At 46.6% G+C, this 69,724-nt stretch overlaps 6 protein-coding genes and 2 non-coding genes across 10 annotated transcripts in view; 1 reads left to right on the top strand and 7 right to left on the bottom strand.

Moving 5' to 3' along the window:
* Positions 1-8,766, bottom strand: part of ncf1 (neutrophil cytosolic factor 1) — a 20,293-nt gene extending 11,527 nt beyond the window's left edge. The window contains exons 1-6 of the mRNA XM_072462115.1: positions 8,669-8,766; positions 6,591-6,671; positions 5,346-5,421; positions 801-966; positions 671-729; positions 466-588 (exon numbers count right to left, since the gene is read on the bottom strand). Of these exons, the coding sequence (XP_072318216.1) occupies positions 466-588; positions 671-729; positions 801-966; positions 5,346-5,421; positions 6,591-6,671; positions 8,669-8,740 (577 nt within the window). The 5' untranslated portion in view covers positions 8,741-8,766. The remainder of the gene's footprint in view (positions 1-465; positions 589-670; positions 730-800; positions 967-5,345; positions 5,422-6,590; positions 6,672-8,668) is intronic.
* Positions 8,767-10,118: 1,352 nt separating this feature from the next.
* On the bottom strand, positions 10,119-10,191 carry trnav-aac (transfer RNA valine (anticodon AAC)). Its single transcript has one exon. It is a non-coding gene; the product is annotated as a tRNA-Val (tRNA).
* Positions 10,192-10,985: 794 nt separating this feature from the next.
* trnav-cac (transfer RNA valine (anticodon CAC)) lies at positions 10,986-11,058 on the bottom strand. The gene has a single exon. It is a non-coding gene; the product is annotated as a tRNA-Val (tRNA).
* Positions 11,059-12,867: 1,809 nt separating this feature from the next.
* On the bottom strand, positions 12,868-21,433 carry LOC140376600 (heterogeneous nuclear ribonucleoprotein A/B-like). 3 transcript variants are annotated; one of them, XM_072462081.1, is made up of 9 exons: positions 21,315-21,433; positions 19,173-19,390; positions 18,363-18,531; positions 18,025-18,183; positions 17,620-17,751; positions 17,106-17,193; positions 16,836-17,033; positions 15,733-15,821; positions 12,868-13,231 (listed from the first exon to the last, which is right to left on the bottom strand). In XM_072462081.1, exons 2-8 carry the CDS (start codon positions 19,361-19,363, stop codon positions 15,757-15,759), a joined length of 1,002 nt encoding a protein of 333 aa, XP_072318182.1. In that variant the 5' UTR covers positions 19,364-19,390; positions 21,315-21,433; the 3' UTR covers positions 12,868-13,231; positions 15,733-15,756. The 3 variants fall into 3 exon arrangements, with proteins under 3 accessions (XP_072318182.1, XP_072318181.1, XP_072318183.1); XM_072462080.1 differs by having other exon boundaries at positions 15,737-15,821; XM_072462082.1 differs by having other exon boundaries at positions 15,737-15,821; positions 19,215-19,390.
* Positions 21,434-21,863: 430 nt separating this feature from the next.
* btg4 (B-cell translocation gene 4) lies at positions 21,864-24,483 on the bottom strand. The gene is made up of 4 exons (XM_072462090.1): positions 24,242-24,483; positions 23,368-23,505; positions 22,897-23,164; positions 21,864-22,305 (listed from the first exon to the last, which is right to left on the bottom strand). The coding sequence occupies exons 1-4, from the start codon at positions 24,412-24,414 to the stop codon at positions 22,093-22,095; spliced, it is 792 nt and encodes a 263-aa protein (XP_072318191.1). The 5' UTR covers positions 24,415-24,483; the 3' UTR covers positions 21,864-22,092.
* Positions 24,484-27,993: 3,510 nt separating this feature from the next.
* On the bottom strand, positions 27,994-42,295 carry slc25a14 (solute carrier family 25 member 14). The gene is made up of 8 exons (XM_072462112.1): positions 42,110-42,295; positions 37,732-37,870; positions 35,554-35,648; positions 34,220-34,305; positions 33,840-33,935; positions 32,827-32,951; positions 30,798-31,011; positions 27,994-28,600 (listed from the first exon to the last, which is right to left on the bottom strand). Exons 1-8 carry the CDS (start codon positions 42,279-42,281, stop codon positions 28,559-28,561), a joined length of 969 nt encoding a protein of 322 aa, XP_072318213.1. The 5' UTR covers positions 42,282-42,295; the 3' UTR covers positions 27,994-28,558.
* Positions 42,296-55,068: 12,773 nt separating this feature from the next.
* On the top strand, positions 55,069-57,976 carry LOC140376550 (glucose-dependent insulinotropic receptor). The gene is made up of 3 exons (XM_072462028.1): positions 55,069-55,726; positions 56,575-56,810; positions 57,629-57,976. The coding sequence occupies exons 1-3, from the start codon at positions 55,186-55,188 to the stop codon at positions 57,974-57,976; spliced, it is 1,125 nt and encodes a 374-aa protein (XP_072318129.1). The 5' UTR covers positions 55,069-55,185.
* Positions 57,977-61,410: 3,434 nt separating this feature from the next.
* LOC140376628 (dual specificity protein kinase CLK4-like) overlaps positions 61,411-69,724 on the bottom strand; it is a 13,602-nt gene continuing 5,288 nt past the window's right edge. Inside the window, exons 5-10 of the mRNA XM_072462113.1 lie at positions 69,628-69,722; positions 64,777-64,906; positions 64,613-64,695; positions 62,941-63,020; positions 62,771-62,861; positions 61,411-61,585 (exon numbers count right to left, since the gene is read on the bottom strand). Of these exons, the coding sequence (XP_072318214.1) occupies positions 61,430-61,585; positions 62,771-62,861; positions 62,941-63,020; positions 64,613-64,695; positions 64,777-64,906; positions 69,628-69,722 (635 nt within the window). The 3' untranslated portion in view covers positions 61,411-61,429. The remainder of the gene's footprint in view (positions 61,586-62,770; positions 62,862-62,940; positions 63,021-64,612; positions 64,696-64,776; positions 64,907-69,627; positions 69,723-69,724) is intronic.

The raw sequence follows: 69,724 nt of genomic DNA, 5'->3' as shown, positions 1-69,724 counted from the left end.
AGACAACGGCTCAGAGGGACAGACAAGACAACAGCTCAGAGGGACAAGGACAAGACAACGGCTCAGAGGGACGGACAAGACAACGGCTCAGAGGGACAGACAAGACAACGGCTCAGAGGGACGGACAAGACAACGGCTCAGAGGGACGGACAAGACAACGGCTCAGAGGGACGGACAAGACACCGGCTCAGAGGGACGGACAAGACACCGGCTCAGAGGGACGGACAAGACAACGGCTCAGAGGGACGGACAAGACAACGGCTCAGAGGGACAGACAAGACAACGGTGTTCGGTTTGAGGACTTCAGGATCTCATCTCGGGCTCTTGTTCACGAGTGAGCGAAGGACGGAAAGCTCTGGATTGACCGGTCACTCTGGGCTCCTGACCTCACCTCTGGTCAGGAGCCTCAGTGGCGTCCAGCGCATCACAAACAATATCGTCCCGTCTCGTTGAAATCCAACCCACCGTTTTGATTCTTCTCCACGATCTCCACCAGATCGCCGGTGCGAAGGTTGATCTCGTGCTTGGACGTTTTGGCGAAGTCGGCGACGACGCGATACGTGTCCAGGATGATGGGACCTGAAATCTCTGCGAGGACACAGCAAAAACCACACCCATAAAAGCTGCTTGACCAGTAGCGTTTGAGAAGAACAAGTCCAGAAGTTCTGACCTGACACTTTGGCTCTGGTTTGCTCTCGCGACTCGACCGGCGTCTGGTTTTTCTTGAGTCTGGAACAGTGTGAGAGGGAAGGTCACGACACGCCCACGTTTTTCCCCACAAAAGCTTTTCTAGGACGTACGTGTTGGCGGCGTGCGGGTTCTCGTCCTCCGCTCGGACGCTGAGGAAGCTGCAGAGGGCGGAGCAGCGCGAGATGTGCGGCGGCAGGAGCAGCAGCGCCTGCCAGTACTCGGCCAGCGTGGACTTCTTGGACTCGCTGGAGTGCTGGTTCTCCACCCACCGAGGAGCTGGACACACGGGGGCGGGTCAGGGGAGCGGGCGTGGCGTAGTGGGCGTGGCGTAGTGGGCGTGGCGTAGTGGGCGTGGCGTAGTGGGCGTGGCAGGGAAATGAATAACAGAAGAGCGAGTCTAAAGGTCAGAGACAGGTCCACAAGCTTCTTCTGACGGCGAGAACGATTCAGACTTTGGACCACTTAAAAAACTAAAACATTTTATTATTATTAATATTAAAACATATATTTTACCCTTTTTTGTCTTACATTTTATTCTCCTTTTTCACCTTTTCCTTTTTTCCTCTAAATGCTTTTTATCTTTAAATTGAACATTTTATTATGATTATTATTTATTTGAAATACATATATTTTTTTTAAATTTGGTCTTACATTTTACACTCTTTTTTCCACATTGTTAGTTTTTTTCCTTTTTTATTTATTATCTTTATTTTATTTATTTATTTATTTTTTACATTTTTGTCTTGTCTTTTGTCTACTCCTTTTATTTTTGTCCTTTTTTAATCCTTTTTACATTCTTTTACGTCTTTTACATGTTCGTACTCGTTATAACGTCTCGTCTTCTCGTTATTTTCTCCTTTTCTCTTTTCGCTGTCGGGAAGTCGCCCGTTTCACAAGTTCTGTTTTCTACAAAAAGAGGAAGAAAAGACTCTGAACGCAACAAAGGAAAGTACATGTAGTACACGTAGTACTTATGATACTTATGATACACGTAGTACTTATGATACTTATGATACACGTAGTACTTATGATACTTATGATACACGTAGTACTTATGATACTTATGATACACGTAGTACTTATGATACTTATGATACACGTAGTACTTATGATACTTATGATACACGTAGTACTTATGATACTTATGATACACGTAGTACTTATGATACTTATGATACACGTAGTACTTATGATACTTATGATACACGTAGTACTTATGATACTTATGATACACGTAATACTTATGATACTTATGATACACGTAGTACTTATGATACTTATGATACACGTAGTACTTATGATACTTATGATACACGTAGTACTTATGATACTTATGATACACGTAGTACTTATGATACTTATGATACACGTAATACTTATGATACTTATGATACACGTAGTACTTATGATACTTATGATACACGTAGTACTTATGATACTTATGATACACGTAATACTTATGATACTTATGATACACGTAGTACTTATGATACTTATGATACACGTAGTACTTATGATACTTATGATACACGTAGTACTTATGATACTTATGATACACGTAATACTTATGATACTTATGATACACGTAGTACTTATGATACTTATGATACACGTAATACTTATGATACTTATGATACACGTAGTACTTATGATACTTATGATACACGTAATACTTATGATACTTATGATACACGTAGTACTTATGATACTTATGATACACGTAATACTTATGATACTTATGATACACGTAGTACTTATGATACTTATGATACACGTAATACTTATGATACTTATGATACACGTAGTACTTATGATACTTATGATACACGTAATACTTATGATACTTATGATACACGTAGTACTTATGATACTTATGATACACGTAATACTTATGATACACATAATACTTATGATACACATAATACTTATGATACTTATGATACACGTAATACTTATGATACTTATGATACACGTAGTACTTATGATACTTATGATACACGTAATACTTATGATACTTATGATACACGTAATACTTATGATACACATAATACTTATGATACTTATGATACACGTAATACTTATGATACTTATGATACACGTAATACTTATGATACACATAATACTTATGATACACATAATACTTATGATACACGTAATACTTATGATACACATAATACTTATGATACTTATGATACACGTAATACTTATGATACTTATGATACACGTAATACTTATGATACTTATGATACACGTAGTACTTATGATACTTATGATACACGTAGTACTTATGATACTTATGATACACGTAATACTTATGATACACATAATACTTATGATACACATAATACTTATGATACACGTAATACTTATGATACACATAATACTTATGATACTTATGATACACGTAATACTTATGATACTTATGATACACGTAGTACTTATGATACTTATGATACACGTAATACTTATGATACTTATGATACACGTAATACTTATGATACTTATGATACACGTAGTACTTATGATACTTATGATACACGTAGTACTTATGATACTTATGATACACGTAATACTTATGATACTTATGATACACGTAATACTTATGATACTTATGATACACGTAATACTTATGATACTTATGATACACGTAATACTTATGATACTTATGATACACGTAATACTTATGATACTTATGATACACGTAATACTTATGATACACGTAATACATGTAATACTTTATGATAGACGTAATACTTAATAAAATACAAGCAGGAAAAGGTTAAAAATCGACAACGTTTTACCGCCCGGAACACGATTTCCCCCATTTGTCACTTTGACCGCTAATATTTTTTATGACCCCGGTACACAATACGTCACTATTAATGCACAGTTAATGTAGTAGTTCAGGGTTGTCTTGCATTGTTACCGGTGTATTTATACCTGTCGTACATATACATCACAGTTTTACACTAATCAAAGAGGTATTTGTGGAGAAAAAGGTGAAAAACTTTCCCTTTAGACATTCTAAACGTGAAATACACAAAACGATTACATGTTTTCTCATATATTTTAATATATTTAAAAAGGTGACATTAGGTAAGATTGGTAGAATTCTACAGTGATGTCATCAATTACAAACAGGAAGTGACATTAAAACTCTAAAAATTCAGCTTTTCTCTGAGATTTAAAAAAAATGAATAATTCTGCGCAAAATCATAAATATATAAATCTATATAAATGCATTTGAGTTCCATCAGTCGCCTGTAGGGGGCGTGGTGCTCCGATGCTACGTGCGCTAGCTTTGTGGTCAGAAGATCGTACGACTTTTAAAAAGGTTTATTGGATTTCACTTTCTTAACAGACGAATGATATGATATTTACTAATGATACATCTCAGATAGAAAAGTTATTGTTTTAGTGAAACGTTCATTTGAGAACTTTACTATATCTTAACACACATTATACAGTGTGTTTTAACGGCTCAAAAATACCATATTGGACCTTTTTAAGATCTTACAAAATTCTCCTCAAGTTTGTGGTCTGCGCCCATTGATTTATTGTTAATCAATTCATATATAATTGTTTGATTTAATAACCGTCTCTGCATTTTGAACTTGCCATAAAAATCCCCTTTTTCTTTTCGTTTTTTTGGGGAAATGCCCAGTTCAGAAACACCTGCCACGAACCGTTGATTTCACATGTTAGAAAAGGAGAAGTAAAAACACAAATAACAAGGCTCAATGCCACGCCCACAATGTGTCTCTATTTATGTTGAGTTTAAGACAAAAGGTACATTTTCCTCCTGCTTGAGATCTTTTATTGCTTTGTTTAGCAATAAAAACACTGCTTAACATTTAATTCCAAACTGTGGAACATTTCAGGCAAAGTAATGACATCTAGAGAGCAGCAGGGGGCCGAACGGTTTCACGGAAAAACATGTAAATACTCGATTTCACCTTGTGGTTTGACCCTTAAGCCACACGAGGACTGGACCTGAACCTGGCGACGGGTCACGTGATCACAGTCTGTACCTGGCGACGGTCATAGTGTGTACCCGGCGACGGTCATAGTGTGTACCCTGGCGACGGTCATAGTGTGTACCCGGCGACGGTCATAGTGTGTACCCGGCGACGGTCATAGTGTGTACCCGGCGACGGTCATAGTGTGTACCCTGGCGACGGTCATAGTGTGTACCCGGCGACGGTCATAGTGTGTACCCGGCGACGGTCATAGTGTGTACCCGGCGACGGTCATAGTGTGTACCCGGCGACGGTCATAGTGTGTACCCTGGCGACGGTCATAGTGTGTACCCGGCGACAGTCATAGTGTGTACCCGGCGACGGTCATAGTGTGTACCCGGCGACGGTCATAGTGTGTACCCGGCGACGGTCATAGTGTGTACCCGGCGACGGTCATAGTGTGTACCCGGCGACGGTCATAGTGTGTACCCGGCGACGGTCATAGTGTGTACCCGGCGACGGTCATAGTGTGTACCCGGCGACGGTCATAGTGTGTACCCGGCGACGGTCATAGTGTGTACCCGGCGACGGTCATAGTGTGTACCCGGCGACGGTCATAGTGTGTACCCGGCGACGGTCATAGTGTGTACCCGGCGACGGTCATAGTGTGTACCCGGCGACGGTCATAGTGTGTACCCGGCAGTGATGGGATGATTCTGTCTCTCTTCTCGATCTGACCGGCCTCAATGGGAAACATCTCCTTCAGGGATTTCTGCACAAAACAGTGACATTTATCATGAGCTTTGAAAGGGACAGACTCCACAGGTGCCGGCAGGTGCCCACAGGTGCCGGCAGGTGCCCACAGGTGCCGGCAGGTGCCCACAGGTGCCGGCAGGTGCCCACAGGTCTGTACTTCTGGGCTGTAACTGACAATTAATTAACAGTCGTGGGACGGGAAAAATCCTGATTTCCTTTGAACATTAGGTTTTTTAAATCACATTATTGACCAAATAAATGTTGATAAACTGCGACTGAAGGATTCTAGATGGAAAATATTTACAACTAATATTTCAATTTTTTTCTTATTTAACAACGCCACTGTCTTAGTTGTATTTTCATGTGTGTTTTAGAGTCTGTTTGACAATAACAACTATCAAAAAATGCAACCAAGATGATTTGTTGTTGTGGACTCGGCAGGTCACACACGTCAGGGTTCTTTGCTTTTCCACCTGTAACTGCAGCTCTGTGGTCAAAGCCACTCCCACTATGACCACATGATTCAATACCATTCATTTATACACGTTAAACATAATTAAATTGAAGCTTTCAACCCTTTTCAGAAATCACTCGGTTTCACATTCCCCCGTGTGTGACGTCGACATGGCGAGTCTCACACGGCGAGCTCACATCGGTATGTCAGGGCGTGGTTTAGTTTAGTCCACGGAACGCTAACACCGATTCCAGATGAGCGAATGTCTGACCGAGAAAGTTCATCTGTGGAGCACGATTTATACACAAGGCAATTCAAAGTGCAGGAAAAAATACATTAAAATCACAGACATGACAGAAAACACAAAACATACATAGTGTCCTTTAAATATTAAAGGACACTATGTAATGAAAGCACACGTGACATGATATGGTGGATCCATAAAGAGCCACAGACGGGAAAATAAAAATGTTTCCACCCGGTCTCGAACCGGGGACCTTCCGCGTGTGAGGCAAACGTGATAACCACTACACTACGGAAAAAGATTCTACTTGAACAAAACACACTTGATCTACAAAAGGACTAAACCAGTGTATAAACGAGTCTAAACCATGGATAGTGTGGCTCTAAACAACCCAAAAGAGGCCAAAATACTAAAGATTTGTCTCTGAATCAAAGAAAAAACTCAACGTGCAGGACGCGTACGACAGTTTGAGAAACACCGGACTCACGTGGAAAGTGTGTATCTCAGGATACGTCCGGTAAATGAGCTTCTCCGAGAGGTCGCTCCACTTCACCATCAGCCTGAACACCTGCAAGGTTCAAAACACAATCAGCCTGAATACCTGCAAGGTTCAAGACACCATCAGCCTGAACACCTGCAAGGTTCAAAACACAATCAGCCTGAGTACCTGCAAGGTTCAACACAACATCAGCCTCCACCTGCAAGGTTCAACACACCATCAATCAGAACACCTGCAAGGTTCAACACACCATCAGCCTGAACACCTGCAATGTTCAAAACACCATCAGTCTGAACACCTGCAAGGTTCAACACGCAATCAGCCTGAACACCTGCAAGGTTCAAAACACAATCAACCGATTCACCTGCAAGGTTCAAGACACCATCAGTCTGAACACCTGCAAGGTTCAACACGCCATCAGCCTGAACACCTGCAAGGTTCAACACGCCATCAGCCTGAACACCTGCAAGGTTCAACACGCCATCAGCCTGAACACCTGCAAGGTTCAAAACACAATCAACCTGAGTACCTGCAAGGTTCAAGACACCATCAGCCTGAACACCTGCAAGGTTCAAAACACAATCAGCCTGAATACCTGCAAGGTTCAAGACACCATCAGCCTGAACACCTGCAAGGTTCAAAACACAATCAGCCTGAATACCTGCAAGGTTCAAGACACCATCAGCCTGAACACCTGCAATGTTCAAAACACCATCAGTCTGACACCTGCAAGGTTCAAAACACCATCAGTCTGAACACCTGCAAGGTTCAACACGCCATCAGCCCGAACACCTGCAAGGTTCAAAACACAACCAACCGGACCACCTGCAAGGTTCAAGACACCGTCAGTCTGAACACCTGCAAGGTTCAACACAACATCAGCCTCCACCTGCAAGGTTCAACACACCATCAATCAGAACACCTGCAAGGTTCAACACACCATCAGCCTGAACACCTGCAAGGTTCAACACACCATCAGCCTGAACACCTGCAAGGTTCAAAACACCATCAGTCTGAACACCTGCAAGGTTCAAAACACCATCAACCTGAGCACCTGCAAGGTTCAACACACCATCAGCCTGAACACCTGCAATGTTCAAAACACCATCAGTCTGAACACCTGCAAGGTTCAACACGCAATCAGCCTGAACACCTGCAAGGTTCAAAACACAATCAACCGATTCACCTGCAAGGTTCAAGACACCATCAGTCTGACACCTGCAAGGTTCAACACACCATCGGTCTGAACACCTGCAAGGTTCAACACGCCATCAGCCTGAACACCTGCAAGGTTCAACACGCCATCAGCCTGAACACCTGCAAGGTTCAACACGCAATCAGCCTGAACACCTGCAAGGTTCAAAACACAATCAACCGATTCACCTGCAAGGTTCAAGACACCATCAGTCTGAACACCTGCAAGGTTCAACACAACATCAGTCTGAACACCTGCAAGGTTCAACACACCATCAGCCTGAACACCTGCAAGGTTCAAGACACCATCAGTCTGAACACCTGCAAGGTTCAACACAACATCAGCCTCCACCTGCAAGGTTCAACACACCAGCAGTCTGACACCTGCAAGGTTCAAAACACAATCAGCCTGAACACCTGCAAGGTTCAACACATCATCAATCTGAACACCTACAAGGTTCAACACACCAGCAGTCTGAACACCTGCAAGGTTCATCACAACATCAGCCTGCACCTGCAAGGTTCAACACACCATCAGTCTGACACATGCAAGGTTCAAATCACCATCAGCCTGGATACATGCAAGGTTCCAAGCACTATCAGCCCGAACACCTGCGAGGTTCAGCACACCATCAGAATCTGTCACACGAGGGAGCGAGAACAGGACGGTAAAGCTCAAATATTGAAACGTAACGCGCAGACTTATTTTGTAAAAGACGTTGCAAATAAACATCTAGACTAGAATTACGAATAAATTTGAGTTTCAAATCTTCTTTCTTTATGTATTTAAACTTCATAAATCTATGTCGAGACGCGCAGCCGACAGTGAAGAAGCAAATGGACGCATAAAGTTTAACTAAACTGTTCCTTACGTAGTGTCGACTCGGAGAATTGCGCCACTCGAACCCGAGCATCACCACGTGCCTGACGTACACTTCTTCCATCGCCGCGGCAACGGTCAAGGTCAGTGCAGGAGCGACCCGGACTGTAGATGAATGAAACGTTTGAAGGAGACGGACGAGGCTTTTATAGGTTTGTTTTACACTTACGTCACTTCCTCTGCTGCGGTTTCAGCTTCAAATCGATCCTAAACGACGAGGAAAAGGAACCGGTCGCTTCACTTCCTGTTCAGTGAAGCAGAACTGAAGCTCACGCTCCCATTTATGTTTCTACTGAGTCTGATGTTCCCACATAACACCCACCTCCTCGTCTCCTCCCTCCTCGTCTCCTTCCTCCTCGTCTCCTTCCTCCTCGTCTCCTCCCTCCTCGTCTCCTCCCTCCTCCCTCCTCCCTCCTCGTCTCCTCCCTCCTCGTCTCCTCCCTCCTCGTCTACTCCCTCCTCGTCTCCTCCCTCCTCGTCTCTGACCTCCTCCCTCCTCGTCCCCTCTTTTCGCCTCCTCGTCTCTGACCTCCTCGTCTCTGACCTCCTCCCTCCTCGTCTCCTTCCTCCTCGTCTCCTCCCTCCTCGTCTCCTCCCTCCTCCCTCCTCCCTCCTCGTCTCCTCCCTCCTCGTCTCCTACCTCCTCGTCTCCTCCCTCCTCGTCTCTGACCTCCTCCCTCCTCGTCCCCTCTTTTCGCCTCCTCGTCTCCTCCCTCCTCGTCTACTCCCTCCTCGTCTCCTCCCTCCTCGTCTCTGACCTCCTCCCTCCTCGTCCCCTCTTTTCGCCTCCTCGTCTCTGACCTCCTCGTCTCTGACCTCCTCCCTCCTCGTCTCTGACCTCCTCGTCTCTGACCTCCTCCCTCCCGGTCCCCTCTTTTCGCCTCCTCGTCTCCTCCCTCCTCGTCTCCTCCCTCCTCATCTCCTGCCTCCTCCCCTCCCTCCTCATCCCCTCCCTCCTCGTCTCCTCCCTCCTCGTCTCCTGCCTCCTCTCCTTCTCCCTCCTTGTCTCCTCCTTCTTCGCCTCCTCGTCTTCTGCCTCCTCGTGTCCTGCCTCCTCGCCTCCTCGTCTCCTCCTTCTTCGCCTCCTCGTCTCCTGCCTCCTCGTGTCCTGCCTCCTCGCCTCCTCGTCTCCTCCTTCTTCGCCTCCTCGTCTCCTGCCTCCTCGTGTCCTGCCTCCTCGCCTCCTCGTCTCCTCCTTCGCCTCCTCGCAGTTTATCTGTTATAACAGTAATTATAGATATTAAATAAGTACAAGAACTCTGTATCATTTGTGTGACGTTTGTGCGATGTTTGTGCGACGCTTGTGCGACGTTTGTGCGACGTTTGTGCGATGTTTGTGCGACTTTTCCCCTCTTTTCGCCTCCTCGTCTCCTCCCTCCTCATATCATGTTTTATTTACAGTTACTGTGGCCAAAAGATCAGACTGATGAAAGAAAAAGGGATGTTTCCGCCCGGTTTCGAACCGGGGACCTTTCGCGTGTTAGGCGAACGTGATAACCACTACACTACGGAAACTGTAATGCTTCCTCCTGCAGTACCGGTTATAAACACACGAAGCAGCGCTAAACCACTGCGGATGTAATATACTTCTGTCCAGCGGCGGCGCTGTGGCGAGAGAATAAGTATTTAGCGTTTAAATAAGTCTTCTTGACTCTGTAAACTGTGATTCTGCTTCTCTGTTTACAAAGAAACAAGAAAACGTGCAGCTTCAAACACACAAATATATCCATGCAAATGCAAACAAACATGACAAAAACAAGACCAACAACAACAGATGTCCAGAGAAATATGGCCTTTAAACCGCCACATGAGCTGCATCAGACCAGTTACAAGTAGTTTCACAACATTAAACATGTTATAAATGATAATAATATTTTTGATTGATACAATATTGATGAATGAACTAAATAAATCACTGTAATATAAGACAATGCCACATGAGGCAGTATCGTACAGACTCTGAGACAAAGAATCCCACATAGAAACATAAGTATATATATATATATATATAAACTTAACATTTATAAGAACTATGTCGGTGTAATCCCTCATTTGTCCAGGCGTGTTCCATAGTAGAAAAAGCTTCAGTTGTAGTCATCTGGACTCAGTTTGAAAAAATAGACGTTTCGTCTCTCATCCAAGATAAGGATGAGAGACGAAACGTCTATTTTTTCAAACTGAGTCCAGATGACTACAACTGAAGCTTTTTCTACTATTTATAAGAACGTTTTTCCTCCAAAGATTGACTCAATCACGTGACTGATATAAACTAAAATAAGGAGTCCAAAGAAAGAAAAAAGAATAAAGAATGTTTCCGCCCGGTTTCGAACCGGGGACCTTTCGCGTGTGAGGCGAACGTGATAACCACTACACTACGGAAACTGTGAGTCTCCCTCCTGCAGTACCGTTTATAAACACACGAAGCAGCGCTAAACCACTACGGATGTAATATACTTCTGTCCAGCGGCGGCGCTGTGGCAGGAGCGATAAATATTTAGCCTCGTAAATGTACCTCCGTTTATTGTGAAAACAATATAGGGCTGCAACAATTACTCGACTATTAAAGAAAAAGTGTAATTTGATGAACCTTAAGTCAGCGCCATTATGACCTTTGGCTCTGATTAAGACGAGACAAAGACACATTTGTTTCGCCGCTAGATCGCGCCATCTATTTTATTCATATGTGGGAACATTCAACTCCGGTCAGCTTAAGAAAAGAGGCTTTATTTAATTTAGAACTGTAGTTTCAGATTTAAAGTTTACGTTTTGATTGTTTTTCTCAGTGATAGAAGAATAGATGGTCCGGCCTCCTGCTGGTGCCAGAGTCAGGACTAAACATGGACCGGCCTCCTGCTGGTGCCAGAGTCAGGACTAAACATGGACCGGCCTCCTGCTGGTGCCAGAGTCAGGACTAAACATGGACCGGCCTCCTGCTGGTGCCAGAGTCAGGACTAAACATGGAGCGGCCTCCTGCTGGTGCCAGAGTCAGGACTAAACATGGAGCGGCCTCCTGCTGGTGCCAGAGTCAGGACTAAACATGGACCGGCCTCCTGCTGGTGTCAGAGTCAGGACAAAACATGGACCGGCCTCCTGCTGGTGTCAGAGTCAGGACAAAACATGGACCGGCCTCCTGCTGGTGCCAGAGTCAGGACTAAACATGGAGCGGCCTCCTGCTGGTGCCAGAGTCAGGACTAAACATGGACCGGCCTCCTGCTGGTGTCAGAGTCAGGACAAAACATGGACCGGCCTCCTGCTGGTGTCAGAGTCAGGACAAAACATGGACCGGCCTCCTGCTGGTGCCAGAGTCAGGACTAAACATGGAGCGGCCTCCTGCTGGTGCCAGAGTCAGGACTAAACATGGAGCGGCCTCCTGCTGGTGTCAGAGTCAGGACAAAACATGGACCGGCCTCCTGCTGGTGCCAGAGTCAGGACTAAACATGGAGCGGCCTCTTGCTGGTGCCAGAGTCAGGACAAAACATGGAGCGGCCTCCTGCTGGTGCCAGAGTCAGGACTAAACATGGAGCGGCCTCTTGCTGGTGCTGGACTAACCTTCGTTCCTTCGTTGATTTCAGGCAAAGATTTGATGCCGTTTCCTGGCAACAGTAAAAACATCTTGAATTGGATGACAATTAAAACATGATTTACGGCGTTTGAACCTCGTTTCCAAGACAAAAATCCAAACGTTCAACTTTATAATTTGTCTAAACGGTTCAAGACATTTATTGGTGCCGGTTTATGTTCCTTGCTAAAGAAAAATGTACCAAAAACGTCTCCGTCTTGATATCATTTACGGCCGTTTAAGCAATACTAGAATAAAATTTGCAAATGATAAAACAGGTTTTTATTAACTTTAACGTTCAGCTGTTAAAGACAAAGGGAAACTAAGAAGACATGAACAGATTCACATTTGACCCAGAACAGGAAATTTAAACGTAGTCATTTCTCAGGCGTTTTCAGGAGTTACAAAAAAAAAAAAAAAAGAAAAAAGCACAAAAATCTAAATCACTTTTGTTCCAAGTTTTAAAAATATGTTTGTACCAGAATCCACAGAGACAGCCAAACCAGAGATTTAATGTCAATATTTAACTTTAACCATTACAAAATGCAAAAAAAAGTAAATCAAAGTCGTTTTAATCCAAAAAACACAGAAGCGGCGAAAGCTCCGGAAACACGGAAAACAAAATAAACATGACTCAAAAGCATTTTTATTTATTTTTCCTCAAAAAGCTTGTTTACAGGGCCGAGGTTTCATCGCTGTAAAAGCAAGCCACATGTAAAATACAACCCTTACAATACAATAGAATCAAAACAGGTACCAAAAAGTACAGTAAAATGTACACTTCCAAAAAAGGAAATGCGAGGAAACATCACAACACTGACCGGGAGAGGGCGGGGCAGGGCGGGGCAACAACAGAAACAAACAAAAGTCAAACTAAAATGAAACTTAAAAAAAAAGGTGAAAAACAAAGCGACATGGTTAAGTTACATTGGGTTGGCTCTGTACAAATGGTCTTCTGTCATAAAAAGAGGTCTGTCAGCTGTCAGTCTCAGGGTCCTGCACGAGAGAGAGCAAGGGTCAACAACAACATAACAACAACAACATAACAACAACAGAGCGCTCTCTCGTCGCTGCCCTTATCGCGCTCTCGCCGTTCTCGTCGCGCTCTCGCCGCGCTCTCGTCGCTCTCGCCGCGCTCTCGCCGCGCTCTCGCCGTTCTCGTCGCGCTCTCGTCGCGCTCTCGTCGTTCTCGTCGCGCTCTCGCCGTTCTCGTCGCGCTCTCGCCGTTCTCGCCGCGCTCTCGCCGTTCTCGCCGCGCTCTCGCCGTTCTCGTCGCGCTCTCGCCGTTCTCGTCGCGCTCTCGCCGTTCTCGTCGCGCTCTCGTCGCGCTCTCGTCGCTCTCGTCGCGCTCTCGTCGCTCTCGTCGCGCTCTCGTCGCTCTCGTCGCGCTCTCGTCGCGCTCTCGTCGTTCTCGTCGCGCTCTCGTCGTTCTCGTCGCGCTCGTCGCGCTCTCGTCGCTCTCGTCGCGCTCTCGTCGTTCTCGTCGCGCTCTCGTCGTTCTCGTCGCGCTCTCGTCGTTCTCGTCGCGCTCTCGTCGTTCTCGTCGCGCTCTCGTCGTTCTCGTCGCGCTCTCGTCGTTCTCGTCGCGCTCTCGTCGTTCTCGTCGCGCTCTCGTCGTTCTCGTCGCGCTCTCGTCGTTCTCGTCGCGCTCTCGCCGTTCTCATCGCGCTCTCGCCGTTCTCATCGCGCTCTCGCCGTTCTCATCGCGCTCGCGCCGTTCTCATCGCGCTCGCGCCGTTCTCATCGCGCTCGCGCCGTTCTCATCGCGCTCGCGCCGTTCTCATCGCGCTCGCGCCGTTCTCATCGCGCTCGCGCCGTTCTCATCGCGCTCTCGTCGTTCTCATCGCGCTCTCGTCGTTCTCATCGCGCTCTCGTCGTTCTCATCGCGCTCTCGTCGTTCTCATCGCGCTCTCGTCGTTCTCATCGCGCTCTCGTCGTTCTCATCGCGCTCTCGTCGTTCTCATCGCGCTCTCGTCGTTCTCATCGCGCTCTCGTCGTTCTCATCGCGCTCTCGTCGTTCTCATCGCGCTCTCGTCGTTCTCATCGCGCTCTCGTCGTTCTCATCGCGCTCTCGTCGCGCTCTCGGCGCTCTCGTCGCGCTCTCGGCGCTCTCGTCGCGCTCTCGTCGTTCTCGTCGCGCTCTCGTCGTTCTCGTCGCGCTCTCGTCGTTCTCGTCGCGCTCTCGTCGTTCTCTTCGCGCTCTCGTCGTTCTCATCGCGCTCTCGTCGTTCTCATCGCGCTCTCGTCGTTCTCATCGCGCTCTCGTCGTTCTCATCGCGCTCTCGTCGTTCTCATCGCGCTCTCGTCGTTCTCATCGCGCTCTCGTCGTTCTCATCGCGCTCTCGTCGTTCTCATCGCGCTCTCGTCGTTCTCATCGCGCTCTCGTCGTTCTCATCGCGCTCTCGTCGTTCTCATCGCGCTCTCGTCGTTCTCATCGCGCTCTCGTCGTTCTCATCGCGCTCTCGTCGTTCTCATCGCGCTCTCGTCGTTCTCATCGCGCTCTCGTCGTTCTCATCGCGCTCTCGTCGTTCTCATCGCGCTCTCGTCGTTCTCATCGCGCTCTCGTCGTTCTCATCGCGCTCTCGTCGTTCTTATCGCGCTCTCGTCGTTCTTTTCGCGCTCTCGTCGTTCTTATCGCGCTCTCGTCGTTCTTATCGCGCTCTCGTCGTTCTTATCGCGCTCTCGTCGTTCTTATCGCGCTCTCGTCGTTCTTATCGCGCTCTCGTCGTTCTTATCGCGCTCTCGTCTCGTCGTTCTTATCGCGCTCTCGTCTCGTCGTTCTTATCGCGCTCTCGTCTCGTCGTTCTTATCGCGCTCTCGTCTCGTCGTTCTTATCGCGCTCTCGTCTCGTCGTTCTTATCGCGCTCTCGTCGTTCTTATCGCGCTCTCGTCGTTCTTATCGCGCTCTCGTCGTTCTTATCGCGCTCTCGTCGTTCTTATCGCGCTCTCGTCGTTCTTATCGCGCTCTCGTCGTTCTTATCGCGCTCTCGTCGTTCTTATCGCGCTCTCGTCGTTCTCATCGCGCTCTCGTCGTTCTCATCGCGCTCTCGTCGTTCTCATCGCGCTCTCGTCGTTCTCATCGCGCTCTCGTCGTTCTTATCGCGCTCTCGTCGTTCTTATCGCGCTCTCGTCGTTCTTATCGCCCTCTCGTCGTTCTTATCGCGCTCTCGTCGTTCTTATCGCGCTCTCGTCTCGTCGTTCTTATCGCGCTCTCGTCGTTCTTATCGCGCTCTCGTCGTTCTTATCGCGCTCTCGTCGTTCTTATCGCGCTCTCGTCTCGTCGTTCTTATCGCGCTCTCGTCTCGTCGTTCTTATCGCGCTCTCGTCTCGTCATTCTTATCGCGCTCTCGTCGTTCTTATCGCGCTCTCGTCGTTCTTATCGCGCTCTCGTCGTTCTTATCGCGCTCTCGTCGTTCTTATCGCGCTCTCGTCTCGTCGTTCTAATCGCGTGAGCTCGCCGGGGACACGTGGATAAAGGAACCCTGGGGGGAAGATACCGACCCGTCCTCGCAGTCCCAGCGCTAGTACGGCCGGTATCCGCTCTGATGACGTCGTGGAGTTTTCCCGTAGCTCGCGCTTCCTTGGTCTGAAAAGGCACAACAGCAGATAATTTACCGACAAAATAATAATAATAAAGAGGGAGGGGCTTGATACGTCCGTCATAGCAACGCAATCTGCACTCCAAACAAAAGTGATGTAAATGCTTTATATCTGTCCGTTTAGGGCACGTGGACTTCACCTCGTCATCCTGGAGATATCACAAAGCTAGAAGAATGCCCACACGTGAAGAACACAAATAACTGCTTAAATAACCGATTAACGCTGGCGTCGTTACGAATAATCAAATGTAAGAAATAACCGCCGTCGTCATTTGATAGTCGCAGTTTACCGGACTCAAGATTCTAAAAGACCTTTTTTAAAAACAAAAAATGTGACGTTGAATCAAAATGTTGAAAGAATCTCTTTATTTCCTCAATAAACACTTTCAGTAAATATTCTCAATCTAGACGCTTCAAGTCACTATTTTTCAACCGTCATTAGCTTAAAAATGTACAATAGAAAAAGTATTTTTGGCCGTCGATGTCACGAAGACGCCACAAAAACTACAACTACCAGTAAAATAAATAAAGTACTTTGTGAAAAGAATCCCTCCAACCTAAATATAAACCTGTTAAAAGTGAGAATGTTCAAAATTCCAGAACGGATTAATCTCACGTAAATGAAATAAAAATGGTTTCAAGCCGACCAAACAAACAAATAAACAAAAAAGAACTAAACATTTCCTCGCCTCAAACTTCTTTTCGAGCGTCACAAAAATTACAACTTGGTGGAAAAATGTGTGTAGACAAAATGAAACTATTGTGGAGTCAGCATTTCTGCAAGTATTTATTCAGTTAAACAGAAATATAGACTTCATCAAAATCTAATTTCCAACTGTATCGAGAAATGATGTCAAATACAATCAGAACTGTATTCAACGTGTGTCAGAGGTTTTCAGTGGCCGTTTGTCATATGTTGTGATATTATTCCATGTCGTCCCCTGACATCACGTGTTGAAGGTTCTACAGCGCTGCACGTTTAAACGGCCGAGTGTCCGTACCGTAGTCGTATCCCTGCCCGCCGTAGTAGTCATATCCTCCGTAGCCGCTGCCGCCGTAGCCCCCTCCATATGCGCCGTAGCCGCCTCCGTAGCCGCCCCCGTAGCCGCCGCCGCCGTAGCCTCCCCCGTAACCGCCGCCGTAGCCCCCTCCGTAGCCGCCGCCGTAGCTCCCTCCGTAGCCCTGGTTCCAGCCCTGGCCTGGAAGTGGAACCGGTCACGTGGTTACAAGACGCACAAAAACGGTCACGTGTTCAAAGTGTGAGCTCTGACCTCCGCCCCGGCCGCCGCCCCGGCCGCCGCCGTAACCGCCGCGCTGCTGCTGGTACTGCTCCTTGGGCTGGGCGCGCTTCAACTCGCACTGGAAACAAAAAGGACAACTACACTGCAGACAGATGCAACTGGCCCCGCCCAGTCTCCCCGCGGCCAAAATGTGTCACTGCATATTGAACTATAAAATAAGGAGAGCGTCGTTTGACATTTGGTTCAATGTAAACTGCAATATTGATCTAGAAAAGTCCAAGAAAAGTGAAAAACGTCGAGTGAAGGTTTCAGATTGTATGTCTGTTGAACTGAGCTGCACGACCTGTTTCCAAAACGATCTACATTGGCTTTATAAACGGTACATCTCGTCATAAAATGCACCACAATTGCGGCTTGGCCCACTGTCCGTCTGTGGGCGGAGACAAGCTGCCGTCCAGGACATTTAAACTCCATCACTACTCAAACGTGATCCTTAAAGTCCAGTCTGTACCATACGGTCCGTTAAAGTGACTCCTCTACTCACTCTGCCGCCTTCGATGGTGTGGAACTTCTTCTCCAAACACTTCTTGACGCAGGCCTCTTCTTTAAACGTGATGAAGATGAACCCTCTGCGCTTCTCGGTTTTAGGGTCCACGGGGAGTTCTACGGATTCCAGCTGAAACCCAAAACATCACATTTTAAAAAGTGACATTCTTTACCCCGACTGCCCCGTTTTTAACAGCCACGTCCCACAGACGCTCGCGTCTTCGCTTCTCGTTATGTTTTAGAATTGATTTAAAGATTGCACATTACATTACGGCCACACAGGCTTTTCCTCTCCGTCGTAATAACATTGACATGATAAATAAAAAGGGTTCTCTACATTTTCGCAGAGTTTATCTCTATCCAAAGCCGTTCTACCGCCGCGTGCGTACTCTCTGCTACGCACCTCTCCGTACGTCTCAAAGTACTCCTTAATTTTCTCTTCCGTCGTCTCGGGTTTCAAGCCCCCCACGAAAATCTTCTTCATTCCCTCCTTCTTGATGGCGATGGCTCGTTTGGGGTCGATCTGCCGCCCGTCCAGTTTGTGCTCCTTCACCTCCAGGACCTACGACAGAACAGCACGTTCAGCGACACCTTCCAGAAGAGTATGAATCCTAAAGCCAGACTCAACACCAGCAGTGGCTCGGTGAAGAGCTGTTCCACGTTTGTACTTTACGCGACGGTCCGTGTAGCCATGGGCGGGGCTAAGGACACGCTGCTCCCACCGAGTCCCGAGACGCTCACCTTCTCGACGCTGGCGGGGTCTTTGAACAGGACGAAGCCGAAGCCACGGGAGCGGCCGGAGCTCGGCTCTCCTTTGATGGTGCAGTCTGTCACTTCCCCAAATTTGGAGAAATAATCCTTCAGGTCCTTCTTACTGGTGTCCCAGCTCAGCCCGCCCACAAACATTTTACTGTCGACACAAAAAGACCAGAGGAATGCATAAACCCACTGTGTTTCCACGCTCACCTGTCCTTTAAGGGTTCATTTTTATACTCATTTTACTGACATTTTTAAAACTAAAGCGGGAACAATAATTGCAAATAAATCAAAACCGCAATTTTAATGGAAGGTAAATTACAAAAGGACAAACCCTGTGATTTAGACCTCTACAATAAATGTGAATCCTTAGGTTTTTAGAGACGTTTGCTTTGTTTCCCTTTGTCATAGAGAAAGTGCTCGTGTGATTTTAATGTGAGAAGTTATTCTGGAAATGGTTTGTATTAAAGCAATTTAAAATGACTTCAAAGAGACAGAAACGCCAAACGCATCAAGTCCCACCAGATCTAAATGTGTCCCCCTGCGACTCGCCCGTGTGTCCCATCTGCACGGCTCCTTCTACTGTCCCCCTGCACCCCTACTGTCCCCCTGCGCCCCTACTGTCCCCCTGCGCCCCTACTGTCCCCCTGCGCCCCTACTGTCCCCCTGCACGGCTCTCTCTCTATAATCGGCTTCATGTGAAACTCACCACGGGTTTTTCTCTGTCTTTTATCCTTAGGACAAACGGACAAAACACAAACATCCCTAAAGCTGTGACCATTGCACAAACCTCACCACAACCCCACACCGACGGGGGTCTGGGACGCAGACACTAACCCTGCATCCTCCTCGGTTTTGCTCGCGTCGATCTTGTTCCCGTCGTCGTTGTCCTCCGCCATGGCCTCGGCCTCCGCTTCGGCCTCGGCTCCGTTCTCGTCGCCGTTCTGGTCCGACGTCTCCATCAACAGGGTCTCGGAGTCTGCCATTTTGTCGAGACTTGCTTCTAAAAGAGGCTGAGGGAAAGGAACACACAACACATTTACATAACAATTAACGTTGGCATTTCATCATTTTTCCCATTTATTGAAGATATACTTTTACGTCTGGTTAAAGTCTTAACGGGTTTAAAAGTTCCCAAATGAAATGATAAAAAAGGTACATTTTTACTTGGACGGGACAGCAGTGAAGCAGAATTAAGTTTATAATATTATGTCTATTATGCAATATGTCGCTCTGCCATAAACTTAGTGTTTCTGCCAAATGGATTTAGAATAAACGGAAGAGGGAATTTCTCCTCTTAACTTAAAGGAGGTGTGGACGATTTTTCGGCGATTTGAGAACGCAGGCGGAAGTGCACATGTGCACTCCCCCGTGTGGACTGATACAACACACACGTTTGTTTATTAGCGCAACGGAGCGCATCACATCTCTCGTCTCCCGTAGATTTCTGTCCACTTCTGCGTCAGCCCCAACTGTCTTTCTCCGTCTTCATTTTACCCCGTACACAGAGGGAACTATATTATGATAGATCCATGCGCTTAGGCACGCGGAAACGTGGGGACGAGCCTGACGCGGCTGCAGGTGAGCGATAGGTGCGTTTTATGATTGATACGTGGCAGGACAAATGATTTATCCACGCCACGAGGAAATATGATAAAAAATTTGCTGGAAAAAAAAAATCGTCCATACCACCTTTAACTCTTATTCTAAATTCTATTTTACAACAGTCAAAACCAATTATACTTTAGACATTCTACTGTAATTAACAATTCAGAACTAATTTGATCAGTTTAGAAAAAAAAGGTTTCAGCGTTTAATAGTTTAGCCTTTCTAGTTTCTGTTATGCATTGTATAATATAAGTTCAAACTAAGATTAAAAAAAAAAAAACTAAACCAAAAGACTATCAGGGTTTCCACACTTTGCTGGACATTTTGTAAATATCTTCATCTACAAGCACATTATTATACAGTTTTATATAAAAGAGTAATGTAGTTTAAGCTTATAGCTGAAGTTCACAATGATTGCATTAATTAAACAAAGGCAAAAATACTATATTTAGAGCTCAAATCAGATGAACAAACGCATGGTCCTGTGTCTCATGCTGCACTTCTCACCTCGTGTTACACCAGGTCAAGTCTGGACATAAAGACATGACATTCTGGAGATAAAAGTGTCCCTTTCCTTCATTTGCTGTTTGTCTTTAGCTCTCTCACCATCCCCCCCTCTTCATTGTAACGACCCATTTACATTTAGAGCACATCTTGAACCCCGAACTACACATACACACGCACATTATAGCGCGTTCCTGTTGCTTAGTGACCACATCTTCATCGAGGTTATGCAAACATATAATATCGATACATTCATTTTCCCACCAAAACGGGCCGGACCGCCAGCAGCCGCTTTCAATGAGGGGGAAATGTGTAAAAGTCTCACGTGAAGAGAACGGACTCGACAGTAAAACAGCGCGGATGCGTTACAAAACAGAGGAAGGAGTTAAAAAGACGCGTGAGAAAGCGCAGATTTTGATGTCAATAAAGGCTAAGAACAGCGTGCTATTATCAAAGAGCTTAAGGTTTGAGTGAACCGCGGTTGGCCAACGCAGAAAAACAGGCCTTGCGGCTCATAAAAACGCTTTGTTTGACGTAAAAAAACCGCGATCGCTTTCATGCAAACGCACTTTAAATCATGGCGAAGCAAACCTCAGATGATCAGGCGGTTTAAGCTGCTCGGAAATGAGGATAAACTGACAAAAGCAATGAATTGACCCGACGCTAGCAGCGGTTAGCCTCCGTTAGCTTCCGTAGCGGCTAACGCAGAAGCGTAGCCAGAATACAAGCACTTTAGCTGAACACAGGGACCAAAACAAACTCGCTCGATTTAAGTCCAGCACTTTTAAACTATTACGTGAAATTGTGCGTTAAAATGGTGCTTACTATGAGTTGAAATTTGGACTAAACACCGGACCGCTGCACAAAATGGACCCGCTCCGAATTCGCCGCTAACTCGTGGCAAAATATATACGACCGGAAGTGAACAAAATCTGGACCCGCGTCACAACAACGAGGTCGGTGATTGGCTGTTTGGGCCGAGGCGGTGGTTTTATGTCGAACGTGATTGGCTGCGGAGTTGCTCTTGTCGTAGCGTAACAAAGAGTCACATTTCGCGTTTCCGGTTCAAACTTTTCAAACGTTACTCGTTCTTTAAGACCAAAAATATGTAATTCTGTAATGTTCTAAAGACGTTAAAGTGGCGACCGCTGCACTAACGTGGACCAATGACACGTGTCCCGTTTCCAAATAACCTCAAACACAAATTATACTATATACTACTATATTTACCCTGATAATCATTCAAATATGCCTACTTCATATTTGAACTAGCGATGGCTTTTAGTGCAGCCTTAATTAATAATATCTGTTCTTATGCTATGAATGTGCCTTTTCCTCGGGTAACAAACAAAGACCAGAACAACAGTCGTATCGGAACTGAAAGGACGCTTTATTTCTTTTCATTGACAGCTCAACTTTACTTTATTCACATTCGGTTCAAGTTTAGTTTAAAACATTTACATTGGGAGCTTTTAAAACATTTTGTAGACATTTAAAATCATGCTTGAACAGCACTAAATTAAACCATTCAATAGTGTATAGTTAATAGTTAAGACACAAAAAACTGTCACAAAAAGAAGACGATAAGTGCATTAGTGGAGCGTTAGGACCGAGATTTGCTGACCCAGTGGTACTTGTCCACCCTGGGCCCGGTGAACATGAACGTGGCTCGGTACGACTTTAAGCCCTTCTGGTTTGAGAGCTGCGGTGCCAGACTAGAAGATGGAGGCGGCAGTGGGGGGAAGGCTTTCTCAGAGAAGAGCTTCTTCGGGTACGTGAGCCAGGTCTGTGGGGCCCCGGGAGCAAACTCACTGAACTGTGGGAACGGAAACAGAGTTACACCATGAACGAGCTACGGACCGACAACGAGGGCAGTTTAAGAATAAATCATCTAAATACATTTAATAGTCACTTGAATGAGGGAAAGAAAAGCCTTAGTAAGACATTAACACTTTTAACACAATAATTTTATAAAAGATTCACTTTCTTCCAAACGGCAAATTAGGATTTCACTTTCCCACTTTATACAACCAAAACAATCCCCGGAGTTCTTTAGGGACGGTGTAAATAATCCTAAAATGACTTCTACTTTCTATTCCCCTTTGTGACCCCCGTTGGGCAGGTCACTCACCCCGTACACCCCGTTGGGCAGGTCACTCACCCCGTACACCCCGTTGGGCAGGTCACTCACCCCGTACACCCCGTAGGGCAGGTCACTCACCCCGTACACCCCGTAGGGCAGGTCACTCACCCCGTAGGGCAGGTCACTCACCCCGTACACCCCGTAGGGCAGGTCACTCACCCCGTAGGGCAGGTCACTCACCCCGTAGGGCAGGTCACTCACCCCGTAGGGCAGGTCACTCACCCCGTAGGGCAGGTCACTCACCCCGTAGGGCAGGTCACTCACCCTGTACACGCTGTTGGGGTTGCTGACGGTGGGGATGGTCTTGGGCTCGGGCTCGTTGGGCGGGGGCGGAGTGGGGCACACGGTTGATTGGTTGCTGCAGTTACTGCTCAGACTCAGCTCCGCCCCATCCTCCTCATCAGAACTTCCCGACTGGATCTCGAGACTCGCCCGCTCCACGGCGTCATGGATACGGCGCGAGAACTCCCCGTCTGCGCGTCGACCGCTCTTCACCACCGACACGCAGAAGGGGGCGCTGTGCTCGCCGTATCTGCAAACGGACATCATTTCATTTCACCTCCATTTATGTTGTGGAAGTGACAGTTTTAAGCTGACTTAAGGCTGCGTTCAAAAGCTTCTAATATGAATTAAATTGTGGCTTCATTACAGGGCAGGGGCCCATGTAGTGTGGCCCCCCCGCGTCGTGCAGCGGGCCCCCCCGCGTCGTAGGGGCTCTTGGGGCATGGCCCTCACCTGCAGGAGACCTCTCCAGGATCCACCCACACAGTGAGCTCCAGAGGCAGCCCCAGGTCCTCGTAGCGCACCAGGCTCCGCTCACAGGCCTGCTGCAGGATGGGGTCCCGGAGTTGGGCGCGGTTCATACGCAAACACCTAGAGGACACGACATATTAATACTCTTTATTTCCACGGGTCGTTATTCAGAGGGTCGATACAGTCGGCTTTATTGGAGAACAGACTCACGTAAACCAGCTCAGTCTCAGATCTAGTTTCCATGGTGCATAAAACTGATTTCATTTGCATTTATCTGTCGACTTCTGGAGCTAATCCGGGTCAACAAATAACTGCAAATGAAGTCATTTAAAATCTTGATGCACCTGTGTGAATGAGCCTCAGGCTCCGGCAGGTTCCACACATTTTTAATTAGCTGTTAAACCCATGTCATGGTCGACTCATTTACTCCTGATCTGAAACGTCATCCTCGGTCTAGACTGATTGACAGTTGTTGTAATAACTGTAAATGTGAAGATGAACCCTTTATATTATATAAAGCGATTGAAAATGACACCAAAGAGACAGAAACTTAAGCCACAGTCATTTGTTCATCTTGTAAACAACAAATTACATTCTTATGTTCGGTTGTCCCTTAAACTGGCCCTCACGTGGTGCGTTCACTGACCTGTAGGCCTGGCCCTCACTGACCTGTAGGCCTGGCCCTCACTGACCTGTAGGCCTGGCCCTCACTGACCTGTAGGCCTGGCCCTCACGTGGTGCGTTCACTGACCTGTAGGCCTGGCCCTCACTGACCTGTAGGCCTGGCCCTCACTGACCTGTAGGCCTGGCCCTCACTGACCTGTAGGCCTGGCCCTCACGTGGTGCGTTCACTGACCTGTAGGCCTGGCCCCTGCTGGGCAGGTGCGGGTGCCAGTGGCTCCTGTAGCTCTCAAACAGCACGCACGTGAGCGCGGCTGCAAACCGGTCCCTGCCGCCGCCGTCCAATGCGCCGTATCGTTTCACGAGCCGCGCCACGAAGAATACGGCGGCCGCGACCTCCTCCTTCATGGCTCCGCCTCCAAAATGAGGATTAAAATAAGCTAAAAGAGGTAAAGTAGGACAGCCCTACAACACAATAAACACAATATAGTCTAAAACAAAAGACAGATCACGCCAACGAGTCCGCGCCCGTCACTGTTTTCAAAACGGGAGCAGAAAAAGAGGAGCTCGTACGGTGAAGAGGGCGGGGCCAGGTTAAATGAACTCAGGTGCGCACCTGACGTGGCGGAGCGGACACGTGACGTAGCGCACCTGACGTAGCGTTTCTGATGAAGAATACGCCTTTTGTTTGCATTTAAATGTATAAAGTAGTATCAGAACTGTGAATGTTAAATCTCTTAAATGTGATTTATCGATGTGGAGACTCAGGAAATTATACACTAAAGTCCATGGTTATGCTCCATTATTGCTTTTCTTAAATACAGGTTAAACTTTGGACAAAACGAGACAAAAACATGTAAAACAGACGCATTTATCCACAGATGATTTAATTCTGTCAGAGTGACTCAAGCAAAAACACAGAGCAGTCAATCAAACCAACAGTGGACAGCGCGCCGCCTGTAGGGGGCGCTACAAACAGAGAAGACAGTGCTTTGAATCCACTTTGTGAAAATAAGTTGACCATAATAAATAAAAATGCTTAAATTTCATTCAAATCAAGTTTTTGGGGGTTTAATTTTGAATACAACAGTGAAGAAAATACATTCAAAAGACAAATATTTGGGACTTTTCCAAAACAAAGTCTGCTTCAAATCAATACATTTAATTTGGAAACAAAAAAGTTTCATTGACTAACTTAACTTAAATTAAATACAGTAAAAAATAAATCCATTTCAAGATCATTTTGGCATGACATTTGAAAAGTTAAAACGTGGATAAAGAGCTTTATGAGGCCTGTACAATATTTATGTGGTTCAACAAAGCTGCACTTTTCAGAATAAATATTTAAAGAGTTGTGCGTCAGAACAGGAGGTAACAGTTTTATTCCTACATTTCAAAAGAGGCCACACATTTGTGTCTGCGTCAGATTGAACAGGGGCCAGTGTTCGGACTAAAACAAATGGCATTTTTATAAGAAATAAAAGGAAAATCCTCTAAAGTTTTCCCTGATATTAGTGACAAAGTCCATTATCCTGCATTTTCACTGCTGCCTCTCACTTCAGCACGATTTAACGCTGTGACGTCTTCTACAAGAGCTTTGGAAAATATTGACGGACAAAAAAACAAAACTAAAATGACACATATTCATTCTTTTGGCACAGCGGCCCCAGTCGATCCCCAGAGCAAACTTTTCACTCTGAAATGCAAGAATAGACTTTTCTGTAACATTTGATGTACTCTCAGAGAATAGAAGCTGAAACCTTCTCGTTTCAGGATCATCAGTTTGGCAGCGACTCAACTCCAAAACTGAAGAAAAGGGAATGAACAAAAACAGATGTGGAAAAGCCGACTAGACTCAAGCTAAAATAATTAAAACTACAAACTGGAGCTTTTACGTTTTATAGATTTTATAGTTTTTTTCTAATCATGAGAGTTTAAGAACACCATCTTCTCTCCACTAATGTGCAGTTTTTTTTTATTTATTCATCTGGCCTTTTATGTCATATTAACTTTACTTTGACTCATAATGCTCGTCACATACTCGAGGAATGACGAAGACTAAACAATCAGCTTTCTCTCTTTTGTATGGTATAGCGTAAAACACATACTTTGAAGACGTACAACTACAGTGGGAGGCGATGAAGGAGAAGAAGTCCTCTGTTTGGTCGTTAAATCACGATGTAACACCCAAATCTTTGTATCGTGTCGTCCCTGGCGACCAGGGTGATGTCAGGGGCGTTTCATCAGGGTGATGTCAGGGGCGTTTCATCAGTGTGATGTCAGGGGCGTTTCATCAGGGTGATGTCAGGGGCGTTTCATCAGGGTGATGTCAGGGGCATTTCATCCGTGTGATGTCAGGGGCTATTCATCAGGGTGATGTCAGGGGCGTTTCATCCGTGTGATGTCAGGGGCGTTTCATCAGTGTGATGTCAGGGGCGTTTCATCCGTGTGATGTCAGGGGCGTTTCATCCGTGTGATGTCAGGGGCGTTTAATCAGGGTGATGTCAGGGGCGTTTAATCAGGGTGATGTCAGGGGCGTTTCATCAGTGTGATGTCAGGGGTGTTTCATCAGTGTGATGTCAGGGGCATTTTATCAGTGTGATGTCAGGGGCGTTTCATCAGTGTGATGTCAGGGGCGTTTCATCAGTGTGATGTCAGGGGCGTTTCATCAGTGTGATGTCAGGGGCGTTTCATCAGTGTGATGTCAGGGGCGTTTCATCAGTGTGATGTCAGGGGCGTTTCATCAGGGTGATGTCAGGGGCGTTTCATCAGTGTGATGTCAGGGGCGTTTCATCAGTGTGATGTCAGGGGCATTTCATCAGTGTGATGTCAGGGGCGTTTCATCAGTGTGATGTCAGGGGCGTTTCATCAGGGTGATGTCAGGGGCGTTTCATCAGTGTGATGTCAGGGGTGTTTCATCAGGGTGATGTCAGGGGCGTTTCATCAGTGTGATGTCAGGGGCGTTTCATCAGGGTGATGTCAGGGGCGTTTCATCAGTGTGATGTCAGGGGCATTTCATCAGTGTGATGTCAGGGGCGTTTCATCAGGGTGATGTCAGGGGCGTTTCATCAGGGTGATGTCAGGGGCGTTTCATCAGTGTGATGTCAGGGGTGTTTCATCAGTGTGATGTCAGGGGCGTTTCATCAGGGTGATGTCAGGGGCGTTTCATCAGGGTGATGTCAGGGGCATTTCATCCGTGTGATGTCAGGGGCTATTCATCAGGGTGATGTCAGGGGCGTTTAATCCGTGTGATGTCAGGGGCGTTTAATCAGGGTGATGTCAGGGGCGTTTAATCAGGGTGATGTCAGGGGCGTTTCATCAGTGTGATGTCAGGGGCGTTTCATCAGTGTGATGTCAGGGGCGTTTCATCAGTGTGATGTCAGGGGCGTTTCATCAGTGTGATGTCAGGGGCGTTTCATCAGTGTGATGTCAGGGGCGTTTCATCAGTGTGATGTCAGGGGCGGTTCATCAGTGTGATGTCAGGGGCGTTTCATCAGTGTGATGTCAGGGGCGTTTCATCAGTGTGATGTCAGGGGCGTTTCATCAGTGTGATGTCAGGGGCGTTTCATCAGGGTGAAAAGTTACAGCGAGAGTCCTGAGCGTCCGACCACAGGCAAAAAGACGGATAAAAATAATACGACTTATACCGCGGATATTCACGAACATGCACCGTCCCGACCAAAGAAACAAATAACACGAAGAGTCCGAGCTGCCCTTGAACGCGGATTAATCCTAAATGACACGGCAAAACGTTCTCTTATCGTATACATTTCATAAAACCAGTGTATAGCTCATTCCTGTAACTCATAATGTAACACACAAAACAAACTTATACATGCGTTCGCACATCCAGGAATGTTTGCAGTGGCAACAGAGTCCGCCATTTTGAAAGGGGCACAACAACACGTCTACTACATACGATATCCAGGAGCTATGAGGCCAAAAACCTGCGTTCTGTCAGGACATCGCTCTGTTGTCAGACCAAGGAATGAAAGCTTTGTCGTGTACCTTAGTCTGCCGTTATCGTCTAAAGAATCAAAGTATTCGTAGCTCGTTATGCTGTAGAAAAGGATGCAGTCGTGGTGGTTGCTAGTATATCGCGTGCCCCTTTCAAAATGGCCGCTGTATGTATGAAGTCACCGCCAACGCTTGTATAGCTTGTTTCTGTAACTCATAATTAGGTTTCGAACTTGAATATTTTCAAATTCAAACAAAACACACATTTTATGAACATAACTTTACAAGAAACATTTCCAGGTCTGTAATCTGTTTTTTTAAATGATTATACTTCTGCCTAATCTGTGTTGCAACAGTGAAATTTCCCCATCGTGGGACAAATAAAGCTTCTTTCATCTTCTCTTCTCTGCACATCATCTACACAGAGCAAAAGCATGTGGTGAATTAGAACTGGCTGAATTGACGCCGTCTTGGGAGTGTCGGCTAAAAAACGGAGGTAAAAGTAAAAGTGTGAGCTCCAGAGGGCGCTGCAGAGGGCGCTGCAGAGTCCCGCGTCGTGACCGTGTGTGTGGATACAAACATCAGTCCTTCAGGGTTAAAACGGCAGTTTCTTCAGCTGCTCGAACGTAATAAAGAACTGAGGGGAAAAGGTTAAGGGGAAACGCTCGAAACGATGTAGAAAACAAGAGGAAAGACATTTAAAAAGTCAAGAGTGCATAAATATGAACGTGGCAGCGCTGCAGGGAAATTATATCACAGTCACAAGCCAGCTAGCATTAGCATTCACAACAAAAATATACCAGTTATTCACATGCACCTTTTTTGTTGAAAATAAAACATCTTTAACAGAATTTTAGATAGGATTTGAAAACACTGCGTCCAAATAGTTTTGTCCGGGGGCCGACTTGACGAAAAAAGGAGTAGCTACGGAATTCTCCGGACAGCGGCTCGGCAGCCAATCAGAGCCAGGCGATTTTGTCGACCAATCAGCGCGCAGCATGCAAATTTTCACTTGTAAACAGTAAACTGTAATGGCGGACGACTGTCAAACGCGATTTAATGATAATATTCCCTTTTTTTCTAAGATTTATTAATGAAATGACCGCGTCCCTGCACTCGAAAATGCCCGTCCACATTTGAAATACCTCGTCCAAAATACGGGAAGACTGCGCTCATCTAAAAGTCTGCGGGTTCATGAACGCATCTTTTAAAATGTCCTTGTGTTTGCGTGAACTTTGAGTAAATGAACCAGGCAAACATGAGCTACAAGACTACTTTTTAACACTGATGAGGTTGTATGCATTTTGCACCGTTCCTACTGGCCCCGCCCCCTTCTACTGCGACTGGGCTAATGAAAGCGCTCTAGATAAACCTGTGCAGTGAAGGATCAGTTCTGTGCTCTGGATAAACCTGTGCAGTGAAGGATCAGTTCTGTGCTCTGGATAAACCTGTGCAGTGAAGGATCAGTTCTGTGCTCTAGATAAACCTGTGCAGTGAAGGATCAGTTCTGTGCTCTAGATAAACCTGTGCAGTGAAGGATCAGTTCTGTGCTCTAGATAAACCTGTGCAGTGAAGGATCAGTTCTGTGCTCTAGATAAACCTGTGCAGTGAAGGATCAGTTCTGTGCTCTGGATAAACCTGTGCAGTGAAGGATCAGTTCTGTGCTCTAGATAAACCTGTGCAGTGAAGGATCAGTTCTGTGCTCTAGATAAACCTGTGCAGTGAAGGATCAGTTCTGTGCTCTGGATAAACCTGTGCAGTGAAGGATCAGTTCTGTGCTCTGGATAAACCTGTGCAGTGAAGGATCAGTTCTGTGCTCTAGATAAACCTGTGCAGTGAAGGATCAGTTCTGTGCTCTAGATAAACCTGTGCAGTGAAGGATCAGTTCTGTGCTCTAGATAAACCTGTGCAGTGAAGGATCAGTTCTGTGCTCTAGATAAACCTGTGCAGTGAAGGATCAGTTCTGTGCTCTGGATAAACCTGTGCAGTGAAGGATCAGTTCTGTGCTCTAGATAAACCTGTGCAGTGAAGGATCAGTTCTGTGCTCTGGATAAACCTGTGCAGTGAAGGATCAGTTCTGTGCTCTGGATAAACCTGTGCAGTGAAGGATCAGTTCTGTGCTCTAGATAAACCTGTGCAGTGAAGGATCAGTTCTGTGCTCTAGATAAACCTGTGCAGTGAAGGATCAGTTCTGTGCTCTAGATAAACCTGTGCAGTGAAGGATCAGTTCTGTGCTCTAGATAAACCTGTGCAGTGAAGGATCAGTTCTGTGCTCTAGATAAACCTGTGCAGTGAAGGATCAGTTCTGTGCTCTAGATAAACCTGTGCAGTGAAGGATCAGTTCTGTGCTCTGGATAAACCTGTGCAGTGAAGGATCAGTTCTGTGCTCTAGATAAACCTGTGCAGTGAAGGATCAGTTCTGTGCTCTGGATAAACCTGTGCAGTGAAGGATCAGTTCTGTGCTCTAGATAAACCTGTGCAGTGAAGGATCAGTTCTGTGCTCTAGATAAACCTGTGCAGTGAAGGATCAGTTCTGTGCTCTAGATAAACCTGTGCAGTGAAGGATCAGTTCTGTGCTCTAGATAAACCTGTGCAGTGAAGGATCAGTTCTGTGCTCTAGATAAACCTGTGCAGTGAAGGATCAGTTCTGTGCTCTAGATAAACCTGTGCAGTGAAGGATCAGTTCTGTGCTCTAGATAAACCTGTGCAGTGAAGGATCAGTTCTGTGCTCTAGATAAACCTGTGCAGTGAAGGATCAGTTCTGTGCTCTAGATAAACCTGTGCAGTGAAGGATCAGTTCTGTGCTCTAGATAAACCTGTGCAGTGAAGGATACGATGATGTTCCAGGGCCCAAGCCGGAGCCAGTTGGGCCAGAAGCCTTTGTAGAGTGCGAAGAAGCCCTCGTTCTTCCATGTCTGCATGAGTCCGTCCATGGTCCCCTTGTACAGCGGCGCCCCCGACAGGACGCGCTGGTTCATCATCCGAGTCCTCACCACGTCCACGGGGTTGGACGCCAGCGCCCCCGCCAGGCCGCACGTGAAACTGGAGCTGCGCACAAGAGAGGGCGCGGTCATTTTAGCGCTTAGACTGCCACGGCGACGAGCGCAGCGGAGTGGGATGACCGCACACAGCGATCCAACTGAAATGTGAACTGTAGGCGGCACGAGGAGCAGGTGTTGTAACGTTGTTGTGCGACTGTTTTGGCTCAGAAGCTTGTGTCGTAGCTCTCAGAAGGACAATGATGTTACGACCAAAGCAGCGTCAGACATTTTGTAATCTTGCCGTACAATTTTAATTTCATTCATAAATCTTATACAGTGTTCTCGCTGGGCTGAGGTTTGAAGATGGTGGCGCTAGCAAAAAGTACTTAACTCGATATGCAAAGCCAATATGATCACACTTGGGAGCGGCGTATCGCGCCGTATTTTCCGACGCTTTTCCAAAAAAAGCAGCGCTTTTAATGCCATGCGCCGTCTGACGTTACGAGCTCCGTAAGTGGTGGAGTGTGATCATATTGGCTTTCCACACTTGTGCGCCGAGCGCAGCAGGCGGCGCGAGCACACAACACCACAGCGCCCGCGGCACCTGAACGCACGAGCGAGCGCAGCAGCACCCTAAAATGCCCGCGGCGCGCACACGGTTATCTTAATACCTGGCGGTATCTTTTCAGCATGGCGGGTGCCCGCGGCAGCATGGTGGGTGCCCGCAGCCAGGCCCTTCCACTAGGCCGTATAGGCGGGTGCCTGGGGCACCCTCTGGATTTTTTATTTTAATTTTTTTTGCTTGGCGGAGTTTTTTGCGCCCCCTTCTATGTATTCAAACACTATTTTGGGATTGACAAATAAATCTATCGAAAGCAGTGTGTTACGTATTCTAGCAAGTCAGGGGTATCACCTCTGGATGGACAGAACAGGCTAGGGGGGGCGCCAGGGGAGTAGCTCGCCTAGGGCACCAAATGTGCTGGGGCCGGCCCTGCCCGCGGCAGCATGGCGGGTGCCCGCGGCAGCATGGCGCGGGTGCCTGCGGCAGCATGGGGGGTGCCTGCGGCAGCATGGCGGGTGCCCGCGGCAGCATGGCGGGTGCCCGCGGCAGCATGGCGGGTGCCCGCGGCAGCATGGTGGGTGCCTGCGGCAGCATGGCAGGTGCCCGCGGCAGCATGGTGGGTGCCTGCGGCAGCATGGTGGGTGCCTGCGGCAGCATGGCAGGTGCCCGCGGCAGCATGGTGGGCCGCCATGCCAAAAGCCCTCAGCGAGAACACTGCTTATAGGATATTCCTGATTTTGAATTTAGAAGTCTCTTGAAATGGCACACTTCAGAACCACTCAGGTACCTCACAGTACGTTTACATGCAAACGAAAAAAACGAATAGTTGCTTTAATCCGATACAATCAGAAATCTTCGTGTGTAAACATACTTATGCGATTGTGTAATCGCACTGAAACTAGACAAGGCTGACCCATGCTCCATGACCCACGCTGACCTATGACCCCGGAACAAAACCATACAAGGAAGAACACAACACCAGCAGCACTTTATCTGCACAATAACTAACGCGGACGTGACACGAGAGATGAACTGTCCATCTTGCTGTTGTTCCAAAATGCTCATGACAGTTGTACGATGTATATCGCCACCTAGTGTTAGGAGGACGACACGTTCTTGTCAGGACTTGGACTTTCTGGTCTGCATGTGTATTTGGACAAGGACAGAGCTTGTCCAAGACCTCAAAACCGGTTGACCGTTGTATTCGTTTGCATGTCATGCACTGACTGTGTAACAGACATTACTGGGTAAAATGATGTTCATACTTTGGCTTTTGTACATGAATTTGTGTTTTAAATGAATCAATAGACTCAAACTTACATGAAATGGGCCAGGATGGTGTCTCCCATGACTCCGGAGAGAAGGAGGTGTTTCTTAGTGATGTCATAAACAGGAAGTTCCACCCCCACAACAATGGCCGCTCGCTGTGCTGTGGGGATGACGCCCTGAAGGGGAAACAAAGGCTCCAATGAAGAAACTGGAAGAACGATCTTAAAGGCGCAATGGACGATTTTTCGGCGATTTGAGAACTCAGGTGGAAGTGCACATGCCACTCCCCCGTGCACAGGCCACTCCCCCGTGCACAGGCCACTCCCCCGTGCACAGGCCACTCCCCCGTGCACATGCCACTCCCCCGTGCACATGCCACTCCCCCGTGCACATGCCACTCCACATGCAGATTTCCGTCTTCTTCTGAGCTCAAACAGTCTTTCTCCGTCTTCATTTTGCCCCGTACACTGAGGGAACTATATTATGATAGATCAATGCGCTTAGACACGCGGAAACGGGCCACACGCGGCTGCAGGTGAGCGGTAGGTGCGTTTTATGATTGATACGTGGCAGGACTAATGGACAGTCCACGCCACGAGGAAATAAGACTCAGATTTGGGCCAAAAAAATCGTCCATTCAACCTTTAACTTTTCAACAATCTTAATCTTAATTTAGCCATTTCTGACCATTGGAGTAACACTGTGATGGAACAGTACTGTAGCGCTACTGCATACATGTGTATTACGTGTACTTTGTTTGTACACCAGAGGGAGCTGGTTGGCTTGACCCATAAAGGTGCACTATGTAACTTCTTGCAGCACAGTGGAACATACTGTGCCTTAAACCACTCCAACCCATGCAAACATTTGGTGAAAATATGAAGTTTATTTTCCACAACTGCAAAGAACTCCACACGGCTGTGCTCCTCCTGTGCAAATGCTAAAGTACTGTGGCCTATCGAGTACATGTACATGTACTATGTAGTGTACAAAGCAAGAGTGGGGCTAAGGACAGCCCCCTGAGATCACTGGTGTAGGGTTAGTCCTGCCCTCTCTGGTCTCACCCTCCACAGGCCTCTGGTGCCCTCAGTCTGGTAGATGTTCATGAAGTTGGACATCATGCTCCCCTGCAGCAGACTGCCCTGCGCCTGCATCCGGATCTGAAAACATCAAATATCATCTTTTATAAATCAACAAAGGTTTTTAAAAGCAACAAACTAGCTTTACTAATTAAAGCTATGTGTACAAGTAAGTGTGTTGCATCCGGAGGAAACCGACGCATGCAAAGGGAGAACATCCAAACTCCACACAGAAAGGCCCCGTGTTGACCTGGAGTCAAACCCAGGACCTTCCTGTGCGGCGCGAGCGCTAACCGCTGCGCTGCACTATGCTAATGTCAGCTAAAGACAAGGAAAACAGAGAGTTAAGGCGGAGCGGGTCAGACCTTGAGGACGTCTGTGGGGTTGGCCATGGACGAGGACATGACTCCAGACACAACTCCACAGAAGACATTGATCACCATCGTCTCATCTGCAGAGACACATGAGGAGACATGAGGAGACATGAGGAGACATGAGGAGACATGAGGAGACATGAGGAGACATGAGGAGACATGAGGAGACATGAGGAGACATGATGATTTATGTGTTTATGTGTCTCCACAAATACTGGGAAAACTAATCTAAATCTGACAAAAAGTGAAAGTAATTGCACCCTAAACCTGATGACTGGTTGTGCCGCCCGTGCGCTCGTGATGACCGGTTGTGCCGCCCGTGTGCTTGTGATGACCGGTTGTGCCGCCTGTGCGCTTGTGATGACCGGTTGTGTCGCCCGTGCGCTCGTGATGACCGGTTGTGTCGCCCGTGCGCTCGTGATGACCGGTTGTGCCGCCCATGTGCTTGTGATGACCGGTTGTGTGGCTTGTGATGACCGGTTGTGCCGCCTGTGTGCTTGTGATGACCGGTTGTGCCGCCTGTGTGCTTGTGATGACCGGTTGTGCCGCTCGTGTGCTCGTGATGACCGGTTGTGTGGCTTGTGATGACCGGTTGTGCCGCCTGTGTGCTTGTGATGACCGGTTGTGCCGCCCGTGTGCTTGTGATGACCGGTTGTGCCGCCTGTGTGCTTGTGATGACCGGTTGTGTGGCTTGTGATGACCGGTTGTGCCGCCTGTGTGCTTGTGATGACCGGTTGTGCCGCCTGTGTGCTTGTGATGACCGGTTGTGCCGCCCGTGTGCTTGTGATGACCGGTTGTGCCGCCTGTGTGCTTGTGATGACCGGTTGTGCCGCCCGTGTGCTCGTGATGACCGGTTGTGTGGCTTGTGATGACCGGTTGTGCCGCCTGTGTGCTTGTGATGACCGGTTGTGCCGCTCGTGTGCTTGTGATGACCGGTTGTGTCGCCCGTGCGCTTGTGATGACCGGTTGTGCCGCTCGTGTGCTTGTGATGACCGGTTGTGCCGCTCGTGTGCTTGTGATGACCGGTTGTGCCGCTCGTGTGCTTGTGATGACCGGTTGTGCCGCTCGTGTGCTTGTGATGACCGGTTGTGCCGCCCGTGTGCTCGTGATGACCGGTTGAGAGTAGACTTTCCATGCTCTCTACGCATCAAATAAACTTCCCCTGAATTTAATTTGCAAATGAGTCTTGTTACAGTTTTTGCATTTCAAGTCGTCTGGAGGAAGTAAACCTCTCGTTTGAATGACTTGCTGTACACACTGTGCTCTATAGATAAACTTGCCTTAATGAAAGCAACAATAGAGTACATTAAATAGTATAGTAGAACCTTCTGGGCGAGTGACAAAGAATCGTTTCAGAGTGTTGTACGTTCCGATCTTGATGGTTCCATACGAGGCCTGTCGCAGCAGAGCGGGAGAAATCCTGTGGAAAAACAACAACTATTGTCAGATTCTAAATGATTCACTGCACTGCCTCTTTTACTTCAGTCTGTCAGAAGATGTTCAAAGTGATGTCAAAGAAAGACAATTGTATTATGTTGTTTAGGTAAATCCAGTCTAAATGTTCATAATCATAGTTAGATCATCATACGAGTTAACTGGATTACAAAGACTCTAAAAATCAGGCTAAAATACAGTTTATTTATGGGTTGGAAATGAGGCTCGTTAAAACTGCAAGTAGGCTAACGTTTATTAGCATAGCCACGCAATAATATGCAAGCTAGCATTAGCATTAGCTGCTAACAACCTGAAATCAACAGTCTGGAGTGATCTCTGTCCACTGGTCCTTCCTGACCACAGGGACACACTTCTGGACACAAACCAGTCAAGTCCTGATGGTTCTAGTTCTAGGTTTGTTCAGGTCCTGGACTTGTGCTCTACGGACACACAGGTCGTGCTCTACAGGTCGTGCTCTACAGGTCGTGCTCTACAGACACACAGGTCGTGCTCTACAGGTCGTGCTCTACAGGTCGTGCTCTACAGGTCGTGCTCTACAGGTCGTGCTCTACAGGTCGTGCTCTACAGACACACAGGTCGCACTCTACAGGTCGCGCTCTACAGGTCGCGCTCTACAGACACACAGGTCGTGCTCTACAGGTCGTGCTCTACAGACACACAGGTCGTGCTCTACAGGTCGTGCTCTACAGACACACAGGTCGTGCTCTACAGGTCGTGCTCTACAGACACACAGGTCGTGCTCTACAGACACACAGGTCGTGCTCTACAGACACACAGGTCGTGCTCTACAGGTCGTGCTCTACAGACACACAGGTCGTGCTCTACAGACACACAGGTCGTGCTCTACAGACACACAGGTCGTGCTCTACAGGTCGTGCTCTACAGACACACAGGTCGTGCTCTACAGACACACAGGTCGTGCTCTACAGGTCGTGCTCTACAGACACACAGGTCGTGCTCTACAGGTCATGCTCTACAGGTCGTGCTCTACAGACACACAGGTCGTGCTCTACAGGTCATGCTCTACAGGTCGTGCTCTACAGACACACAGGTCGTGCTCTACAGGTCGTGCTCTACAGGTCGTGCTCTACAGGTCGTGCTCTACAGGTCGTGCTCTACAGACACACAGGTCGTGCTCTACAGGTCGTGCTCTACAGGTCGCGCTCTACAGGTCGCGCTCTACAGGTCGCGCTCTACAGGTCGCGCTCTACAGGTCGTGCTCTACAGGTCGTGCTCTACAGGTCGTGCTCTACAGGTCGCGCTCTACAGACACACAGGTCGTGCTCTACAGACACACAGGTCGTGCTCTACAGGTCGCGCTCTACAGGTCGTGCTCTACAGGTCGCGCTCTACAGGTCGTGCTCTACAGACACACAGGTCGTGCTCTACAGGTCGCACTCTACAGACACACAGGTCGTGCTCTACAGACACACAGGTCGTGCTCTACAGGTCGTGCTCTACAGGTCGTGCTCTACAGGTCGCGCTCTACAGACACACAGGTCGTGCTCTACAGACACACAGGTCGTGCTCTACAGGTCGCGCTCTACAGGTCGTGCTCTACAGATCGCGCTCTACAGGTCGTGCTCTACAGGTCGCGCTCTACAGGTCGTGCTCTACAGACACACAGGTCGTGCTCTACAGGTCGCACTCTACAGACACACAGGTCGTGCTCTACAGGTCGTGCTCTACAGGTCGTGCTCTACAGGTCGTGCTCTACAGGTCGTGCTCTACAGACACACAGGTCGTGCTCTACAGACACACAGGTCATGCTCTACAGGTCGTGCTCTACAGACACACAGGTCGTGCTCTACAGGTCGTGCTCTACAGGTCGTGCTCTACAGGTCGTGCTCTACAGGTCGTGCTCTACAGGTCGTGCTCTACAGGTCGTGCTCTACAGGTCGTGCTCTACAGGTCGTGCTCTACAGGTCGTGCTCTACAGGTCGTACTCTACAGGTCGTGCTCTACAGGTCGTGCTCTACAGGTCGTGCTCTACAGGTCGTGCTCTACAGGTCGTGCTCTTGCAGAAGTAGGAGGAGGAGCCGTCTCACCCGGAGTAGAGCGCTCGGACGCCCTCCTCTTTGCCGATCCTGAACAGGGCGTGGAACATGCCCCTGTAGCGCACCTCAGTGTACTGGGACTGGCCCTGGACCTGGAGCCGCGTCTTAGTCAGATCTATGGGGAAGGTGCCTGAGGAGCACAACACAGAACAAGTGTGTCACCTGTAGTTCATACGTAGCCACGATTCATGGACTAAAACAGGTCTAAAGCAGGACTAAAACAGGACTAAAGCAGGTCTAAAGCAGGACTAAAGCAGGTCTAAAGCAGGACTAAAGAAGGTCTAAAGCAGGACTAAAGCAGGACTAAAGCAGGACTAAAGCAGGACTAAAGCAGGTCTAAAGCAGGTCTAAAGCAGGACTAAAGAAGGTCTAAAGCAGGACTAAAACAGGTCTTAAAGCAGGACTAAAGCAGGACTAAAGCAGGACTAAAACAGGACTAAAGCAGGTCTAAAGCAGGACTAAAGCAGGTCTAAAGCAGGTCAAAAGCAGGTCTAAAGCAGGACTAAAGCAGGTCTAAAGCAGGACTAAAGCAGGACTAAAGCAGGACTAAAGCAGGTCTAAAGCAGGACTAAAGAAGGTCTAAAGCAGGACTAAAACAGGTCTAAAGCAGGACTAAAGCAGGACTAAAGCAGGACTAAAGCAGGTCTAAAGCAGGTCTAAAGCAGGACTAAAGAAGGTCTAAAGCAGGACTAAAACAGGTCTTAAAGCAGGACTAAAGCAGGACTAAAGCAGGACTAAAACAGGTCTAAAGCAGGACTAAAGCAGGTCTAAAGCAGGTCTAAAGCAGGACTAAAGCAGGTCAAAAGCAGGTCTAAAGCAGGACTAAAGCAGGTCTAAAGCAGGACTAAAGCAGGACTAAAGCAGGACTAAAGCAGGTCTAAAGCAGGACTAAAGAAGGTCTAAAGCAGGACTAAAACAGGTCTAAAGCAGGACTAAAGCAGGACTAAAGCAGGACTAAAGCAGGTCTAAAGCAGGACTAAAGCAGGTCTAAAGCAGGACTAAAGCAGGTCTAAAGCAGGACTAAAGAAGGTCTAAAGCAGGACTAAAGCAGGACTAAAGCAGGTCTAAAGCAGGTCTAAAGCAGGTCTAAAGCAGGACTAAAGCAGGTCTAAAGCAGGTCTAAAGCAGGTCTAAAGCAGGTCTAAAGCAGGTCTAAAGCAGGACTAAAGCAGGTCTAAAGCAGGTCTAAAGCAGGTCTAAAGCAGGACTAAAGCAGGACTAAAGCAGGTCTAAAGCAGGACTAAAGAAGGACTAAAGAAGGTCTAAAGCAGGACTAAAGCAGGTCTAAAGCAGGACTAAAGCAGGTCTAACGTAAGACATACATAAGAGTGTGTTAATGTATGTGATAATTGACCGTTTAAAGGGCAAATACTTACATTAGTATTGCAATATAAATCATATTAACAATAATGTTTGTATTTTTAAAAGGCGTTATAATCCCCCCCAGACCAAACTGAGAGCCCTGATTGGAATATTTCACATTTCTATAGACACCGAGCGCTTAAAATGCAAAAACAGTTTTATTATAAATTTAACTTCAATCTCCCTTTTGACAGATTTCTTTGCACAAATCTCCTGCAGACCAGATTGTGAGCACAGTTTGAACATCACAATGTGAATCTTTGCTTACGTTTTGCATTGATACAAATGACATGCAAGCACTGTTTTACTTACCAGTTTATTACCACGACAACACTTCACAATTGAACTGAATTATGATCCACAGTTTTAAAGCTGCGTTTCATTCCACCAGCCACTTTCTTTGCTGGTTTTATTCACTCAATAACTCACAAAGAGCGTAATCGTTTGACATCTGACTTTACTTGGTCCAGTATCATGTATAATTCTTCTATTTATAGGTGTTGGATGTTTCGGTCGCTCGTCATTGCAATTCAAAACCAAAACACACTCGGGTTTAACACTCAGAGTTCACCGAGACTCATTTATCTTGTTTTAAACCTTTATGGACGGATTTCAATACTTCAAGTCTGTGTTTACAGCAATGTAGCTGGAATAAACAACATCTACTGCATCTCATCTTGACACATTCAGCTGAAAATATGTGTGTTCCAAATCCAAAATGTCTCTGCCATGCCTCCTCTGCCATGCCTCCTCTGTCATGCCTCCTCTGTAATGCCTCCTCTGTCATGCCTCCTCTGTCATGCCTCCTCTGTCATGCCTCCTCTGTCATGCCTCCTCTGCCCTGCCTCCTCTGCCATGCCTCCTCTGCCATGCCTCCTGTCATGCCTCCTCTGTCATGCCTCCTGTCATGCCTCCTCTGTCATGCCTCCTCTGTCATGCCTCCTCTGCCATGCCTCCTCTGCCATGCCTCCTCTGCCATGCCTCCTCTGCCATGCCTCCTCTGTCATGCCTCCTCTGTCATGCCTCCTCTGTCATGCCTCCTCTGCCATGCCTCCTCTGCCATGCCTCCTCTGCCATGCCTCCTCTGCCATGCCTCCTCTGCCATGCCTCCTCTGCCATGCCTCCTCTGCCATGCCTCCTCTGCCATGCCTCCTCTGCCATGCCTCCTCTGCCATGCCTCCTCTGCCATGCCTCCTCTGCCCTGCCTCCTCTGCCCTGCCTCCTCTGCCATGCCTCCTCTGCCATGCCTCCTCTGCCATGCCTCCTCTGCCATGCCTCCTCTGCCCTGCCTCCTCTGCCCTGCCTCCTCTGCCCTGCCTCCTCTGTCATGCCTCCTCTGTCATGCCTCCTCTGTCATGCCTCCTCTGTCATGCCTCCTCTGTCATGCCTCCTCTGTCATGCCTCCTCTGTCATGCCTCCTCTGCCATGCCTCCTCTGCCATGCCTCCTCTGCCATGCCTCCTCTGCCATGCCTCCTCTGCCATGCCTCCTCTGTCATGCCTCCTCTGTCATGCCTCCTCTGTCATGCCTCCTCTGCCATGCCTCCTCTGCCATGCCTCCTCTGCCATGCCTCCTCTGCCATGCCTCCTCTGTCATGCCTCCTGTCATGCCTCCTCTGTCATGCCTCCTCTGCCATGCCTCCTCTGTCATGCCTCCTCTGCCCTGCCTCCTCTGCCCTGCCTCCTCTGCCATGCCTCCTCTGCCATGCCTCCTCTGCCATGCCTCCTCTGCCATGCCTCCTCTGCCATGCCTCCTCTGCCCTGCCTCCTCTGCCCTGCCTCCTCTGCCCTGCCTCCTCTGTCATGCCTCCTCTGCCCTGCCTCCTCTGCCCTGCCTCCTCTGCCCTGCCTCCTCTGTCATGCCTCCTCTGTCATGCCTCCTCTGTCATGCCTCCTCTGTCATGCCTCCTCTGCCATGCCTCCTCTGCCATGCCTCCTCTGCCATGCCTCCTCTGCCATGCCTCCTCTGCCATGCCTCCTCTGCCATGCCTCCTCTGTCATGCCTCCTCTGTCATGCCTCCTCTGTCATGCCTCCTCTGCCATGCCTCCTCTGCCATGCCTCCTCTGCCATGCCTCCTCTGTCATGCCTCCTCTGCCATGCCTCCTCTGCCATGCCTCCTCTGTCATGCCTCCTCTGCCATGCCTCCTCTTCCCTGCCTCCTCTGCCCTGCCTCCTCTGCCATGCCTCCTCTGCCATGCCTCCTCTGCCATGCCTCCTCTGCCATGCCTCCTCTGTCATGCCTCCTGTCATGCCTCCTCTGTCATGCCTCCTCTGCCATGCCTCCTCTGTCATGCCTCCTCTGCCCTGCCTCCTCTGCCCTGCCTCCTCTGCCATGCCTCCTCTGCCATGCCTCCTCTGCCATGCCTCCTCTGCCATGCCTCCTCTGCCATGCCTCCTCTGCCATGCCTCCTCTGCCCTGCCTCCTCTGCCCTGCCTCCTCTGTCATGCCTCCTCTGCCCTGCCTCCTCTGTCATGCCTCCTCTGTCATGCCTCCTCTGTCATGCCTCCTCTGCCATGCCTCCTCTGCCATGCCTCCTCTGCCATGCCTCCTCTGCCATGCCTCCTCTGCCATGCCTCCTCTGCCATGCCTCCTCTGTCATGCCTCCTCTGTCATGCCTCCTCTGTCATGCCTCCTCTGCCATGCCTCCTCTGCCATGCCTCCTCTGCCATGCCTCCTCTGCCATGCCTCCTCTGTCATGCCTCCTCTGCCATGCCTCCTCTGCCATGCCTCCTCTGTCATGCCTCCTCTGCCATGCCTCCTCTTCCATGCCTCCTCTGCCCTGCATCCTCTGCCATGCCTCCTCTGTCATGCCTCCTCTTCCATGCCTCCTCTGCATCCTCTGTCACGCATCCGCTGCCATGCATTCCAGTAAACGCAGTTCCAGCAGCACGCGCGTCTGCACATTTCAACTGCGTGCTGTGGTCACATTAGAACAGATCCATGGCGGTGGCGCGTGCGGTGTGTGTGGCGCGTGCGGTGTGTGTGGCGCGTGCGTCGCGTTACGCACCAAACTCCGCGACCATCGAGGCCATCCCCCCGTAGATGAAGGGCTTCCAGTTGAGGCTGACCATCTCGGAGCCCGCGGCAGAGGCGTCCGCTTCCACCTGCTGCAGACCCGCGAGGAGCAGAAACAAGGCGGTCACGCACAGGTCAACGCAGGGCTGGAGCCGCAGAGACATGTCGACACAAAACGCGGAGCACAGACGTCAAACACACGGGCTCTGGCTCCGCATCTCCTCCGCGCACTGCAGCGTCCGGGGCCCCGCAGAGCCGCGCAGAGCCGCGCAGAGCGTCTGTGGTGGCGCTGCGATTGGCGGAGAGGCCGGTCAATCACGCACGGAGCCTTCCCATTGGCTAATAATAACGCGTGTTTAATGCATTTGTTTTGTCTTAAGGCTGCGCAGAAAACGTTTAATTTAAGAAGGACCGCGCACGTGCTTTTCGGTGTATATAAGGTTATTTATGTTGCACAGATTGTGACTCGTCGTGACTTATTTTATTTTTTTAATCTTATTTAGCTAAGCATTTTTTTTATGTCATGCCTTATTATAATGATTATTTTTATTAATTTATGAGATGCTATAATTTTGTTGATTCATGTAGCACCGTATCATTGTTTTTATTCACTGGCAATAATAAAAGGCTTATCTTATCTTATCTAATATTAAACCTTTCTGATTCTGTTATAGTAATGTTATTAGTGTTATTAGTATTATTAGTAATATTATCCGGACTCTAAGCGTAAAATCTCGTAACATCTTTTCATAACAAAGGCAGCGGCATTATTAGGTCTACACAAAACATACTTTATACATAAATATTCTATAAATATATGGTGTTTTATGGTTATTACAACGTATATTGACATAAACTCTAACGTCTGACAGAATTAATAGTAGTAATAAAGACATTTTAGAATAAAGAAAATAGATCAAACGGAACCATAACATTGCAGAACTCCGATTGGCTGATGGCCACGTCAATCATTTAAGTCGACTTCCTATTGGTTCACGTAGAAGCTTGAGCTCAACGAGCGCAGATTCGATTTAAGTTCATATTTATTGTAAACGTTCAACACAGAATTGTAAATCGCGTGCATTTTATTCCACGAAATTAATGACCGTGTAAAAATATTAGCAATTTAATAAAAAAAAAATGACGCTTGTGGCGCTCGGATTGCTAACCGCTAGCCGCTACCGCTACCGCTAACAGTGCGTAACACTCGTGACGGAAGCAACAAGTTCACGCCGCGGAAACAAACTCAACAAAAGATCTCTTACGTATTTAGTGTTTGTTAAACGCGTGTCATCCACACGCGCCGAGCTCCCGCGGTCCAAACCCCGAGCATCACGGGGTTTAGGTGGAGGAAAAACAGGAAAGTTGTAGCATCTGTCGCTACCTTCGGCTCCTCATTTCTGCGGCTAACGGTGAAGGGGTCGTCATAGCAACAGGAAGTCACAGTTTCAAAATAAAAAAAAAATATTTTTTATTTTTGCACAGACAGACCAAAGAAAAGATAAATATACAAATAAAAATAGACAATAGTTGCCTAAAATATTACTATTTCTGTCATGGTCCGTTGAAGGGTGGAAAAAGGTGTGTAAACAATTGAAAAACGTTATATACGATGCATAAACACTTAATTGTAAGGATAAGGATCATTTTTCCTTTACAAAAAGCCCCACCATATTGCAGTGGTCTTAAAGTGGAAACAATATTAGACTAATCGTAGAATAAAAACATATCAAAATACTAAGCTTTGGGGGAAACAAATACAAATAAATTGGCAGTTTAAAGACATTTATTTTATTTTGTGTCGAATCAACAACAATATCAAAGAGTGTAAATTGGCAAGCCACAGAATGTTGACATGAATATATCCTTTCACACATTTAGCATTTAGTAAACAAAACAGTATGAGTAAAAACCAGTTTAAAAAGTCCAGGTCGACATTGTACATAAGCGTTTGTTTGTGATGCTTCAATTGGTGAAATAAAGAAAGAAATATAAAGGATTTGAGCTGTTCCTGGTCTAGGCCTTTTCTTACGCCACACAATCACATACAAATACACCCCAAACTCATTTAATATTTGAGTAAAAGCCATTCTCATTGCTTGAACCAGCAGCATTTTATTCAATTACATGTTTTGTTTTATTCAAAATTCACAATGCAAAGAGCACCTCAAGTATGAACGTGCACTTGTGTTTCTCGACATTGTGTGACAAACAAAGCAGACTTGCTCACGTTATTCGACCTTCCTCTGACATTCCTCTGACCTTCATCTTCCCCTGACCTTCACCTTCCTCTGACCTTCACCTTCCTCTGACCTTCACCTTCCTCTGACCTTCACCTTTCTCTGACTTTCACCTTCCTCTGACTTTCACCTTCCTCTGACCTTCACCTTCTTCTGACCTTCACCTTCCTCTGACCTTCACCTTCCTCTGACTTTCACCTTCCTCTGACCTTCACCTTCCCCTGACCTTCACCTTCCTCTGACCTTCACCTTCCTTTGACCTTCACCTTCCTCTGACTTTCACCTTCCTTTGACTTTCACCTTCCTCTGACCTTCACCTTCCCCTGACCTTCACCTTCCTCTGACCTTCACCTTCCTTTGACCTTCACCTTCCTCTGACCTTCACCTTCCTTTGACTTTCACCTTCCTCTGACCTTCACCTTCCCCTGACCTTCACCTTCCTCTGACCTTCACCTTCCCCTGACCTTCACCTTCCTCTGACCTTCACCTTCCTCTGACCTTCACCTTCCTCTGACCTTCACCTTCCCCTGACCTTCACCTTCCTCTGACCTTCACCTTCCTTTGACCTTCACCTTCCTCTGACCTTCACCTTCCTCTGACCTACCTTTGACCTTCCTCTGACCTTCACCTTCCTCTGATCTTCACCTTCCTCTGACCTTCACCTTCCTCTGACCTTCACCTTCCTTTGACCTTCACCTTCCACCTTCCTCTGACCTTCACCTTCCTCTGACCTTCTTCACTTTGCTCAAACACGCCCCAAAGCCTTTTTCAGTTCACCATTTGCATTTTCAGTTACACTTACGGTCCAATTCTCATCACGTCTTCTGTCTGCGCGGAATCTGCTCGTTTGACCGGCAAAAACAATGTCTAAAAAAGATGCTCGGACATTTGAGACATGACAAGAAGTCAAGGGAAGGAGGTTTGGACACACATTTTTGGACAAACTTTGTTGGATTTTTGGACACGAGTTACTCCAATGTGCACAAACCAGTAGTACTACAACTTTACAACAAGATAAAGGCTCATAAAAGTCCCATTTCACATAATATGTCCCCCTTTGAGTTTAGTTTAACATATGTTTTGCCAAATAATTTCATTTTGTGCTGAAATGTAAGGTTTGAATGATTCACAATGACCACACAGCCCGGCCCGCGTTTGCTGCCCTCTGCTGGCCTCATGGAGATGTTCTGAGAAGACCAAAGCATCGCGAGATGTGCTGCAAGATGGACGGGACACTTGGAAAGAAAACAGGGAAGAGTTAAAGGTGGTATGGACGATTTTTTTCAGCAAATTTTTTATCATATTTCCTCGTGGCGTGGATAAATCATTAGTCCTGCCACGTATCAATCATAAAACGCACCTATCGCTCACCTGCAGCCGCGTCAGGCTCGTCCCCACGTTTCCGCGTGCCTAAGCGCATGGATCTATCATAATATAGTTCCCTCAGTGTACGGGGCAAAATGAAGACGGAGAAAGACGGTTCGAGCTGATGCAGAAGTGGACAGAAATCTACGGGAGACGAGAGATGCGATGCGATCCGTTGCGCTAATAAACAAACGCACGTGTGTGTTGTATCAGTCCGCACGGGGGAGTGGCATGCGCACTTCCACCTGCGTTCTCAAATCGCCGAAAAATCGTCCACACCGCCTTTAACAATGTATGATGATGATGATGATGATGATACGATTTAAGATTTAAGATTTGAGATAAGCCTTAGACTTTGGAGGAAGAAATTGACCTCCGTCAAATGTCACAGAATAAAAATCTGTTTTACTGATGTTCATGAAATATTGAAATATTGAAATCCATTTGTTTTATTTTGCTTTTGAAAAGAAGAGAAAAACAACAAATAGAAAATTGAGATTGATCAATGTGAGGGAAAATGTTGAAGCAAAGTCATATAGTTTTTTTTCCCCCCTAATAACAAAAAAACACATTATACTTTTACAATTACTGCTGTAGTTTTATGTACTGCAAGTTTATGTTCTTTCAATGTCTTGTATTTGCAGCTTTGAAGCGGTTTTCTCATTTCTCTATTTGCCAATGACCTCAAATATTATTTCAATTACATTTATTTCTGTAGAGCCCAAAACCAACTGAGGCGTTGCTAGGATTTAAGACACGACACATTTGCAGCTGTTGGAGTTCATCATCATGTCCATGTGTTTCAGACTCACCTTCCTCCTGCAGAGAAGCGGCTGCTGCGGTTTGGATGCAAACAGAAGAGCGAAGCCACTCCAGAAACACAACACAGCACCAAGGACAGCGCCTGCGCCTTCAGGGACATCTTCAGCCTGAGACACACAACACCAAGAGAACGATGAAGAGGAGTCAGCTTCAGCCTGAGACACACAACATCAAGAGAACGATGAAGAGGAGTCAGCTTCAGCCTGAGACACACAACACCAAGAGAACGATGAAGAGGAGTCAGCTTCAGCCTGAGACACACAACATCAAGAGAACGATGAAGAGGAGTCAGCTTCAGCCTGAGACACAACATCAAGAGAACGATGAAGAGGAGTCAGCTTCAGCCTGAGACACAACATCAAGAGAACGATGAAGAGGAGTCAGCTTCAGCCTGAGACACAACATCAAGAGAACGATGAAGAGGAGTCAGCTTCAGCCTGAGACACAACATCAAGAGAACGATGAAGAGGAGTCAGCTTCAGCCTGAGACACAACATCAAGAGAACGATGAAGAGGAGTCAGCTTCAGCCTGAGACACAACATCAAGAGAACGATGAAGAGGAGTCAGCTTCAGCCTGAGACACAACATCAAGAGAACGATGAAGAGGAGTCAGCTTCAGCCTGAGACACAACATCAAGAGAACGATGAAGAGGAGTCAGCTTCAGCCTGAGACACAACATCAAGAGAACGATGAAGAGGAGTCAGCTTCAGCCTGAGACACAACATCAAGAGAACGATGAAGAGGAGTCAGCTTCAGCCTGAGACACAACATCAAGAGAACGATGAAGAGGAGTCAGCTTCAGCCTGAGACACAACATCAAGAGAACGATGAAGAGGAGTCAGCTTCAGCCTGAGACACAACATCAAGAGAACGATGAAGAGGAGTCAGCTTCAGCCTGAGACACAACATCAAGAGAACGATGAAGAGGAGTCAGCTTCAGCCTGAGACACAACATCAAGAGAACGATGAAGAGGAGTCAGCTTCAGCCTGAGACACAACATCAAGAGAACGATGAAGAGGAGTCAGCTTCAGCCTGAGACACAACATCAAGAGAACGATGAAGAGGAGTCAGCTTCAGCCTGAGACACAACATCAAGAGAACGATGAAGAGGAGTCAGCTTCAGCCTGAGACACAACATCAAGAGAACGATGAAGAGGAGTCAGCTTCAGCCTGAGACACAACATCAAGAGAACGATGAAGAGGAGTCAGCTTCAGCCTGAGACACAACATCAAGAGAACGATGAAGAGGAGTCAGCTTCAGCCTGAGACACAACATCAAGAGAACGATCAAGAGGAGTCAGCTTCAGCCTGAGACACAACATCAAGAGAACGATGAAGAGGAGTCAGCTTCAGCCTGAGACACAACATCAAGAGAACGATGAAGAGGAGTCAGCTTCAGCCTGAGACACAACATCAAGAGAACGATGAAGAGGAGTCAGCTTCAGCCTGAGACACAACATCAAGAGAACGATGAAGAGGAGTCAGCTTCAGCCTGAGACACAACATCAAGAGAACGATGAAGAGGAGTCAGCTTCAGCCTGAGACACAACATCAAGAGAACGATGAAGAGGAGTCAGCTTCAGCCTGAGACACAACATCAAGAGAACGATGAAGAGGAGTCAGCTTCAGCCTGAGACACAACATCAAGAGAACGATGAAGAGGAGTCAGCTTCAGCCTGAGACACAACATCAAGAGAACGATGAAGAGGAGTCAGCTTCAGCCTGAGACACAACATCAAGAGAACGATGAAGAGGAGTCAGCTTCAGCCTGAGACACAACATCAAGAGAACGATGAAGAGGAGTCAGCTTCAGCCTGAGACACAACATCAAGAACGATCAAGAGGAGTCAGCTTCAGCCTGAGACACAACATCAAGAGAACGATGAAGAGGAGTCAGCTTCAGCCTGAGACACAACATCAAGAGAACGATGAAGAGGAGTCAGCTTCAGCCTGAGACACAACATCAAGAGAACGATGAAGAGGAGTCAGCTTCAGCCTGAGACACAACATCAAGAGAACGATGAAGAGGAGTCAGCTTCAGCCTGAGACACAACATCAAGAGAACGATGAAGAGGAGTCAGCTTCAGCCTGAGACACAACATCAAGAGAACGATGAAGAGGAGTCAGCTTCAGCCTGAGACACAACATCAAGAGAACGATGAAGAGGAGTCAGCTTCAGCCTGAGACACAACATCAAGAGAACGATGAAGAGGAGTCAGCTTCAGCCTGAGACACAACATCAAGAGAACGATGAAGAGGAGTCAGCTTCAGCCTGAGACACAACATCAAGAGAACGATGAAGAGGAGTCAGCTTCAGCCTGAGACACAACATCAAGAGAACGATGAAGAGGAGTCAGCTTCAGCCTGAGACACAACATCAAGAGAACGATGAAGAGGAGTCAGCTTCAGCCTGAGACACAACATCAAGAGAACGATGAAGAGGAGTCAGCTTCAGCCTGAGACACAACATCAAGAGAACGATGAAGAGGAGTCAGCTTCAGCCTGAGACACAACATCAAGAGAACGATGAAGAGGAGTCAGCTTCAGCCTGAGACACAACATCAAGAGAACGATGAAGAGGAGTCAACTTCTCACATTTTGAAACTGAAACTTGAAACTGTTCACTTCATGGGCAGAACGTTCAGAACGTGAGAAGAGTCAAACTTTGAAAGCCAAACTTGTAAAAAGGAAAAGTAACAAAACAGATTTATGAATTTATCTCCCCGTCATAAAGACACAGAGACGTGTGAGAGATGAAGACATAAAGTGGTTTATGCTGTAAATATGTATAAAATATGACACAAATGTGCTTCTTAGTGTCTGGATCTGGTTCAGACACGGTTTTCTCTTCACGTTGTGCTTTAGTCTGACTCTAAAACCTCTTCATATCGTGTCAACATTATTACACGATAGAATTGACATATTTTACCCGTCAAAATACAGCTTAAAAAATAAAAAAAAAACTTTAGTATCTAAATGAAATTGTTTTTTCCCTGTAACAGCTTCAAAATATGAAAACATGGTTAAAAGACATCACATGGCAAAAAGAGACGTTAAACTTATGAAACACAAACATTGGTGCTGAAAATTAGAATTGGCACAAATTAGAATGTCAGTTAATTCAATAACTGACATGGAATAACTGTCCATATTTAGACAAACGTAAAAACTGTGAATAAAAGGAAACATTACCGCGGCTCTTCAGCGTCTGCGTTTAGTCGACTTCTGAGAAACTGAACTAATCGTTAGAACGTGACACCTGCGCTGCGGACACGCGGGGCCTTTGAGCGCGCGCGCGCGGCTCCGGTGCTCGGACACAATAACCGCTGACGCGCGCGGATCCCGTGAAAAGATCGAAACGTCCAGCGGCTCAAAGAGGAGGCGGCTTTGTGTGGAGCCGCGGGCCTGAAGCGAGACAATCAGAGGCCCACGTGAGTCCGACACACGGATACAATGATGAAGCAAGATACATCATATATGCATTAAAAAACAACCTACATTTAATAATTAAAAATCCACTTAAGATAAGATAATTCTTTATTTGTTCCTCAGTGGGGAAATTCTAGTGTTGCAACACAAAGTAGGTACAGAAGTAAAAGAACAGATAACTTATAGAAAACTTATAAAATAAACACTCTTACAGAAAAGCTCTTACATTCTTAATAAAGAATAAATAAATAATAATAACAATAGTAACACTCTTATTTACAGCAGTTATATGGACGGAGAATATTGCACCAACATGATTGACATTATGTCAGAGTATTACACATGGGTATGAGTATTGCACATGACAGTATTGCACATGGGTATGACAGTATTGCACATGGGTATGACAGTATTGCACATGGGTATGACAGTATTGCACATGGGTATGACAGTATTGCACATGGGTATGTCAGTATTGCACATGGGTATGTCAGTATTGCACATGGGTATGACAGTATTGCACATGGGTATGTCAGTATTGCACATGGGTATGACAGTATTGCACATGGGTATGACAGTATTGCACATGGGTGTGACAGTATTGCACATGTGTATGACAGTATTGCACATGGGTATGTCAGTATTGCACATGTGTGTGACAGTATTGCACATGGGTATGTCAGTATTGCACATGGGTATGACAGTATTGCACATGGGTATGTCAGTATTACACATGGGTATGACAGGATTGCACATGGGTATGACAGTATTGCACATGTGTATGACAGTATTGCACATGGGTATGTCAGTATTGCACATGGGTATGACAGTATTGCACATGTGTATGACAGTATTGCACATGGGTATGACAGGATTGCACATGGGTATGACAGTATTGCACATGGGTGTGACAGTATTGCACATGGGTATGACAGTATTGCACATGGGTATGACAGTATTGCACATGGGTATGACAGTATTGCACATGGGTATGTCAGTATTGCACATGGGTATGACAGTATTGCACATGGGTATGTCAGTATTGCACATGGGTATGACAGTATTGCACATGGGTGTGACAGTATTGCACATGGGTATGACAGGATTGCACATGGGTGTGACAGTATTGCACATGGGTGTGACAGTATTGCACATGGGTGTGACAGTATTGCACATGGGTGTGACAGTATTGCACATGGGTGTGACAGTATTGCACATGGCTGCTTGTCTCCCACACTGCAGGTCCCACACTGCAGGTCCGAGTGTCAGACACACAGTCCCGGGCTCTCACAAACTGGGGTCGGTCTCTGAGGTCGTCCAGGATCCACTCTGCAGGTCGTACTCCAGCTTGTCCCTCAGGAGCTGATGGTGTTGAAGGCAAATGCAAATTAGGATATGGCTACATACCTTTTAATTTGAAAGTTTAATGCTTCTTGTACACAAGAAGAAAGAAAGAAGTTGGCCACACAGTGATTTCAAATATTTGAAACGTCTTCATCCAAATCTTTGCTCCAGGACAAATGAGGTTTACACTGACTCCTTAAGATACATTTAAGGCAAAAAGGAGATAAAAGATGACATCATGTTTGAAATAAATCGGGAAAAAAGTGACAAGCAATAAAAGAATAAAATAAAAAAATAAATGATCGTTGACATAATTCTTTAGCTTTGCAGTTGTAAATAATGCTTAGTAAAGGGTGAGGGGAAAAGGAGCAGTGCAGGCGTAAACAAGTAGGTTTCATTCAGACGCGGGTGGAGTAGCCGAAAAATGTACTCGAGTAAGAGTAAAGTTGCAGTTCAGAATGATATGACTCAAGTACAAAGCAGTGGTCAAGAAATGATGCAGTAAAAGGAATTTGAGAAAACTATCAGCGAACAAGTGAAAGTAACTTTAAGAGTAACTGCTTGAACGCAAAGGTTTGTTTAATTTGAAGGACACATTTTAAATAAAGCATAAAATCGTGTATTTGCAAAGGATTGACGCAAAAATGAGACAAAACTTGAGCATATCTGAAGGAGCGGTGCAAGAAATTGTTTAATGTTGTTTACATAAAGCTTTAGTTTCTTGTAGTTTTTCTCACAGCGAGAAAAGGAACCGACACTTAAGTTACTTCAAAATAATATTACTCGAGTAGAAGTAAAAATATGCAATCTGAAAACTACTCCAACAAGTGCATTTTTTCCTCAAAAAGTTACTTAAAGGTTGAATGGACTATTTTTTTGGCCCAAATCTGAGTCTTATTTCCTCGTGGCGTGGACTGTCCATTAGTCCTGCCACGTGTCAATCATAAAACGCACCTACCGTTCACCTGTAGAGCCTGGTTCACCTGCAGTGCCTGGTTCACCTGCAGAGCCTCGTTCACCTGCAGAGCCTGGTTCACCTGCAGAGCCTGGTTCACCTGCAGAGCCTCGTTCACCTGCAGAGCCTGGTTCACCTGCAGAGCCTGGTTCACCTGCAGAGCCTGGTTCACCTGCAGAGCCTGGTTTACCTGCAGAGCCTCGTTCACCTGCAGAGCCTGGCTCACCTGCAGAGCCTCGTTCACCTGCAGAGCCTGGTTCACCTGCAGAGCCTGGTTCACCTGCAGAGCCTCGTTCACCTGCAGAGCTTCGTTCACCTGCAGCCGCGTCAGGCTCGTCCCCACGTTTCCGCGTGTCTAAGCGCATTGATCTATCATAATATAGTTCCCTCAGTGTACGGGACAAAATGAAGACAGAGAAAGACAGTTTGAGCTGACGCAGAAGAAGACAGAAATCTACGGGAGACGAGCGATGATGTGATCCATCGCTCTAATAAACAAACGCACGTGTGTGTTGTATCAGTCCGCACGGGGGAGTGGCATGAGCACGGGGGAGTGGCATGTGCACGGGGGAGTGGCATGAGCACGGGGGAGTGGCATGTGCACTTCCCCCTGAGTTCTCAAATTGCTGAAAAATCGTCCATACCGCCTTTAAGTAAATGTGAATGATTAAGATCCACCTGTAGTTTGTGCTAGCGCCCTCTGCTGGCTGCTCCGTGTGAACTGCACACACACATCTTTAAGAGACATTTTCCACTGTTTGGCATTAATTATGTCTATCTTGTATTTTTAAGTGTTTCATTTATCGACACGCATACTTATCGCTGGGTCGCCTCTCCGCAGACCCGACTCAGTGGAAATAAACACGTTAAGACGAACATTCCAGGCAAATCGCAGGAAAAGTTTCATTAGAGCGACTTTTAAATACCTCGAAATACTAATTATGAGGCAGCGAAACGTTAACAAGAATGTGACAAATGCAATTGGACAAAATGTGAATCTCTGACCTCATTCTATGTATTGTATGCAAAAGAAACTGCTCTGACGTCCGTGTGTTTCTGTGAAAACGCTGCGACTCCAGGTCATGTTTTGAGCGTGTGAAGCAGTGGAAACATCGTTAGCGCGTTAGCGTGTTATTGTGTCAAATCTCCCGGAAAATGGCTCCATCAGGCTGTGTTTTCAGTCGGTGCGGTTAGAGTTTAACCAGAGCCGTCTGCGCATAATGAGGCACGATTCTTTTAGGTTTAAAGCCGCTGTATTTGTTTTTTTTTTACAGTATCGAAAACGTGAAAAACTGAACTGGTTTGTTTTAAACTCAGAAGCACCAGAGGATTTTAAAATCCTCTGCGATTTTAAGACGTGACGGAAACAGACACGAGGACATTTAGCGACGGTTATTTGCGTCACACTCACATGAAGCACGATTTCGGGAACGCTTCGTGTCACGTTATGGACCAAACATAAAAGTGAAACAAAAAGAACAAACTTGTGTGGATTAAACCTTCTTGAAAAGGAAACGGGAGAACTCTTTTTTCACTGGCGCTAAGGAGCCAGTGGAGGTCGTTTGTGGCATATCTAAAGTTCAAGAGTCGTCACTGGCAGTGAACGGAGCCTGGCACTGTCGGCTGCTCTGATTGGCTGTGGTAAAATAACGAGTTGCGGCCGGACAAATAATGGTAACAGAATCAAATTGACCCCAAAGAGCTGAGGAGAGACGCCACAAACGTACAGGAATCGCTCCTCGTGCCGCGCCTCCTCGTGCCGCGCCTCCTCGTGCCGCGCCTCCTCGTGCCGCGCCTCCTCGTGCCGCGCCTCCTCGGGCCTCTTGTGCAAAAGGCTTAACACATTTCTAGCATCCTAATTATTCACCACGCCAAATGTACAAGCGTTTCTCTGCTTTCTTGTTGTCGCGGTAACGCTAAAGATAATTAAATGCTAACAGAACACTTCCTGGTTCAGAACACAGCCGTCCCATTTTGACCCCACGAGCTGCTTTCACATTGCATTTGTACCAGGGCAACATGGACACGAATCAGGTAGAGCCGCTTTAATTAAAGGTACAATGCGTAACTTTTCTTGTGGAGGACAGCGATTGGCGTATGGCAAGATGCATGTTGTTTGAGGGACGTTTTCAACAATAAAAACACTTAGAGATAAGGTCATACTGTGAAACCTTCAAAACGCTTTCATGCAGGGGGAGAAAAATGTCACGGATGCCCTGCCAGAAAAGTTACATAATGCACCTTTAATAACGTGAGATGGAAAGGCAAAGCTGCATGGTCCGATCGTAAATTACTGTTCGAACCATAAACAAACTGACACACCAGAGTCGACCAAGTAATAGAATACCATAAAAGCTGCTTCCTCAAAACGCCCACGTCCATATTTGGTCACAGAGGGCTCGTCCTTTTCCGCGTGCGGCTCGATCTCATTCAGTCCACGGCGTCAAGGACAAGAACAACTCATGAAAAATATCACGACAGTTTTGGAAATATGCATCATTTGTGATTCTTCAGAACAACGCTGACATCAGCATTTTTTTTTTAAATTCGATGTTCCACGGGAATTAAAACAAGATTGAAACTGCAGCTTTTTTCAATGTTTTTTTTGGTTGTCATCTTGAGGAATTTGGATGCCTTTTCTTTGGACTGATAATGTTTTGTTGAGGCGTTGCTTTCTCTTGTTTTAACAGTTTTAATGTGATCATCCTCACCGTCACACTGCAGCACTGCACAAGTAGCCATGCATTATCGTTTTTCACACGTGCCACTGGAGCTTTAGAGGTTGTGGAGGACTTCGCTCATGGTTCTCATCATGAAATTGCCATAAGATTTTACATTTTACCCGGAATCTTCAACTTTGTGCGAAAATGTAAAGTCATCTTTGTACGTTTTGCTGACATTTCAGCAAACATGTCCATTCTGACTCCGCCATCGGGCCGCGGCGCTCCGGTCAGCGTCGCTCAAAGCCTGGACTCCTTCTCGTCCACCGCGGCCCTCCAACCTCAAATCATGGCCATCATTCTAATCATCGCCGCGTGCTCCATCATTTCCACCAACCTGCTCGTCGCGGCGGCTCTGCTCAAGATCCTCCTCAAAAAGAAGCGCCAGAGCTGGTGTTTCGTGCTGAACTTGGCCGTGGCGGACGCGTTGGTGGGCGTGGCCATCACTGGTCTGGCAGCAGAGGATTTCAACACGAATAACGCCACGCAGAGCAGCAGACACTCCACCGCCGCCGGCGCCGCCGCGCAGGGCCGGGGCCGGTGTCTGCTGCGGATGACTTTCGTGAGCTCGCCGTGCATCGCCTCCATCATGTCCATGTTTTTGATTTCGCTGGACCGGTACGCCGCCATCAAAATGCCCCTGAGGTACGCAGTGAGGTCGGGCAGAGGAGTGGGGCTCTGGGCCCTGGCGTCGCTCTGGCTCTGCGCGTTCGCCTTGGGGTTCATGCCAGGTGAGGAGTTCGGATTTCAACAGGTGAATGAACGAAAATGAACTCTCCTCGTTTTGATTCAGTGGCGTGGGCGTGGCTAACTTACATGCGTGCCAGGAAACTGGACTGGTCAAGCCCAAACGTCTTAAACTTGGTGTAATAGACATTTCATCAGTTTTGGTGCTAACGCTAAATTATTAAACGTCATTGATATCAAACTTTCACGAAATGTAGTTGAATGGCTTTGCGATATTTTCAAAATGCAATCAATATTTCGAGTCGATTCTGGCAGCAATTTTGGGTTGCCATGATTGTCGTTGGTTGTTTGGCGTCACAGACCACAAGGCAGTCTTTAGTGTGTGGGTTTCCCTGTCCACAGATCTGACCCGCACAGCAGCTTGCCATGCTGCCACCTCGCTCGTCTCCGTGGAGATGTATACATTTACGCTGCGTTTCGAGCAACTGCAAAGTCATTTGACGTCAGAGCGTTCCGGCTGAACTGACTTGCACGTAAACAATGTGGCTAATGCTAATCCGTAAGATATATGAATGCCTCTAACAAAACTGAACGCAAATAACTGAACATTGTTGGCTTAAATATTGTTTTCTAGAGCCACTATTTTTTTTTGTGGTGATCACTATTGTCGTAAAACATCACTGTTGATATGAGAAAGCGGGAGAAGCTCGACTTTCCGACAGTCCCCAAGTAGGAATGACCAGTTCAAGCAGCGTTCCAGGAGCAGTTTTTTTAAGTGGGAGGTGGGAAAAAAGCCCGGAGTGCACCTTTGATGCCATAACGCATGCTGAACATCTCCGTGCAGACCCTCCACCCCACACAGCGCCGCTAACCTCCTCCTGCTCTGCTCTAGTGATGGTGCCGTCCCTCCAGTCCGACCAGTACAGCGGCTTCTGCGACTTCTTCTCCGTCATCTACGACGTGGGGATCATCATCCTGCACAGCGTCTGCTTCTTCCCCGTGGTCTGCGTCTTCATCTACATCTACCTGGACATCCTGAAGATCGCGTGCACGCACCAGAGGCAGATTCTGCAGGTGCGGCAGGCGGGCTCCAGGACCAGCGAGCGCCCGGACACTGCGGACAACAGGGTACACGGGCGTCGCCGACATTGTACACCACTTAAACGAGGAACAGACGATTAGAAAGCGGTGCTGAAGGTGCTGTACCTGGCTTTTATCTTCTTCTAGGTCAGGCAGATACTCTTCACACTATGAGCTGCGTAATATTTAGGCATTTTATGTGTGAAGAAGAGGGAACAAATTAAAAGAAAAAGCACCGAAGCATTTTAAAAGGCACTTTGTTGACAAAGGTTTTGTCCAAGTGAGAACCGTGTCCCAGCCCCTTCAAATACTCTGATTATCTCACTCAGAGATTCCCAAAATGTGCACAAGGCATAAGCAAAGCAAAGCAGAGGAAATGGTTTTGCAAGTTGAAATGATCACAACAGACAACCTCATTTGGTTGTGAGGGTCTCGGATCGGATCCCGGCCTGAAAGGTTTGGGAACCCCTGACTTAGCGGGCGGTGGCCTGGGATCCAGACAATACTTTACAAAGAGAACGGTGCAATCAGATTAGTTCATTTCAGTGACGCATCATCTCAACCGGCTCATTTGTCATTAAGAACAAATTTGTGTGCCTTTTTTGCCTCGTAAGCAGCCATATTCTTTAGAAGTAAATGTGTACAAAGAAATACAGAGATATATAATTCTGAAGACCCATGAATGCACGAGCAGTAGCTTCCAGTCTCAGCAGAAGCAGTATTTGTTTGAGTAGAATCGATCCACGTTCAAGCCCCCGTGGAGTGACGCATGAACAAACTTTCCTGTCGCCTTCTCAAACACCGTGCTGATGTGACGTCGTTGTTTGAGCTTGTTGTAAATCAGTGTTTTCCTCTGGTTCCCGCAGTCGAAGAGCCCGTACTGGAGCCACGTCCGAGCCCTGCGGACCGTGGCCATGCTGGTGGGCTGCTTCCTCGCCCTTTGGTGCCCGTTTTTCGTCACCGGCATCGTGAAGCTGCTGTGCGGAAGCTGCCAGCTCACGCAGCTTTTGGAGGGCTACCTGTTCCTGCTCGGACTGTCCAACTCGCTCATCAACCCGCTGGTGTACGCCTTCTGGCAGAGGGAGGTGCGCCTGACGCTGGCCGAGATGTTCTCGTGCTGCAAACGGAAAAGACAATCGGGGACCGGAGGAAGCTGCCACCGGCAACGGAATGACAACGATGACAACGCTGATGCTAAGCGTGCTAGCTCGTGAACCAAAAGGCAGGCGACGTTGTACATGCGTTAACCAATCCAATGACATTTTACACACAAAGAGAAGGGTTCTTTATTCTTTCAATAACAAATCAAACTAAACAAATTTACATTTTTTCTCATAAAATGCAGCAAATGACTTTACATCAACAGATTTAAGAAGTTTGGCATAAAACTGATTGATGTTCTGTTTGATTTTGTGTTTTTGTTGTTGTTGGGATTAATAATTAGGTCTTATATGCCCCGCCCCCGGGTGGTTCCTCACTAACCAGAGGCTCAGTGGTTTGAATTGCATAATGTGGTGGAAGTTTTAGTCGCATGATGTCACACTCAAACAATTCATCCAAACGATTATTAGTTGACTGTATTTCAGTAACGACCCAATCAAATAATAAACCAGGAAAGTGTTCAAATCATCCAATTTATTAACCCGGACATTGTTTTCACATTTACAGTTCAGGAAGCACCGTCTTTGAGTCAAGTTTTGTCTCTTTTAACATTAGCTCCTTGGTGACGTTAGCAACATTAGCATAATAGCCGGGTCATGACAGCACATCTGTAACTGCAAAGACTGAAAGGCAGTGCAGGAGCATGTTCAAAGACAGCAGGGGGCAGTAGAGAGCACCTAAAGGGAAAAGAACGCCGCCTAAGGCCCAAAGTCACTGGGACAGGCTCCAGTCACCCGCGACACAGGTACTATCACATATGAAGCTGTCGGGGGTTTTATCTTACCCAAACGCAGGGCCGGGTTTTCTAACTTGGGCTTTGGAATTTCCAAGTATGAATTCCGAGAGGTCAGAGGTCGTTCCAGTGTAAATTTACAAGTCGGAATCGCGGAATGTTATTGGACAGAATGGTGCAACGTGAAACAGGGACGAGACGCGCGGCAAGTTGTTGGAGCCGGTTTTAAATTCTTCAAATCTCTGTTGCGTTAACGTCAGTAACATTAGCACTGATGTAAAACTATGAGGAGTATTTACTACCGGGACGGTCCCCAACAGCACGATAATCCTCTCCGTCCATTATCCAGGCGGCAGTAAATCAAACGGACCCCTGAGAGTGGCCCTTGGAGGAGGTTGTTTGCAGTGGCATTAGTCGTCGGTCGTGGGAACTTCCTCCATCTTGATATCTCCACTCGGCTTTACGCGTCGGCTCACTGGATCAACAAACCGCCCGCGCTCCAGAGTTTACCCAAGCCGCGGCGGCGCACTCGCCCCGCAGACAAATGGAGCCGTTTTCCCAGAGTGCTTTGTGACGGACGGCCTCGGATGATGCACGGAACCGCATCACGATCATAAAAAGCTTTGAGTTTTATTGGTTTGTTTGAGCTGCTGCTGGGAAGATTCTCTATTCTTTTATCGGGCCTATATTTCGTACACGATTAAAGTGCATGTATACGTTTTATGACTTGTTATGCTATAGTTTGATGGTGCGCAAACGTCGTCATGAATAAATAGTTTCAGACTGAACTTCCTTTGGAGAATTGTCTTAACAAACAAAATACCGAATTATAACATCAACACTTTATTTAACAAGAATAAATCAACACATTTGTTATCTGTAAATGCTATATTTGATTTGAACATGTTTACCTTGTATCTAGGACACAGAGAAGTCAGGTTTATGACATTTACATATCCATCTCCATGTGTTTTTGTAAATGAATAAATGTAAAATAGATACGTTTAATGCTACACTGTGGATCATTTCAGGTAAAACAATAACATATCACGTAGACAAGCGGGTGGTAACGTTTAAATTGGTTTAATAAAGAAACAAACATTGAACTTAAAATCAGGAACAGAGACTTTGACAAACGTAGATAAAACAAACTGCTGATGAGTGAAACCGCGTGACGGAACATTTACAACGGAATGGTTTCCACAACTTCCGTACATTTATCACAAACATGTTTAACCAACTCTATGTATAATCTGACACTGAGGTAGATGAATGAAAGCTGTAGTGTCTGAATGTGAAGAGAGGAAGACCATCTCTGATCAAAACCCCCAGATCACCATAAACTGACTTAATACTAGTTGTTTTTCTTCGATTCATTGATTATTCATGACGATTCTGACTAAACTCTGACCAGATCGAGCTGAAGAGATCTAAAATACAGAATTCAAACATTTTCTGTGATTTTGTGTTTTAAAAAGCAGAGTAAAGAATAATTGGGGGACATTTGATCAACAGTCTGGATTTCAATCACTTTTCCCATAGAGTTAAAATAAATAAATGTATGAAATAAGAGTTTAACAGAAGATAACCAGTGGTAAACGCCATTATTCTCAGACACAATGGCCAAAAGTTTTTACGCTTTTACCTTTTTTTTTTTTTAAATAACCTTTTTGTAACACATTTTATTACAGACAAATGTAACAACATTTACGTCACCACAGTTTTTTAATTTGCTTTCGTATTTACGGCAGAATATAAGAGATGAGATGATAAGATATGCAGCCCGAGGAGAATAAAGTACCGTATTTTCTGGAGTATAAGTTGCACCAGCCAAAAAATGCATAATATTAACATATATAAGTCGCACAGAGTATTAAATGCAGTTGCAAGTGTGAAAATAACAAATAATATCACATATAAGTCGCTCCGGAGTATAAGTTTATAAGTATAAATATAAGTCGCACCCCGGCCAAAACTATGAAAAAAGGTGCGACTTATAGTCCAGAAAATACGGTATTCGTGCGTGTGCCACATGTTTTAAAGTATAACTATCATAACACGTTTCCCTTTTCCTCGTTTACTTCTTTTGACTTGTGGTGGTGTTAGTGATAGAACATCTGCTTCTTGAAATTAGCCTCTGTTTCCCATCGATATTTACATAATCCACACTTCCTGTTATGTATTTCCAGATATAAATCATAAATTAAACAGTCTTAAGCTCATTAGACACCACAGGGAGGAGCTTTAAACGAGGGATGTCATGATTATTGGGTTATTATTTAGGTCAGACTAGAATCGTAACATTTTTAGAAGAAACATTTATTTGAATTAAGTGTTTTTTCAGTTCAATTAAAAGAAATGTGACAATCTTAGAAGCAGAAGCAGAGGAGCGGTACCGTGTGAAGAAAGAAAGAAAATGTTGTATTTTATTGTTGTTTTGGTCGTGATAATCGCGAATCGTCGTTAAATCGCGACATTTGTTCGCACAATTATCGTTGGACTAATATTTGAAATCCTGACATCCCTAATGGCAGAAGTCCATTGGAATTGTACCTCCGGAAACAAGCGGAAACACTAACGGCCGCTTTATGTCTTGGATGGTTTACAGTTTGTCTGATAATATGAATATGTCCGGCTTGCAGTCCTTTGGGGCTAAACACGGGCTAAACACGGGCTAAACTCCCGTGTTTAGCCCGTGTTTAGCCCGTGTTTCGTCCTGGTTGATCTTGTAAATGCGAAATGTTCAAAGGTCGTGGGACGCTCTCTTGGACTGTTATCTGAGCTGTTTTTTCTTGGCTCTGATGGGGCTGAAGAAAGGGTGCCACAGCGCCTCCTCCAGGGTGATCCTACGCACTACATCGTACTCCAGCATCAGCGAGAGCAGGTCGAACAGCTGCCGCTCGTCCGCGCCGCTGCACTGCATGTACTCCTGAACACACGGAGGCACAGAGCACTCGCCACGCTCACACATACACAGAGAACTCCGAGTGCGCTAATGGACGGGCGACTGCTAGGCTAATCGGCGCTAATAACAGAAATTGTAGCCATGATTGCAAAACAATTTACAATATATGTATAACCACATCTACATTGAGCATTTGATTTTCAGACACTTTTATTTTAACAATGACGACGACGTTGAACGATGGTTTAAACTGTCAGAAAAGTGTGTCACTTAAGTGTAAACTGTCTGTGTTTTCAGCGGCACGTCGCACGTTGTTGACATCACAGCGGGATTCTGTTTTCAGCTCTACTTCCTGTCATTCAAATGTTTCCATTTCCCCCCCCAAACTGCATCTTAAAGGAATAATAGAGGAATGTTGGCGAGCTATCTGAGTCTCATTTCCTTGTGGCGTGGACAGCTGAGTAGTCCTCCCACATGTCAATCATTCCCTGCGTGCTACTGCACACCTGCAGCCTCGTTCCCAGGATAGCAGCATGTTTCCCCGGCTGCACATGCGTGGTTGATATGCCGGTGTGTGTTTAGCGAGTTCCTTCAGTGTAAAGTACAAAAATGACACAGAGAAAGACTGTGTTCGAGCTCAGAAGAGACGGAAATCTGCGGAGACGACAGATGATGCGATCCGTCGTGCTAATAAACAAACACGTGTAGAGGCTGTTGCTGCTCATGCACGAGGTTTGATGGGAGGCGGCCTCTTGGAAACAACAGGAGGGCGGGGCTGAGTGTGGGGGGTGAGTGTGCTCATTTTTAAAAAGGGACTAACAGTCGCTTGGGTTCTCAAATCGGCGAAAAATGCTCTATTATTCCTTTAAAGTATGTAATTAATGTTTTGCCCCAACACAGATATAATTTAAAGCAGCTCTTGGGGTCAAAATGAACTCATTGTGCGCTGTCTGCATCTAATTATGAAGCTTTCATCCTCCACAAACAGAGGCGACTCCACCCGTCTGTGATCAACTGTGTCCGAGTTCATCGTTTCATGGTTTTGAATGACACGACATATGGCTGGTTTTGGCATAAACGGTGGACATCAAACGGTGTGTACTCGAGTAACATTACATTGGAGAAAAAGTTATCACAGTTGTAAATCAAGTACTGTTTAAGTACAGGTATGTAAAGTATCCAAACACATGTACAGAGCGTGTTTCTCACCGTCAGAGGTTTACAGTGTTTCTGGACGTACGCGTCTCTGGATCCGCCCTCCTCCGACTTCAGCCGCTCGTTGTGGACGTACTGCTGCTTCCTGACGAACCAAACGCAGTCGAGTCGTGAGTCCAGCGGTTTATTCATCGTAATTACAACATTATGAAAGCTTGCATCACTTTGTCTGTTTGAGCAGGTGGGCAGGAATCGGCCCCAGGACCCTCTCCATCATGGCCAAATGCTCCTGACTGTCGTGCGTCTGCAAAACACACAAAGGGCCCCGGTCAAGAAGTGTACCCACCCTTTTAATAACGTTTTCTTATTTTTTGAATTGTGATTTTAAGGTGAATTTAAGTGCTTTTCTAAATGGTTTCACAGAGGTGGTAGATACAGTATATGGACAAAAGTGATAACGCAATTGTTGTTTTGGATTTATGCAAAATTAGAATGAGTATATTGTCTAAACAACAAAAAAGATGCAAAAAGTGATCATTAAAATAAAATAAAGAGAACCGACAGTCGTTGTGGTTCCAGAAGTACGTTTTCCATTCATTTTCCCCAAAGAATTCTAATTGTTAAAGGCACGATCGAGACTAAGCAGGTTTAAGGTGACTAATGCACATAAACGCGGTTGTTTTCTGTCCAAAAACACACATTTAAAACTTAGAATTCTTCAAAACGTTGAAATAACTTTGCGGTTTCGATGTTGTGGTCATTAGTTACACCACAGAGCTGATATGACCCGAGCAAACTTTCAATATACAGAAGAAATGAATGTGAAAGTGTATGTGTTTAATGTTACTATCCATTCACTGCTTGTGCATTTACAACGTTTTAGCACATTTGTGATGGATTGTCATAATATCGGCTGGACATCGTGACACATTATTTCGAGATGTACCGTATTTTCCGGAGTATAAGTCGCACCAGCCCAAAAAACACATATATAAGTCGCACTGGAGTATGAAATGCGGTGTGAAAATAACAAATAATATCACAAATAAGTCACTCCGGAGTATAAGTATAAGTATAAATATGGTACATTTTTTGTCAATATGACCCACCGCTAGTTTCATATGGCGATATTAATACACGTTTGTACTGGATTTCTTTTGCCGTGGTCCCTCGTCCGGGTGTGGTCATCGTAGAAAATGTTCAAAGGTCGTTAACTGTGTTTTTGAAATCGAGACGCTTCCACACCGGATGGAAGAAGGGTGGGAGTTTCCCCAGAAGAATACCGTATTTTCCGGACTATAACCACCTTTTTTCATAGTTTTGGCCGGGGTGCGACTTACACTTATATTTATACTTATACTTATACTCCAATGCGACTTATATGTGATATTATTTGTTATTTTCACACTTACAGCCGTATTTCATACTCCAGTGCGACTTATATATGTTTTTTTTCTTCTCTATTGTGCATTTTTTGAGCATCTTATACTTTGGAAAATACGGTATTCAGACAATATTATGTCAATCCAACAGAAATGTGTTAAAACATGTTTCTAAACGCATTAGTTGAGGTTTGATCATAAGAAAAATGTGAAATGTGCACAAATCTCACCCTTTACCCTCATTTGAACGTTTACAACACGACTTTTTAATTTTAATCAGCTGTTTTCATACAATTTTGTTTTACCAATAATAGATAAGATTTTCAAATTTTGCATCACTTACACGTATGATATGATCTACTTTTCGATATTTTGCCCAACTCTATATGGAGCTTTGAAACTACTATTGTATTTCTATTATGATAAATCACTTTGCAAATTAAAACTCAAGTGACTCGAGATTGTAAAACGTCATCAAATCAAAGCACTGGGCGTTCATCTGTAGAACGTTTACCGGGAAAAGAGTTCGTCCGCAGTAGAACTCCATCAGGACACAACCGAGACTCCAGACGTCACACGACTGGTTCCAGCCAAGATCTAGAACAAAACACGACATAATCAGGTATTTTCTCATTTGGTTTCTGTTAAACTTTCAGGTTTAGTTGGATGTTTTTGAACCGAGTATGACTTCTGGAGCGCGGTAATGCCGGGTCGACACCAGAGACTCGTGACGCTCGTGGTCGAACGTCGCCGTGCCGAAGTCCACCACCTTCACGTCGATGCTTTTCAGCCGCTTCTCGTTACGCTGCTGCGAAACGAAGCGTTGAACAGGTCACTAAAGTGTACAATTAACCCTAACCCAACTTCTAATCATTGTAATCATAATCTGAACGATGCACACAAGAGACCTTTGTGGCATAACAAAGACCGTGACATTATCAAAGCAGAACTATTGTCCCTGTGATGATCAAATACGTATTTTCAGGGGGTTTGAAGTGTCCGTCGTCGCCCCCTGCTGTCTCTGAGCGGAACAGCAGACTTGCAGAATTTGCCGACATCAACGCGGACTCTTGTTTTGTCCACGTGAAATGTTTTTTGTATGAGATTATACGATCATATTACAGTAAAGAAAGAAAAGATGCTTTTGCGTCCGTTCTCTGACAGTGTATTTTCACAGGGGAGCTGCAGGGGGAGCCAGAGGGACTTAGAACAATTTCTGATTTTCGTTAAGAAGATCACACTTTATTTGGATATATTCTCCATCTAAAAGCCTTCAGGCACAATATTCCAGCCTGTACTTTAATAGAAATAAACTCGTCGACCGTTAAAATAATCGTTAGTTGTGGCACAATCTTTTCCAACATGGTTCCATTTCAGCTTGAAACTATCTTCAGCGAAGCAGCAGAATCCTCCTCCTCTTCATTCATCTCCTCTTCTTCTTCACCAGCAAAAGTCTCAGGGTAAATCAATAGTATCTCTACCTTTTGAGTTCTTAACGCCAACGTTCATCTATTGAACCTAAATCGTTCGTTTACAGCCTTTAAATCACCACAAAGCTCAATTATTCTGGTTATTATTCAGCCTGTAAAAAAAGGTATTATTCCATTAAAATGATCCGCATCCGCTCGTCTCCATTCGTTATTGCTTTTGCCTGGAATGTTCCAGCGTGTGGCATTACATGTATCTTTCCCTGCCAGGCCACGTTACGGGTCAGATCTGTGGATGAAGTCGTGTTTTTCAAGGCAGTTTTTAGAGCAGTAAAAAAATGCAAGGTAAGTTTAATGATGATAAATATAAATGACATCTCCATGGAGACGACGCAGGCAGGTGAAAGGTTACACGGCGCAGCTTTAAGAGACTCACCTTACTCTGGGTTACACGGCGCAGCTTTAAGAGACTCACCTTACTCTGGGTTACACGGCGCAGCTTTAAGAGACTCACCTTACTCTGGGTTACACGGCGCAGCTTTAAGAGACTCACCTTACTCTGGGTTACACGGCGCAGCCTTAAGAGACTCACCTTACTCTGGGTTACACGGTGCAGCTTTAAGAGACTCACCTTACTCTGGGTTGCACGGTGCAGCCTTAAGAGACTCACCTTACTCTGGGTTACACGGTGCAGCTTTAAGAGACTCACCTTACTCTGGGTTACACGGTGCAGCTTTAAGAGACTCACCTTACTCTGGGTTACACGGTGCAGCCTTAAGAGACTCACCTTACTCTGGGTTACACGGTGCAGCTTTAAGAGACTCACCTTACTCTGGGTTACACGGTGCAGCCTTAAGAGACTCACCTTACTCTGGGTTACACGGTGCAGCTTTAAGAGACTCACCTTACTCTGGGTTACACGGTGCAGCTTTAAGAGACTCACCTTACTCTGGGTTACACGGTGCAGCTTTAAGAGACTCACCTTACTCTGGGTTACACGGTGCAGCTTTAAGAGACTCACCTTACTCTGGGTTACACGGTGCAGCTTTAAGAGACTCACCTTACTCTGGGTTACACGGCGCAGCTTTAAGAGACTCACCTTACTCTGGGTTACACGGCGCAGCTTTAAGAGACTCACCTTACTCTGGGTTACACGGTGCAGCCTTAAGAGACTCACCTTACTCTGGGTTACACGGTGCAGCTTTAAGAGACTCACCTTACTCTGGGTTACACGGTGCAGCTTTAAGAGACTCACCTTACTCTGGGTTACACGGCGCAGCTTTAAGAGACTCACCTTACTCTGGGTTACACGGCGCAGCTTTAAGAGACTCACCTTACTCTGGGTTACACGGCGCAGCTTTAAGAGACTCACCTTACTCTGGGTTACACGGTGCAGCCTTAAGAGACTCACCTTACTCTGGGTTACACGGTGCAGCTTTAAGAGACTCACCTTACTCTGGGTTACACGGTGCAGCTTTAAGAGACTCACCTTACTCTGGGTTACACGGCGCAGCTTTAAGAGACTCACCTTACTCTGGGTTACACGGCGCAGCTTTAAGAGACTCACCTTACTCTGGGTTACACGGCGCAGCTTTAAGAGACTCACCTTACTCTGGGTTACACGGCGCAGCTTTAAGAGACTCACCTTACTCTGGGTTACACGGTGCAGCCTTAAGAGACTCACCTTACTCTGGGTTACACGGTGCAGCTTTAAGAGACTCACCTTACTCTGGGTTACACGGTGCAGCTTTAAGAGACTCACCTTACTCTGGGTTCCACGGCGCAGCTTTAAGAGACTCACCTTACTCTGGGTTACACGGCGCAGCTTTAAGAGACTCACCTTACTCTGGGTTACACGGTGCAGCCTTAAGAGACTCACCTTACTCTGGGTTACACGGTGCAGCTTTAAGAGACTCACCTTACTCTGGGTTACACGGTGCAGCTTTAAGAGACTCACCTTACTCTGGGTTACACGGCGCAGCTTTAAGAGACTCACCTTACTCTGGGTTACACGGCGCAGCTTTAAGAGACTCACCTTACTCTGGGTTACACGGCGCAGCTTTAAGAGACTCACCTTACTCTGGGTTACACGGCGCAGCTTTAAGACACTCACCTTACTCTGGGTTACACGGCGCAGCTTTAAGAGACTCACCTTACTCTGGGTTACACGGTGCAGCTTTAAGAGACTCACCTTACTCTGGGTTACACGGCGCAGCTTTAAGAGACTCACCTTACTCTGGGTTACACGGCGCAGCTTTAAGAGACTCACCTTACTCTGGGTTACACGGCGCAGCTTTAAGAGACTCACCTTACTCTGGGTTACACGGCGCAGCTTTAAGAGACTCACCTTACTCTGGGTTACACGGCGCAGCTTTAAGAGACTCACCTTACTCTGGGTTACACGGCGCAGCTTTAAGAGACTCACCTTACTCTGGGTTACACGGCGCAGCTTTAAGAGACTCACCTTACTCTGGGTTACACGGCGCAGCTTTAAGAGACTCACCTTACTCTGGGTTACACGGCGCAGCTTTAAGAGACTCACCTTACTCTGGGTTACACGGCGCAGCTTTAAGAGACTCACCTTACTCTGGGTTACACGGTGCAGCTTTAAGAGACTCACCTTACTCTGGGTTACACGGCGCAGCTTTAAGAGACTCACCTTACTCTGGGTTACACGGCGCAGCTTTAAGAGACTCACCTTACTCTGGGTTACACGGCGCAGCTTTAAGAGACTCACCTTACTCTGGGTTACACGGCGCAGCTTTAAGAGACTCACCTTACTCTGGGTTACACGGTGCAGCTTTAAGAGACTCACCTTACTCTGGGTTACACGGCGCAGCTTTAAGAGACTCACCTTACTCTGGGTTACACGGCGCAGCTTTAAGAGACTCACCTTACTCTGGGTTACACGGCGCAGCTTTAAGAGACTCACCTTACTCTGGGTTACACGGCGCAGCTTTAAGAGACTCACTTTACTCTGGGTTACACGGTGCAGCTTTAAGAGACTCACCTTACTCTGGGTTACACGGTGCAGCCTTAAGAGACTCACCTTACTCTGGGTTACACGGTGCAGCTTTAAGAGACTCACCTTACTCTGGGTTACACGGTGCAGCTTTAAGAGACTCACCTTACTCTGGGTTACACGGCGCAGCTTTAAGAGACTCACCTTACTCTGGGTTACACGGCGCAGCTTTAAGAGACTCACCTTACTCTGGGTTACACGGTGCAGCCTTAAGAGACTCACCTTACTCTGGGTTACACGGTGCAGCTTTAAGAGACTCACCTTACTCTGGGTTACACGGTGCAGCTTTAAGAGACTCACCTTACTCTGGGTTACACGGCGCAGCTTTAAGAGACTCACCTTACTCTGGGTTACACGGCGCAGCTTTAAGAGACTCACCTTACTCTGGGTTACACGGCGCAGCTTTAAGACACTCACCTTACTCTGGGTTACACGGTGCAGCTTTAAGAGACTCACCTTACTCTGGGTTACACGGTGCAGCTTTAAGAGACTCACCTTACTCTGGGTTACACGGCGCAGCTTTAAGAGACTCACCTTACTCTGGGTTACACGGCGCAGCTTTAAGAGACTCACCTTACTCTGGGTTACACGGCGCAGCTTTAAGAGACTCACCTTACTCTGGGTTACACGGCGCAGCTTTAAGAGACTCACCTTACTCTGGGTTACACGGCGCAGCTTTAAGAGACTCACCTTACTCTGGGTTACACGGCGCAGCTTTAAGAGACTCACCTTACTCTGGGTTACACGGCGCAGCTTTAAGAGACTCACCTTACTCTGGGTTACACGGCGCAGCTTTAAGAGACTCACCTTACTCTGGGTTACACGGCGCAGCTTTAAGAGACTCACCTTACTCTGGGTTACACGGTGCAGCTTTAAGAGACTCACCTTACTCTGGGTTACACGGCGCAGCTTTAAGAGACTCACCTTACTCTGGGTTACACGGCGCAGCTTTAAGAGACTCACCTTACTCTGGGTTACACGGCGCAGCTTTAAGAGACTCACCTTACTCTGGGTTACACGGCGCAGCTTTAAGAGACTCACTTTACTCTGGGTTACACGGTGCAGCTTTAGGAGACTCACTTTACTCTGGTTGTACTCCTGGTGGAAGTCGGAGGAGACGAGCACGATGTTCTCCGGCTTTAGGTCAGTGTGCGTCAGTTTGTTTCTGTGAAGGACT

The sequence above is a fragment of the Eucyclogobius newberryi genome, unplaced genomic scaffold, assembly GCF_026437365.1.
Source record: "Eucyclogobius newberryi isolate DKJ021-1_F unplaced genomic scaffold, fEucNew1.0.hap1 SCAF_37, whole genome shotgun sequence".
Lineage (NCBI taxonomy): Eukaryota > Metazoa > Chordata > Actinopteri > Gobiiformes > Gobiidae > Eucyclogobius > Eucyclogobius newberryi.
This window is presented reverse-complemented; position numbering and strand designations above follow the sequence as displayed.

Coding starts and splice junctions, on each gene's coding strand:
- btg4 (XM_072462090.1), bottom strand. CDS start 24,414: ATGAAGGAGGAGGTCGCGGCCGCCGTATTCTTCGTGGCGCGGCTCGTG. Junction 23,506..24,241: donor AGCAGGGGCCAGGCCTACAG/GTCAGTGAACGC, acceptor CGTGTCCTCTAG/GTGTTTGCGTATGAACCGCG. Junction 22,306..22,896: donor ACCCCAACAGCGTGTACAGG/GTGAGTGACCTG, acceptor CCGTTCCCACAG/TTCAGTGAGTTTGCTCCCGG.
- LOC140376550 (XM_072462028.1), top strand. CDS start 55,186: ATGTCCATTCTGACTCCGCCATCGGGCCGCGGCGCTCCGGTCAGCGTC. Junction 55,727..56,574: donor CGCCTTGGGGTTCATGCCAG/GTGAGGAGTTCG, acceptor GCTCTGCTCTAG/TGATGGTGCCGTCCCTCCAG. Junction 56,811..57,628: donor CGGACACTGCGGACAACAGG/GTACACGGGCGT, acceptor TGGTTCCCGCAG/TCGAAGAGCCCGTACTGGAG.
- LOC140376600 (XM_072462081.1), bottom strand. CDS start 19,363: ATGGCAGACTCCGAGACCCTGTTGATGGAGACGTCGGACCAGAACGGC. Junction 18,532..19,172: donor CCCGTCGGTGTGGGGTTGTG/GTGAGGTTTGTG, acceptor TTGTGTCGACAG/TAAAATGTTTGTGGGCGGGC. Junction 15,822..16,835: donor CGGGCAGGGATACGACTACG/GTACGGACACTC, acceptor GTGCCTTTTCAG/ACCAAGGAAGCGCGAGCTAC.
- slc25a14 (XM_072462112.1), bottom strand. CDS start 42,281: ATGTCTCTGCGGCTCCAGCCCTGCGTTGACCTGTGCGTGACCGCCTTG. Junction 32,952..33,839: donor GCACCAGAGGCCTGTGGAGG/GTGAGACCAGAG, acceptor TTTCCCCTTCAG/GGCGTCATCCCCACAGCACA. Junction 28,601..30,797: donor TTGGGCCCTGGAACATCATC/GTATCCTTCACT, acceptor TTTTCCCCTCAG/TTCTTTATTACGTTCGAGCA.